This window comes from Diospyros lotus, chromosome 5 (assembly GCF_014633365.1).
Source record: "Diospyros lotus cultivar Yz01 chromosome 5, ASM1463336v1, whole genome shotgun sequence".
NCBI classification, from domain to species: Eukaryota; Viridiplantae; Streptophyta; class Magnoliopsida; order Ericales; family Ebenaceae; genus Diospyros; species Diospyros lotus.
In genome coordinates this window covers 33,495,734-33,567,822 of record NC_068342.1, presented here as the reverse complement: position 1 = coordinate 33,567,822, position 72,089 = coordinate 33,495,734, and the positions used below count along the sequence as shown (strand labels likewise).

Sequence of the window (72,089 nt, the reverse complement as noted above, 5' to 3'; positions counted from 1 at the left end):
ATGTATTTCTTAATGGCATTACATGATTCTTATGCATAAGTTAGAGGTCAGTTACTTCTTATGGATCCGATACCTCTAATTAATAAAGTATTTGCCCTTATTACTCAAGAAGAAAATTAGAGGAATGTTCTTAATTCTACTGGTGGTTCTGATTCTATTATATTCTCTGTTAAGCATGATGTGAATAAACTTAATCATGGTAGATTTCAAAAGAAAGAACGACATATATGCACTCACTGTGGGTACAATGGACGCACTATGGATAAGTGATATAAACTACATGGTTATCCTATGGGATACAAGCCTAAATAGTGGAACAACCCTAGTCAAATGAATTCTAATCAAGTGGGATCTATTATTCTTAGGTGTCTGATTCTTATAATAGTCAATCCCAGAATCAGGATATTGGAGGCTTTATGCAGTCTTTGAACCCTGTGCAGTATCAACAGTTGTTGAACATGCTAAGCTCCCATCTTATTGTTGCTAAGACAAGTGCAAAACCTGATGCTTCTCCTTATCAAGCATCAGGTATTTGTTTTTCCATTTTTGTCAATCTAGTGCTTAGTTGTCCTAAGTATTGGATAATGGATTCAGGAGCCACAAGCCATGTCTGTTTTTAACTATTCCTCATTGTAGGTGTTGAACAACCTATTTTCTCGGCCAAACACAAATCAAGCATGATAAACAGTAAAACCACAACTCATATACACAAGACACAGCGATATACGTGTTCGGATCAATAGATCCTACTCACAGCAAAGGTTCCGCCTCTAGTCAATCCACTAGATCTCAAGTTTACAAACGATTACAAGATCATAAACCGGAAAGAAAAACAGTATTGCAATACAACTGAAAAACAGAAACAAAAAACAAGAACAAGAGTAGATCTGTTCTATACCAATCTTGCGATCAAGAATATGAATATGTTCTATCAGTCTATCAACCTCTCACGCCTCAGGCGTTTAAAATAACATAGAGATTAAGCAATAAACTGTCTTACCGACTGATCTTACCATGGAAGCAACCAACCAACCGATCGAAATAGAGATTAAAACGAAGGATTCACCGGATGTGTCTCACTTCAAGAAATGGCCAACTAGGGTTTCAGAGAGAGAGAACACAAGACAATATCAAAAAGTTCTGGAGATTAGGGCATCTCGCAGCCCTTATATATCAGCGCCAATTGGACCAGAAAATGGGCTTGGGCCAGCAATGGACAAACACCGCGAAAAGATATGGGCTCAACCCATAATAAAACTCAACAACCCACAATAAAAATAATATGCATTATATTAACAGCATATAATCAGCAAGTATAATGAGTCATAATTATATTTAAAAAAACAAATATAATATGCATCTCAATATCATGTAACAGCATGCCATCATTCTGATAAAATATTAAACACATTTTGAATCACATAAAAACAATAAATTCCACCTTGATTCAAGAATGAATTAAATAGTGGATGATGACTAGAGACCCCTGCAAATCTTTCACAGCTACATAGGAAGAATATTGAGCAAATCTAAAGCCTGCTCAAACTTAACTACAATGACTGATTTAGTTAGGATATCTGCAAGATTTATTAAAGTAGAAATCTTTTCTATTTTGACCTGACCTTTAGCTATAATATCTCTAACAAAATGAAGACGCACATCTATGTGCTTGGTTCTCTCATGAAACGCACTGTTCTTTGAGAGATGAATTGCACTTTGAGAATCACAATATATCTTAGAAATTTTGTCACCTAAACCTAATTCTCTAACTATTCCCTGCAACCAGATGGCTTCTTTCATAGCTTCTGTTAATGCTACATATTTAGCCTTAGTGGTTGATACAACCACTATGTGTTGGAGATTTGCTTTCCAACTTATCACATTTCCACCCAAAGTGAAAACATATCCTGATAAGGATCTTCTTTTATCCAAATCAGCTGCAAAATCAGGATCACAATAACCCTTAATGTTGCTAGAATTTTCAGCATTTGAACTAAACACTAAACCCTTATTCATTGACCCTTTTAAATACCTAAGAACCCACTTAACAGCTGACCAATGTTCCTTAGATGGATTGCACATGAATCTACTTACTAGACTAACCCCATAGGCTATATCAGGCCTGGTACTTATCATGGCATACATGAGACTTCCCACTGCATTGGAGTAGGGAACCTTCTTCATGTAATCAACTTCTTCCTTAGGCAAATTTCCTTTTACAACTTGAAGCTTAAAATGGGGAGGAATAGAGGTTGAAACAGGTTTACATCCTTCCATATCAAAGAGACTTATCACTTTTCTTAAATAACCAGATTGGGACAAGGTCAATGTACCTTTTTTCCTATCTCTAGTGATATCTATCCCTAAGATACGCCTAGCTGCTCCTAGGGTTTTTATTTCAAATTCTGATTTTAATGCTTGAGTCAATCTATCTATTTCTCCCTTCTCCTTACATGCAATAAGCATATCATCTACATATATAAAGAGATGTATGAACATCTTTTCTTTAAGCTGTTTAAAGTAAACACAATGGTCAAAGTTACACCTAGTGTAATTTTCTTTGAGCATAAACTCATCAAATCTCCTATACCACTGTCTAGGAGATTGTTTTAGACCATATAGAGATCTTTGCAACAAGCAAACCTTATTCTCCTTACCTTTTTATATGAAACCTGTAGGCTGATCCATATATATTTTCTCTTCTAGGTTTCCATGGAGAAAAGCAGTCTTTACATCTAATTGCTGAAGCTCTAGATTATTTAAGGCCACTAAGGCTAAAACTAACCTTATAAAAGTATGCTTTACTACAGGGAGAACACCTCATGGTAGTCTATGCCTTCTCTTTGGGAAAAACCCTTGGCAACTACCCTGGCCTTAAATCTGGCTGGTTCTACACCTGGATACCTGGCTTTCTTTTAAATATCCATTTACAACCTATAACTTTCTGGTCTTTAGGTTTATTTACAAGAATCCAGGTTTTATTCTTTTGAAGAGATTTCATTTCTTCCTTCATTGCCTTTAACCAATTAGTTCTATATTTACTAGAGTTGGCTTCTTGATAACTAAGAGGTTCTTCATGCTCTATTGAATCTCCAATATTAAGAGCATAGGCAATCACATCCGCATGAGCATACCTAGTAGGAGGTTTAATCTCCCTCCTTACCCTATCCCTAGATAGGACATAATCATCCAATTCTGGAATGATTTCAGTTGAATTTTCATTATCCTCACTCTTCATTTCAGTTTCAGTAAAAACTTGGGAGCTAGACTCTTGAGAACTCTCTTGGCTAGACTCTTCTACATTATCATTGATTCTATCTCTTTCCACCTCAAACTAAAACTTATCAGTTTGGTCTACCTTGAGATTTTTCACCTTATTTGGGGGTATAGAATTCTGATTCTTTGAATACTACATCCCTGCTAATAATGGTTTTCTTTTCCTCAATCAGCCATAATTTGTATCCTTTTACCCCTTGAGGGTATCCTAAGAATACAGCCTTCTTGGCTCTAGGGTCTAACTTCCCTTCTTTCTTATGGACATAAGCTATACATCCAAAAGGTCTAAGGTGGTTAAGAGATGGGATTTTCCCACTCCACAACTGCTCAGGAGTTCTAAATTCTATGGAAAAGAAAGGAGATATATTTATCAGGTAACAAGCGGTTGAAACTGCTTCAGTCCAAAATTTCTTAGGCAAGTTAGAGTCCTTTAAAAAACATCTAACTTTATTTAGGATGGTTCTATTCATGCGTTCAGCAACTCCATTTTACTGAGGTGTTTCACTACAAGTTCTATACCTTGCAATGCCTACTTGTTTGCAGAAATTTGAGAATTCTTGATTACAGATTCCAGGCCATTATCTGTTCTAAGGGTCTTTATTTTCTTTCCTAATTACAACTCTACATAAGTCTTCCACTCCTTAAATTTAGCAAAGGCTTCACTCTTATACTTAAGGAAATAGACCTAAACCTTCCTAGAATAGTCATCTAAAAAGGAAAGGAAATATTGGGCGGCTGAAAGGGAGCTAGGGACTTGGGGAGATCCCCAAAGGTCGAAATGAACATACTCAAGAACATCTTGGGACTTGTGAGTTGCAGCAGCAAACTACAACCTGTGAGACTTGCCCAAGGCACAACGTCTCACAAAAGTCTAGATTACCAATTCTCCTAGGATCTAAGATTCCTTTCTTACTTAATTCTAGTAAACCTTTCATTCCTATATGACCTAGTCTCCTATGCCATAACACAGTGTCATCAATTTCAGAAGATGAAACTGCAACACAACCAGAGATAGACTCTCCTTGAAGGACATACAGTCCTTGCTTGCGGATTCCCTTAAGGACTAACATGGATCCTTTAAGCACCTCAAGGACTCCATTTTCTAACTTATAAGACCCCCTCATTTGAATCTAACATACCTAGGGCAATAAGATTTCTTCTAAGATTTGACACAAATCTCACATTATCTAAATTCCTATATGCTCCATCCCACATTTTAAACCTAACTAACCCTAAACCAGTTACCTTGCAGGATTGATTATTCCTCATTAGGACTTTACCACCTTCTATATGCTGGAAGTTAAACAACCAGTCTTTCCTAGGTGTCATGTGAAAGGTACAACCTGAATCTAAAATCCACTCATCACCTATGGTGTGTTCTGTCATAATTAGGCATTCTGCACTATCATATCCATCATAAATATTTGCTGCATCCTGATTACTAGAGCTTTCTTTTTCTAGATCCTTTTTTCCTTTTGTAACAATTCTTTCTTACATGGCCCTCTTTCTTGCAATACCAACATGTTCTAGTTTTTGAGGATTCCTTACTAAATCCTCTAGACTTTGAATTTGACCTCGTTTTACTTCTACCCCTTGAATTCCCTTTGCCTTTATTCTTAGATTTATGTTCCCAGTTACCCTTTACATTTAATCCTTCAGCGCTATTTATTTTCTTATATTTCTTATCATCTTCAAGATCCCTAGATCTTAAGGCAGACACTACATCCTCTAAGGATAAAGAAGTTCTACCATACTGCATTGCAGTCTTTAAATCTCTATATGACTCAGGCAAAGCATTTAAAAGGATTACAGCTTGGTTCTCTTCAGAAATACTCTCATTTATATTTTCTAGACCTATTACAATGACATTAAAGTCATCTAGGTTTTCTTCTAGAGATTTAGAGGTATTCATTTTAAAACCAAATAGTTTTCCTTTTAAATAAATTTTACTGGTTAAAGATTTAGTCATATATAGAGATTCTAACTTAGTTATTCCACACCTTTAAGGCAGTATTTTCTTTGTTAACTTGCCTAAGGACTTTATCAGAAAGATTTAAAATAATTAGGTTATAGGCTAATCTATCCATTTTATGCATTTCAGGGGTAGGAGGGAATTCTACTTTATCTTTCTCAGTTACAGAAGGTTCATCCAATGCTTCAGAGCACTGGTTTTGAACCAATACTGCAGTCATTTTCTTTTGATATAACGAAAAATCACCACTACCATCAAACTTATCTAATTTGAACTTAGATGGAGCCATTTATATGAACAATAAAACAGAATGGTAATTACAGGTGATATTTCAATTTACTGAGATTATTCATACATGATTTAAATTATAAATAGAAACAGACAGGAATAAACACAAATAAAATTTCAATCTTATTTAGATTTTTATGTACAAGGTCAAAGATTTGAAAAAATTAATTTTCCAGAAATTAATTAAACCTTAATTGGATTTTCAAATACAAACCAGAACATACGACAGTATGTTTCAGAATAGAGCAAACAATAGATTACTTATTCAAGATCAAGAATATATAGAGTATTTAGGGCATGCAGCATATATCTAACAAACTAAAGTAGACAAGTTTTATTGCACACGAAGTTAGGGTAAAACAGAGTATGAGATTAGAAACCCTTAGTTCTTTGAAGATCTTACCAGATCTGAGATTTTACCTTTCAGATCTGAGACAGCTTGACCGGGATCTTAGATCCTCATGGCTCTAATACCACTTGTAGGTTTTGAACAACCTATTTTCTCGGCCAAACACAGATTAAGCGTGATAAACAGTAAAACCAAAACTTTAAACCACAACTCATACACACAAGACACAGCGATATACGTGTTCAGATTAATAGATCCTACCCACAGCAGAGGCTCCGCCTCTAGTCAATCCACTAGATCTCAAGTTTACAAACAATTACAAGATCATAAACCGGAAAGAAAAACAGTATTGTAATACAACTGAAAAACAGAAACAAAAAACAAGAACAAGAGTAGATCTGTTCTATACCGATCTCGCGATCAAGAATATGAATCTGTTCTATCAACCTCTCACGCCTCAGGCGTTTAAAATAACATAGAGATTAAGCAATAAACTGTCTTACCGACTGATCTTACCATGGAAGCAACCAACCAACCGATCGAAACAGAGATCAGAATGAAGGATTCACATGATGTGTCTCGCTTTAAGAAATGGCCAACTAGGGTTTCAGATAGAGAGAGAGCACAAGACAATATCAGAAAGTTCTGGAGATTATGGCATCTCGCAGCCCTTATATATCAGCGCCAATTGGACCTGAAAATGGGCTTGGGCTAGCAATGGACAAACACCGCGAAAAGATATGGGCTCAACCCATAATAAAACTCAACAGCCCACAATAAAAATAACATGCATTATATTAATAGCATATAATCAGCAAGTATAATGAGTCATAATTATATTTAAAAAAACAAATATAATATGCATCTCAATATCATGTAACAGCATGCCATCATTCTGATAAAATATTAAACACATTTTGAATCACATAAAAACAACACTCATTTGATTAGAGGAGGCCTATTCAAAATGCTTATTACACTTCTTGATCATACTCGAATTTCAATGAATTCTATTGGAAATGTGAAGCTTACTCATATAATGCTTGAGAATGTTCTATATGTGCCTTAGTTCAAATTTAACTTGATTTTTGTGAGTGCATTAGTTGAGAAAAATAACATGTCTCAATTTCTTCTCTCATACATGTATTATTCAGGATGCACACAACTCAAAGATGATTGGCAAGGGTAACCTACTTAAAGGTTTGTATGTCTTTGATGCTGAATCTCTTGTATCTGATAATCAGATGATAGATAGGGCATGCACTTCTAATACTACAATAACTCATGTTGTTAGTAAAACCACCTGGCATAGCTAGCTTGGTTATTCTTCTTTTAAGAAGATGGACAAACTAAAAGATTTGTTGTAATACAAAAACATTGACAGTGTTCCTTGCTCAGTATATCCTTTAGCTAAACAGAGAAGGCTATCATTTGTTTCAAATAATCATTTGTCCCTATATGCTTTTGATCTTATTCATTGTGATACTTGGGGTTCATATCATACTTCAACTTATGTTGGTCATAGATACTTTCTTACTTTGGTTGATAATTGCACATGGTTTACTTGGGTTTTCCTCATGAGGCATAAATCTAATGTTAGAACAATCATTCCTAAGTTTTTCTCTCTAGCTGAAACTCAATTCAACAAAGTGATTAAGAGGCTTAGATAAGATAATGCTCCTGAATTACAATTTACAGGGTATTTTGCCTCTAAGGGAGTTATTCATCAATTTTCTTGCTCATTCTCAGGGGGAGAAATTGGTATGGAGACTACATAAATCCATCTATGGTCTAAAACAAGCCTTTCGACAGTGGTTTTCTAAGTTCTTGCATGCCCTTATTGAGTATGGTTTTCATCAATCAAAATCAGACTATTCTCTATTTACCAAGGATAATGGTTCTTCTTTTGTGGATCTTTTTGTTTATGTGGATGATATTATCATCAAAGGTTCTAATATTACAACCACAGATTCTTTCAAGTCTTTCCTTCATAGTCAGTTCAAGCTCAAGGATTTTGGTCGTTTGAGGTATTTTCTTAGCTTAGAGATTGCTCAATCAACCAAAGTTATGTTCTTTTCTCAACGGCATTACACTTTACAACTCCTTGAAGATACATGTTTTCTAGCTAGTAAGCCTGATTCCTTACCTATGGTCCCTAATATCAAGTTGAGTCCTTCTAATGGTGACTTACTTGAGGATGCTTCTATATATAGAAGGCTTATTGGCCGGTTACTGTACTTGACAATTTCTCGGCTAAATATTACTTTTGTTGTTCATAAACTTAGTTAGTATGTATCTCAACCTAGAAGACCACATCTTGATGCTGCACATCATCTCTTACAATAACTCAAGGTTGTTACTGGTCAAGGGTTGTTCTTCTTAGCATCATTCTCTTTGTATCTCCGTGCATTTTCTGATGCTGACTGGGGTTCATGTTTAGATTCCTAGAGGTCTATTACCAGATTTTGTGTCTTCCTTGGTGAGTCCATAGTCTCCTGGAGATCTAAGAAGCAAAGCACAATATCCTACTCATTTGTTGAAGCAGAAAATCGAGCTCTAGCTTCCACTACTAGTGAGATTATGTGGCTTACTCAACTCCTAATGGATTTTTTGGTCTCTCCCTCAGCTTTTGCTTTGTTTTTATGTGATAACCAAGCACCGCTTCACATTGCCACTAATCTGGTATTTCATGAACGCACCAAACACATTGAGCTTGATTGTGACTTTGTTCGGGACAATATTGTTGATGGCCATATCAAGCTTCTTCCTATTCGCACACAACACCAATTGGTTGATGTGTTTACTAAGCCTTTATTGGTTGTCCAATTGTTTCCTCTATTGTCTAAGATGGCCATTGTTGATATACATGGTCCATCTTGAGGGAGAGTAGTGGATACTTGCTTGTTATGTTATTCTGTTAGTTGCTTGTTATATTAGTTGTGTTGTTAGTTGTATATTTGAGTTAGGCGGTTAATGTAGTCAGTTATGTTAGTTGGACAATTAAGAGCATAGTAGAATAAATTAGAGCATTGTATTTAAAGTTGTTTTCAACTCATTTCTGGAATGAATTTACGAGGCATTCTTCATTCTCATTGTTTCAATATATTATATATTTATCAAATACTTGTGAAATTAATAGAAAAATAAGAAAGAATATATGTTTACAATATTTTCTATAGCTATGAAATAGAAAAAATAGTAACAAAATGTAGAAAATGAGTACTATAAGTTGAACAAAACCAAGAAATATAAAAGAGTATGTTTAGTGTATTTTAAGTTAAATAAATATTATCAAGATTCAATGTAGTTGTTGAAAATATGATCGAATTTATATTAGTTTTCTTTCTTCGACGAAATTGGGCTTGGGTTTATCTCTATTTGAGTTTGGGGATGTTGAAGATATAATTGAGTTTAAAGTTTGAATTCAAATTAATTTTATGTTGAAGAGAATTCAAAATGTGTTAAATTGAAATGCACTGCAATTGTAAGAAATTAGTATATTCAATTTCAATCAAATCTATTTAACATCACATGCTTTTTTTTTTTTCTTCTATAAATAAGAATTTTATTGAAACAAAAACATAGAGTGTCTAAAGTTTAAAGGTAGGGTATATCCCGAGGCTCATAAAAAAAGAACCAAATAAATAAACAAGCATGAAAACAAATAAAAAAAATACTCTTCTAATTACAATAATATACAAATGCCAAAGGAAGTTTTTAAAAGGTTGCACTTCAACCTCGCTGAGCACTTAAAGTCTTTTGATGCTAATGTTAACATTTGTAATACCAACATTTAGTTACTCACCTAAAAGATACTTGGGGAAGACACGAACAAAACCTAAAATTGTTAATGTATAAATATCCCTAAGCATTATAAGATACATTAACATTTATGATAAAGACACCCGACTACTTTTCAAATAATGATTTAGAATGCCAATAACATACTCATGAATTGAACCATTGTTTGACGTGAAAGTTGATATTTGTGATGTCAAACCCCAATTATAGGCGGTTCAAAACAACGAAATAGAAGAAGCTTGGATAGTTAGAAACTACCAAACATGCCGCAATGCTCGACTTTGTAGAGTTTGAGGGAATAGGATGGTGAACAATTGTGTCCAAACAACACATTGAATTTAATGTACTAATTGAGACACAAAATGCTCTTACTCTTGAAAGCATCAATTGTTGTGTTCTCTTCGTATAAAATAGACCATGGCTTGTAAAATCAAATAGTTAGCAACTTGTTAGGGGGATTTTTCCACTCCACTTTATTGCAATCCATAATACACTCATCTCCCACCAGCGCCAAGGCCATCCAAGCTTCTTGGAGAGCCTAAAAGAGGATAGCACCTGACAAGAATAGAAGCAATCGAAGAAAAGATGATTGTGCCTCTCTGCAAAGATAATATATATTCAGAAAAGGCAAAAATAGGTTAATATGGTCAAGCATAGGTAGATGCTCTCTAAGTGCTAGCCAAAAAATAAAGATATGAGAAAGAATATCAGAATTATGCCATACCAAACAATGCCAGGGGACACGAGGGTGCTACATCAGAAGACACTGCAAGGTAGAACAGATAGAAAACACTCAATTTGAGGTTGGCAACCACCTCAATTTGTCACTACACTCGATCTCAGTAGGGGCCATGAATGTGATCTTGAATAATGCCCAAATAAGGTAGTATTGTCGCTTAAAGCCATACATAAGAAGTATCAGCAATGATATCAGACACATGATCAGTGATAGAAATTCCCAGTTGACAGGAAAATCTATCAACAAGCACCTTAAGGGGATGCCACTAATCATACCATAGGAAAACTTTCTAACCATCCCTTGTTGTCCATCCAAAATAAGTCATAATCGCACTACATTGCGAATTGAAAATAGTTTCCTCCAATACTAAGAACACGAATATGGTACTAGAAACAACCAAAAACACCTATCTTTTACCCAATAAGTGTCAACCCATTTAACCAATAACGACTCACTATTACTCGAGAATAACTATCAAATTAACTTTGCATCAAGGGCTTGGTTCCAAATGTATAAAGGTTTGATGCCCAAACCTATGTAATCCTTCAAAGAACACACATCTTTTTAGGCAACTTCCGCCTTATGCAAATCAACCAAATTATCACTCCATAGGAAATTTTGCATGGATTGTGACATGTGTTTTAATATGAAAAAGTGTCTAACTCACTCCTTAATGTAACAATAATAACTTCAAACTTAGTAAAGATACAAAATAAAAACAATTTATTAAACATATGGAATCGAAAACCAATTGAGAGCCCCTTTACTCATCACCTTATTAATACTTAATTAATGTAGAAAATTTAAATCAATAAATAATTTTCTTATAATAAATTACATAAAAACTACTCACCAACATATATCTGGATGTGGCTCGCATTATAAAAAATTTCAACAAAAAAAATGAAAGCTGCCTTCAAATGTATGCAAATGTTGGTTTGACATTTGTTTGTAAAATATGTATGTTGATCTAATTTATTTTACATTTTGCTTAAGACAATATTCTACGTGAAACTATAATTTTCATCATATTCCCGATAAAAATATTTAACGTAAACAAAACTAAACAGTAGAAAATTTGGCAATGATTTGCGGTTGGGTAAAAGTCATTTTTTTGTTTTTATTATTCAAACATAAAAAATCAGTAAGACACCCAAATGACCTTTTAGGTTAATTATATGTTGGTGACGGCAAGTTAATACGCCTTTAATATTTTATTGCATCTTCAGAGTTATGGATAATAAAATAAACATTTTAGTGTCAACGTTTTTTTTTTTTTTTTTTTTCTCTCTTTTGTTAGCAACTATATATGATTTTGTCCGCAATAATAAGATTAATTATAATAATAGAAATGGTAAACTTGGTTCTTTGACTTGTCATACGAATTTGAATAATTGAAGCCTCCTTTTTGCAAACGAGTAGAAGCAAAGTCGCCTGCAAAAACAAATACCATGAAGCCGAAACCTCAGCAGCACCCTGCATAATCCATTTTGTTCAATTAAGGAATAAATTAATTTGATGCAAAAAATGTGAAAATTATAGCAGCCCCTGCCCCGCCAAGAGGGGGGCTTTGCTTCAATTTGTACATCCAATATAACACAAATGGGGATGCGGTGCCATTTAAAGGAAGAGGGAGGGGTGCAGTGACCTTCCAGGGGAGGTGAGGTACCCTTGGCCTTGGATGCCTTTAAAAAATTCATCTTCAATAACATATATATATATCTTGCTCAATCAAACACGAGCATCTCACGACTTATGGGAAGTAAGCGGCGCAACGTGTAGGAGGTGTAGGGAATTTCAGCGGAGAATTTATTGGCAAAGCAGGGACAGACAGCTCATCATAAGCATTTTTATGCTAACGTTGAAACTTAGCTTGGCGATCTCGGTTCAACCTTGAAGAGTCGCCCCGAGGACTAGGATTATGTCTGGTCGAATCAAAATTATTTCCTGCCTTGTACCTATTAACTCCTGCCGGTGTACCATTTTTCTGGGCCAAATCGTTGGGTTTTGGAGTGCTGAACATACCATAGCCAGGCGATGAGGAGTCGGGAGCACTGCGATGCAACTGCTCTTGCTGAATGACGGACGCATCCGTTTCCAACTGCTCAATTTTTCTTGTGGGCGAGGCATCTGGGAAGAATTGCGACTGCCTCTGATGGGGGGTGGTTGATTTAGGAACTGATCTTGTTGAATCTCTTGAACCAAAGCCTTTAAGATCCATCGATTTTGTAGATGGATTCGTGTTGCTTGTCTGCCTTCTGTACCTATTCTCTATACCTGTTGGAGCCTTAAGGGGAGAAGATTCTCCAGAGTGTTGCGCAGCCTTGTCACCACCCCGAAAATCAAACACATTGTCGGAACCATCATCCGCATCAAACACTGACCAAGAAGGGTTTCTCTTTTCTGGCTCGTCTGTATGGATTTCATCCTCTGCTTCGGCTCCTGATTCAGCAGCATCCACAATTTCCTCAGAGTGGAAGTTGTTTTGACTAAGGGGAGAAGAGTGAACTTCCGATGAAGCGACTTTGGATGTTTTCTTTCCTGACCCCTTCTTCGATGGGCCAAACTTGACATGCCTGACAATAACGTATGCCTGTTTTTTTTCCACTCTCGGTCCACTTTCTATTATAGAAACATCTTCAATCTGGATAAATTATAAACGGTGAAGGTGCAGCAAAAGACAGGAAGCAAGCATCATCTTTGATATGGTCTACTATAAGAGAAGACAAGGATAAAGACGATACCAAAGCAGAAAGACGATTTAACAGTCCTCCCAAGTCCTGCTCTTCAGTACCCATGGCTGCACACTGTATAAGAATATAGAACGGAAATTAGCTGTTAGCTCATTAGGAAAAGAGTGGCTGAAAATCAAAAAAGGAACCTGGATTTGTCTTCCAAGATCTAGAATACGAGACCATACAAAGAACAAATCATACAGCCAAAAGTTCTACCATGAACCCTTTTTAATGTAACAAAAATTAACCCTGAAGTCTTGAAGAACCCACCTCCAGTAAGAACTAAGATCTTGAAATTTTGGCAACAATGAACATAAACTTCTAAACAGGAAGAGAAATTTTTGAAAAAAACCACTTCCTGAAGCTAGGTTTTTTCCAGCCTAATCTCGTAGATCTACTTTTTCAGTGGACACAGCTGCTCAGCTGTTGGTTGCCGACCGAGCCTCTTTCTCCAGCAGGATTTTTCCTCAGTTAGGGTTTTGCTGTCTTCAACAGTGGCGGATTGCAGCGTAGAGAGAGAGAGAGAGAGAGAGAGACGTGCAAACGTGACTGTCACATCATCTCCAAAATTTCATATCAGCCTTACCCTTACATATCATCAGTTAAAAAACAAGATGTAATGGAGTTTAACAGTAGTCTATAATTGAAGTAAAATTAAAAGTTGGATACCCTAATTAATAAAATTAAAAATTGACTCCAGAGGGCACTAACAATAACAACAATTAACCAAGCATTGATTCCACTAGTGGGGTGTCTACAAGGACTTTAACTCGCAATATATTGAGGAAAATTGATCATTTAAAAGTTTCTAATGGTGGTTGGATAATATTGATCCAGACTCCAGTCAAGCTAGGTAAGGCACATAGGTACACAACCGGTTAATGTGGCACGAATTTAACAGGTTTGCGTTAGGCTTAAACAAGTTCTATCAAAATGAGGGTCAACCCAAACCTGACGCAAAATTGAGTCAGGTTGGAATAAAGCTATTTAACTTGAAATTAACATGTATTTAATTAAATGGGTTAATTGCGTCAAACCACGTCGCCTACATAAATATAACCCATTTAACATGCTTAAAACAAAATGACCCACATAGCCATTTAAAAAACACACACAATAATTAAAAGGTATATATATAAGATTTCATAAATTTAATAATTAAAAAGAAATAATAAAAAGTTTTACAGCCCTAATATTTTTAGTTTTTTTGTTATGTAGCCTTGTAGTTTAAAGTTTAAATAGGACCTCAAGTTGGCATGTAAAAATGGAGGGGGTTGTATTTTGTTATATTTGGACTCTAAACATTAAACTTTTAATTTGTGCTGATTTAATTTGGTTTGTAATGAAAGATATTAATTATTATTTTTATTTTTGCATTGTTGAAATTCAATTTGGATTTTAGTTTTTATGTATATCTTTCCATATTTATTGTTTGAAATTTCAAATCAGATTTCATGTTGACAATGTCATGAATTCTCAATTATGTAATGTATTGTTTAAGTTATTTTTATTTAATTTTGGCAGTGAAATTTATATTAGATGTTGTAGACCTTTAGTTTAGTTATTTTTATATAGTTTATGTAATTAATGTTATGCATCATATTAAATATATATAGATTTTGCTTTTTACATGAGTAAATGGGTTATTCATATCGCATTGCTTCATGATTTATTTTATTAAATAAGTTTAACGGACTGCAAATGTCAGTATGCGTTGACACAATCCATCAGATAAACGGGACATATCAGTTGTGTCATGTTATTTAATGTTATGCATCATATTAAATATAAATAGATTTTGATTTTTACATGAGTAAATGGGTTATTCATATCGCATTGCTTCATGATTTATTTTATTAAATAAGTTTAACGGACTGCAAATGTCAGTATGCGTTGACACAATCCATCAGATAAACAGGACATATCAGTTGGGTCATGTTATCCATGAAAAAAGGAGTTATGTTTGGGTTTAGGTATTTGACAGTTGACACAATTAATTAATCATGTCGTGTTCAAGTTCAGGTTGACTTGTATTATGTTATATTTATAGGTCAATGAGTCATATGACCTGGAACATAAATTGCAACCTCTAAGTGAAGCAAACCAAGTCAACCATGATGATGCTATTTTAAAGTTCGAGCAACTAGAAGAGGCAATCATAATTCAGCAATATGCTGTGCAGGTTTTAGCCATGAAAAATGGGAAAAGCACCTAGGACAATTGAAAACTCCGGGGTTCTCAAGTTGCAGCAAGTATTTTCTGATATTTCACTTCATCTCCAGTTACCTTTCCCACAGAAAATTTAGAAAATGTGTTTATGGAGAACTATTTTCTTAGATTGAAAACTGAAAAAAGTGCTCAAAATGGTTATACAAGATGTGTTCAATTGTTATATAATGCAATATCTTGAAATTAATAATTTTATTATAACCTTAAACTATAAATATTTATATTACTAGTGTTATTATAAATTAATACTTAAATACAATACTTGTGATATTCATAATATTATACTTCTAATGATAACAATTGATTAATAGCCACTAACGTCGTACCCCAATGGTAGGTGGCAGTGTTGTCACAACCCCAGGGGCATCCTAGTCATTACACTATTAATACATAAGCTGTGTTGTACCATTCAGCTAATGCTGTTCGATTATACCTTTTCAGTTAGAAATTACAACTGAAAGGAAGATCCTATAAATAGGCTAAGTATAGAGGATGAGAGTTATGCTGAGAATGACTACAGATTCTTTTCCTCTCAATTTCTCTTTCCCTCCCTTTTTCTCTCTCAAAATCCTCCCTCCTTTCAAAGTCTCCCTCCGTTGGTATTCTCCTTCTCGATTCTTCTATATTTTTCCAGAATTGCCAAGTCTCAACTCCGAGGATTGACATTTTGGTATCAAAGCCGGTGGTCCTCAGCTGCTGGAGTGAGTTAAGGCGATTTTGGTAGGCGGGGGTTGGAAGAAGAAGCTGGGCAATTGCTGATCTACAGCAATTCCACCCAGATCTGGTGATCAGAAATCCAGGGGAATTGAGATCATCGGCAATCAGTGCCGAAAACAGTGCCAGCCATTTTACGCACACTATTGGTGATTGCAATCATCGGCGTTCAGGCAGTGACCCGGATTGGGAAACCTCTGCAAGACTAAGGCGCATTCAGACCAGGTTACTGAGGGATGGTCGAAGGCACAAGGATGAAACAGCTGGAATCAAGGACGGGGGTGTTGGAAATGGGGATGTTGCAGACTCAGGAGGCTGTGAGCCGCAGCAAGGAGGACATCTCGGCCAAAAGGGAGAATGTGTGAGAGGATCTCGATGCAACTCGAGAGAGTATGCAGAGAGAATTGGAGAAACACCAGGAGACAGTGGATCAATATGGCCAAAGTACAAACAGCATGTTCAATATGCTGTCATCATTAACTCAATTCTGGTTGTCACCGGAGTTTCCTCCACGAACAGTCTCAGATCCGATTCTGCCTAGCAACGGCATCCTCCCTAGAGCCTCTGGAGTGCGAGAGACAGAGGAACTTCCAATCCTGGAACCGGTAATTCAGGTAAGGGGATCCCCCTCTCAGACCTCTAATTACACCTCAATGCCAAGGTTAGAGATACCGTTGCTTGAGGGATCGAAGCCGAGGTGGTGGATCCGCCAGTGTGAAAGGTTCTTTCAGTTTTACAATGTGGCAGAGGGGCAGAGAATTAACCTGGCAGCAGCCTATCTAAATGATATGGCTGATTCTTGGTACCAAGGGTGGATATTTGAGGTCAGTTGGGTTGATTTTGCTGAAGATTTGTGTGACTGTTTTGGAGAGAAGAACATGACTGATGTGATTGAACAGTAACAAATTAAGACAGGATGGATTGGTTGTTGAGTATCTAACTAGATTTGAGGAATTAAGGTCTCTAATTTGGAATTCCCAGCCAGCCCTAACAGAGCAATACTTTGTATCCAGCTTCATTAGTGGTTTAAAAGATGAATTGAGGCCTGCAGTCAAGATGATGATGCCTGCAACAGTGAAACAGGCTGCTGAAAAGGCAAGGTTACAGGAGCTTCCTCTTGAAGCAATCTTCAAAAGCACAGAATCCTACTGAGTAATGAATAATGATCCTACCACCAGTCAGCAATTGGAAGGAAATCCTGGGGCTACAACAGTAGGAATGAACTAAGGAAATCCCAAGGATTACACTAACCTTCATGCCGTCAAAAATCCTATGCCAGAGCAGAGGAGGCAGCTGGGATCATGCTATAAATGCGGAGACAAATTCCGTCCAGGTCACCAATGCAGGCGACTGTTACTGAACATGGAAGGATTAGATGAAGAAGAAGAAGAAGAAAAAGAAGAAGAAGAAGTTGTTCTCCAAGAAGAAACTGGGGAGTGCATGGTGATCACCAGGAAGAAGTTTAAGAAATTATTACAGAAAGGGGCTCAAGAGTCTCAGCTGCACTCTATACAGGCTGTTGAGTTTGAAGAAAGGACTGAGGTGGAGGAAGAACATTCAAAGGCTGCGACCACTGCTACACACACATCAACTCTTCAATGAGGAAAAACAAAGGAGAAAGAAAAAGAGAAGGATAAATCAGGCAGTGAAAGCAGGGACTGGTTGAACCGTAGCCAGTCGCTACAAGTTCTTGGGGACAAGAACTCTCTTAAGGTGAGGGGATTGTCATGACCCCAGGGGTATCCTAGTCATTATGCTATTAATACATAAGCTATGTTGTACCCTTCAATTAGTGTTGTAATCGATTGTACCTTTTCAATCAGACATTACAACTGAAAGGAAGAGCCTACAAATAGGCTAAGTGTAGAGGATGAGAGCTATGTTGAGAATTAATACAGATTCTTTTGCTCTCAATTTCTCTTTCCCTCCCTTTTTCTCTCTCCAAATCCTCCCTCCTTTCAAATTCTCCCTCCATTTCTATTCTCCTTCTCGGTTCTATATTTTTTCAGAATTGCCCGAGTCTCAACCTTGAGGCTAGACATGTTGGTGAGCCCAAAGTTTTGAGTTCAAGTCTCGTGAGCCTCATTGCTCTTCCACTAGATCATGAGTTATAATCTTGTCTCCCCGAAAAACAATTTATTAGTGGTATTATTATATTAGAGTTTTGTTGGGTAAGTGATTATATAAAAAATTATGAATAAATTAGATTGACAATATTCTAGGATTAATATTACTAATACAATATTAATGATATTACTACAATTGCAATACATATTTTGTTGATATTACAATATTAATGATAATCATAAACGCATTGGTCTAATTTTTAGAAAAGCGCACTTATGAAGCGCAACATGCTTAGGGCTTTTTGTGTGTGAAGTAGTGATGTTAAAGGGGTTGGGCCAGCCCGGGCCCACCATTGGCTCTAAAGAGACGAGTCGAGCCTGGGCTCAATCTATTAGCACTAAACAGGGCCAGGGCTCGGCCTGTGAGCCTGCCTAAAGTGGGCCACACAGAGCCAGACTGTCAAGCTCCTGAGCCGAGCTAATGGGTTGAGCCCAACAAAAGCTTGCCAAGCTTACCATTTTTATGGCAGTTTAAAAATAATTTTCAAAAATATATTTATTTAATTAATATCTAAGATATAAAAAAAATTAAAAATGAAAATTCTACTTGTAAAATAAAAAATTTAGAATGTAGAAGTTAATAAATTTGAAAATTGAAACTTTTAACAGTTTATGATTCCACTTTTAAAGTAGTATTAAATTTCATGAATATTTAGAAGTAATAAAAATTACTTCATATTATTTATTCAAACTCCAACAGTTGATGTATGTGAAACATATTTATTTATACATTTTGAATTTTTTAAAGTGATTATGCCTTCTGTGTATAAGATAGTTTTCTTGTAAAAAAGTTCAAAATTGTGCATGAGATATAAATTATTTGGGATTTATTGATTGTCATTGTGAATTTGATTAAAGTATTAGAGTTATTAAATTAAATATCAACAATTCAAATTAAAAATTGAATTATTTATAATTTTATTTGTTTATAAAACTAAAATTCGGTCTGGCTTGATGGGTCAAGCCCACAAGATGGGCCTATAGGCCTAAGTTGAGTTTAGCCAGTAGATGAGTCAAGTCCATGGGCCCAACTACAATGCGCTTGGGCTGACCTTATAAAATGGCAAGCCTAGCAAAGACTGGCTCGCTACAGTATGAGTCAAGCCAAAAACTACCCCCCACCTTCCGTGACACTTTAGGGGAAAGGTAAAAGATAAAAAGCCTTTTCCCAAAAGTGGACTCCTTCCCGGAAATCTAAATAGCCAGGCTCTCTAGTTTTAGAGTCAATATTGCCCACTCATCACCCATTAAAGAGAGAGGACCTATTGGTTCCAAGGTAAGGCAACAGGAGGAACTAGTCAATTAAAACTAATATAAAAAGTAACAAGTACGGCTAGGAACATCAACTTAGAGAGTTAAAAGTACAACTTTTATCTTTTTTGGTATAATTTAAAAAGAAGGGGATTCCCCGAGATCTATTGGTCATCAACTTAAGGCCGAAGTCTACCCTTCCAACTTAGGCCATTTTTGTCCACTAATCCTATTGCCTTAACTCCTACTGCCCTACCACCAAGACCTACAAGAGTAGTGGATGCGAGAGGAGCAAAGTCGTGAAAAGAGCTAAAACATTTGCTTATGATAGAAGAGCAACAAGTTAGGCCAAGCAGGCTGGGCGAGCCCACGGGCTGCCAACTTGTTTGACATCTCTGGTGTGAAGCTCATCAACTTTAGTTGGGTGCGATTAAAGAGCGCTTACACTGCATTTTTACCTGAGCTTTGAACTGCTAAAAAGTGCACCTAAAAAATATGCTTGGTTTTTCTTTCTTTTTTTTTTTAATTAGACAATATGAATGATTGGATTTGTTTAAATTTTTGCAATGGTGTGGCTGCTTGTATGGACTCCTTGCCAAAAGGAGTTATCACATGTACATTTTAAAAAGAAAGAACACTAAACTATATTTACTGAGCAATAAATATTTAAGGAACATGTACTTAGGTGTAAATTATGAATTTCTCATTTATTATGATTGTTGTAAACTAGGGATTGTTGATTGATTGGAGATTGTTGTAAATTAAGAGTTGATTGATTGGGGATTGCTGTAAATTAGGGATGATTTTTTCCTTATGCTTTTTTGCTATGATTGTATGAACTTGTAAATGGGTATTAAATATAAATGGTAAATGATGTCTCATCTTTTGTTAACTTTGCAGCCTTCATTCTTATTTAGTTTTATAAATATTTTTTTAATATTTTATATTTTTTAATCTCTTTAATCTGTATTTCATTTATGCGCCTGCTAAACTTCACTTAAACATGTGCTTCACTTTGCACTTTATGTGTAACCTTCGTTGGCCTTCTAAGCTTAGCGATTTTGAAAACACTCACAAGGTCATAGATAGAAATGGCTAGAGAGTTAGAACTCATATAGCCAACCTTATACTAACCCCATATTGTGGAATAAAAGCTTAGTGTTGCAGTAATAGTATTGCTAGTATTGACATTTTTAATATTTATTATTAGTCATTTTTAATATCGATAATATTTTTGCTATTTAGAATAATAATATTTGATACTATTAATATAATAAATATTATTTTTTGATGAAAATATGATAAATATTATTATATCATATTATTGATTATTACTCAAATTTAATATTATACTATGATAATAAATTATTTATTATTAATCAAATTTTTATTTATTAATATTATTAGTATTTTTATATTATACATTATTTATTATAAATACTTAAAATTCATATTTTCAATGTATATTGATATTAATATAAATAAAATTAATATTTCCTTGGTTAGGCTAGTAGCTAATGTCTTCTAATTGAAAAAATGGGAAAACCATTATATTAGTGAAGAAAACATCCTAAAAAAGTTTTCTAGCAGTCATAAATTTAGAAAACAGAAAAACAGAATTTTCTATTTACTATTTGAAAATTTCTCGTTTGACGAGTTTACCAGTTTGTTTTCAGTGGAAAAGATTAGAAAAATAGGTCATGTTTTCCATAACTAAACCCCCTGAGGGCATGTTTGGTAGAGCTTTCCTTTTGACTATTTTGACAACAAAAATAGGAAAACAACGTTTGGACATTTGCTCTCATTTTCAAAAATTTTGAAAATAAAGAAATGGGGTTTTCATTTATTCCCCTCCCACACTCCTAAATCACCAACTTCCAGATCTAATCTGGGAGTTGCCCACTCCTAGCTAACCGGCAACTAAGAAAGGGTTGGAGGAGTTGCCAGATACCTCTGCCATCTTCTCCCATCTTCAACAATGTTGACAAACGCCCCCAGGGCTCAGCCCGAGTGGCTCTGGCGCTCTCGTGGAGGTACCGCAAGTGCGGATGCTCCCGGGTTCGAAACCAAGGGAGCTCGGGTCCTGATTTACCCCCCTCCCATGGTGTGGGGCCACCGGGGTAGGGGCGCCTGTTCTGAGCATTACCAGAACAATGTTGTCAAACATGTTAAAGGCCTGTTTGGTTGCACTTTTGTTTTCAATTTTTTTTTGTTATTAAAATTTTGAAAACAAAAGCAAAAAATGATGTTCAATCACCATTGTTTGTTTTAAAAAAATTTCAAATAATTACATAACAGTAGTAGTATTCTGTTACTACTACTGTTATTATAATATTATTAATAACTGTGATACCGATAATAACATACTTTTAGTGAAAATAATTTATAAGTAATATTGTAATTCTGAATAAATTATATTGATAATAGTAGATCAATTTACCAATACAATATTAAGGATGGTCATTATTGATATTGATTCTCAATTTTAATTCTCATTAAAACTTTAGAAATTTTATAATACCAATATTGTTATTATTAGTATTTTAATATTTATTATTTAGTCAATTTTCTTATTTATTAATATTTGTACTATCTATAATACTAATATTGTGATATTATTAAGATTACAATATTATTAATTATTACTCAATTTTAAAATTATAATTTTATATTATTATTTGTTATTAATCAAATTTTCTATTTATTGATGTTGTTGATATTTATATATAGTATTACTATCAACACTAAATTTTAAAATTTTATATTTTGTTAATTATATTATACTAATATAAATACGACTAATACTGATCTAGGTTTTTTTTGGCTCAGTAATATTGATTTTGTTTGAACTAGAAGCTCTTGTTTTCTATTTGGAAAATATTGGAAAAACTCATATTTTTGTCTGGAAAACATCCTAAAGATGTTTTCTAACAGTTAGTACAAATTTCTAGTAGAAAAAAAAAAAAATCATTTGAACACATTTTCCAATTTTCTGTTTATGGAAAAATTGTTCAAAATACAAGACTTTATTTACACAAATAAACTACCCCTTCCGTCTTCAATTTTAAGGTATCTCAGTGCAAAAATTATTTTGGAGCTAAAAGCGGATGTAGGCAAAATAAGGACACTGATTGTTCAAGGAATACGAAGAATCAATTTCAAGAACTCAGGCTCCATTTCTCATATTACCAGTATTTCAATTAAGCTCCATCCTTTTGCTGGGAAAAAGTTTGGCAGGAATTTTTCCTCTTTATCCATCCATAGAACATCATCATATCACATAACTAAGTGACACAACCAGTAGATGACCTTCAAGAAAGGGAAAGAAAGTACCTTGACCCGATAACCACGCTCCATCAATCTCTTAATTGTATCTGCTTTCATTTGAAGGTCTTTTTGCTCCTGGAAACAGCAGCAGTAACTAAATATGAAATCATAGATAAACATATATAATACGTTTAGTTTCAACAGCAACCCAATGGTTCTTTAAAATCTCATCTCATTACAGATTATTTGTGTCCTTTTTATGTATGTTCATTGTCATAATAACAGGATTTAATAGCCCATTAATGATGTCTAATCAGTCAGTGACATCCCTCGAATGTGTATAATTTTTAAAGCTGTTACTTAAAACTAAACCTCCTTTGGTTCTCCTCTGTATGACACTTCACAATTTGGCAGTTTAACATGATCAAAACCCAAACTGAGATGAAATATAAATGGTAGTATAGAAAAGTAATGATGTATTTAGGATATTAGTGCATTTGTCTTTGCTTCTTCTCATGCATGCCCTAAAATAGTTATGGTGAACCAAGAAGCAGTACAATCAGTGTATAGCAACATATGTTTCCAAGGAACTTGCAAATTGAATCTGTTGAACCTTAAATCTGACTTGAATGTATTAGACATCTGGCTTTAGTGACAAGTCAAGGGATACCCCTGGACAGGAACATAAAGACCCAATAACTCAAGAAAGTAATGTGACTAAATCCGGGAAATGTAAATTCCCATTACTCAAGCAAGCATGTAACTCTGGGTTGCATTTGACAATCTTACCATACCACTGGATAATACAATGATAGAAGTTAAAGTCGCTCACCTCATCATTCATCAAGGCTATAGGACACAACATCCCTAATCAATATAAAACACTTCTTAAATGACGATATTGAGCTTGGAAGATTTTATTGATTTTCATGTTTCATCCAAGAAATAAATAAATAAGTACAGTAAAATAATACTAATCTCAATACTACTCTCCTATTATTTTATCCACAAATCTCCTTCAGCATTTAAAAAATTGTACTTTATTTCTGATATATAAAGAAGCCTAAGAAGATAAAATTAAGTGAAAATGTGAACTAAGAACAAATATATTACATAAAGGACTTACCGTCTTAGCAGAAAACCTGACTTCTTTGCAGTCACCTTTGCGTAAAGTCAATTCAGACTGCATCAAGAAATAGAAGAAATAAATGATCATGCACTGTAAAAACATCTAACACCAAAGTGTCATTTGAGGTTGAATAGTCAGTTTCTCTTTTTCACAAGAGCATAACAATTATATTAAATTTATGATTTCTAACAGAACTGAAGTAGGACTAGGCTAGATAATACTAGTTACATTGTAAAAAGTTTTCAATTAGATGTGCCATATAATTGACAGAATATTCATCTATCTGCAACTGAACTAGTTCAAATTTATACCTAATGCTGAAAAGATCATAAAACTCTAGTCCATTGGCAAATCCACTTTTAGTAATGCAAGAATCATTTGAAGGTCCTGACCGAAAACTCTTCAAGGCAGATTGTGGAATAAGATCCAAAATATAACCAGATAGCAGAACCTATTTTGCTTACTTTTACTCCACAGTAGCAAGATGAATAAGAACTTCAAACATCTAGTCACAGGCGGTAACATAAATTGAAAATAAGATTAATCCAAATGCCAAGTAGCACAATTTTCTGGTTCTGCATAATGGCTTTACACAATCTGCAGACCATTCATGGCATTGGAAACTGGCTCGAAGTTAAGCATACTCACAATTCAATTTATTCTACTACCTCATAAAGAAGATAAACTCCTAGTTCCCCTGTCCAATATTAGAAAAGGATAAAAGAAGTAATTTCGAAATTAAAGCTTGCTACATCCACTTTTCCAATGCCACAGCAATTAGGTGAAATTAGAATATGTATTCTACAACTGACATAGAAATCTTCAGATTAACTCAAATTACACTTTTGAAGTTTTGAAATCATAGAAAGTGGGAGAGTGAATAAACACTCCTCACCGGCTCACCCAAAGCTGGCCATAGTTAGAAGCTTTGAATTTATTCCTATATATCTATCCCGCACCTTTTAGACAGGGTCCTAAGCAACCAAAAAAAAAAATTATCTGCTGTTATTCTTAAGCAAGTATAGGATGAAAAAAAGGTAGATAAACTATAGTTTATGTTAGTGGGATGGATGAAGTTTGTGTTAGGACCCGGGGGTATAAATGTAACAAGGGAATGTGGGTAACTGTATAACTAACAGGGCAGGGAGGTTGAATTGGCGGGAATGATGGTTAGTTAGCCAACAGATTGGATGTACGCCTAATAAATAGGCTGTTGTAGAAGGAGGAGGAGTTTTGGGATTGAATAACAGATTCTCTCTCTCATTCTCTCCCTAATTTCTGTTCTTACCAGAATTCCTCTTGGAATTCCACCCTATTGTCAAACCCTAATCTAAGGGCTTGACAATTTGGTATCAGAGCCACTAATCTTCGACAGCTGCAAGGCGTGGATATCGGCAGACGAGCAATGTTACGAACGCCGGTCGGTAATGAACAATTTGAGTCACGGTGAAAGGTGCGCGTTTGAAGCAACTCGAGGCGCGTATGGAGGCTTTGGAGTCTGGTGTGGCACGCAAGCAAGAGGACATGGTGGCCATAAAGAACCAAAGCCTAGAAGATATGGCGGCCCTAAGGGACAGCATAAGGGAGCTGGAGAGGGGCCAAGAAAGGACAGACTTTTACAGCCAAAAGGTCAACAGCATGTTTAACATGCTGTCCGCCATGCCGCAATTTCGATTACCGGAAGAATTTCCTTCAAGATTGGGGCCGAAATAGATCTTTGATAGAGATGGAATCTTGCCTAGGCTAGAGGTGTTGAGTAGGGCGGAAGATCGGGTTGCATGGTAACGAGAAGCCCATCGCAAGGGACTGGCTTATTCAAGCAGTATCCATACTCTCACACCACAATTGGAAATTCCAATCTTTGAAGGGGAGAAGCCGAGGTGGTGGGTTTGCCGATGTGAGCAATTCTTCGAATTTTATCGCATCAAAGAGGATCAGAAGGTAACGATGGCGGCAGTGTATCTCAATGATACCGTCAACGCTTGGTACCAAAGTTGGAAGCAATCGGAGGGGGACATTGTGTCGTGGGTGTCATTCACGGAAGAATTATGTGGCCGATTCAAAGAAAGGAGCATAGCAGACACAGTGGAAGAATTCAATAACCTGCGACCAGTGTTCTAAAAGGTAGCAGCGCCAACAATGCGCTAGGCGGCCCCTGGCCGCTGCGATTTCCTTCAAATCGCCCGCTTAGGCACCGAGCCTGATTAATCGGGCCCGGGCAGCGCCTAGACAGCCGATGCGGCCAAGGCGACGCCTCCCAGACGTGTTTTTTGTGCCCAATTTTCCCCTCCCCTTTTATATCCTCTCCTCTCGTGACCATGGTTTGGGCTCGTCGGTCGCTCGACTCCATCTCCATTCCAAATCAGATGGATGGATGGATCTAACATCCGACAGCTGGATCTAAGTGACGATGATGGAACAGTCGGATCTGGCAGTGCTACAGGAAGGAGACGATGATGGAACGGCGGCGAAGCAGTGGCGTTGATGGCCAATTGGCATGGGTCGACTTGGGTTGTGGTCGCACTGTAGTGGAGGATGGTAGTGATCACCCCGATTTGCTAATAACTTTATATATATATATATATGCATAATAATATACATATAATATATGTTTATAACTTTATATATATATAAATAGAGATAGATTTATATATATAGCCTATATATATGATTTGTTTATATATATATGAACATATATGTATGTATGTGTATTTGAGATAATATAAATTTTACTTAAATAATTTTTTTATGCATCGCCTAGACACTAGGCCCCAACCTGGTGCCCGACTAGCGCCTAGCGCCTTTTAAAACACTGCCTACGACAACATGGGTCAGTACAAAAGTACTTAAGGAAGTTTGAAGAATTAAGGGTGGTGATAGGAATGGCCCATTCGCGTTTGCCCGAGCCCTACTTTGTATCAAGTTTTATCAGCAGGGTTGAAGGATGATCTGTGATAAGTAGTTAAAATGCTAGGGCCAAAAACGGTTAAACAAGCGACAGAGAAGGCCCGCTTGCAAGAATTGACACGGGAGGCGGCATTCAAGAAGAACAAGGCATGGAACTAGCCTTGGTCGCAGCATAGCAAGGGTACAAACGCATCCTCTGGGGGTAAATTTCAAGTTTGCAACATGGGCGGCCGAACAAGGAGGGGCCAAGAATGGTTCCGGCTCAAGGGCAAACAAGAACCCAACTATGGAGCAAAAGGGGCAGTTGGGCCTATGCTTCAAGTGTGATGAGAAGTATGGTCCAGGGCATCAATGTTGAAGGTTAATGCTGAAAATGGAAGGGTTTAATGATGAAGGTGAGGAAGAAGAGGAACGGCTCGAAGAAGAAGTGGGTGAAGAGGAAATTGTAGAGGAGAAACAAGGGGATAAAGGAGGCTAGATTTCCTTTCACGCCTTGAAAGGTGGCCCTACTGGAAAAATCATCCAGGTTAAGGGTTAGGTGGGAAATAGAAGGTTGGCGGTGCTGATTGATAGCAGCAGCACCCATAGCTTTTTGAATAAAGCTATTGTCGTAGACCTCAAGTGTGAATTAACTCAGACGGACCTACCATCGATGACAATAGCCTACGGAAATAGAATGTACAGCTATCACAAGTGCTTTAATTTCAAGTGGGTGATGCAAGGGGTTGCATTTGTGGCTGATTTGAGGGTTTTGGAGCTCAGGGGGTGTGATATTGTCTTGGGGGTCGATTGGATGAAGACTATCAGTCCATTGACCTTTGACTTCAACAAGTTGGAGGTGACGGTGGAGATTGACGGAAGGAAATTGACTTTGGTGGGAAGCTTGGAGCAAGGGGAGCGCAAGTTAATTTTGGGAAGGCAATTGCAGAAGTTGATACGAAAGAACAGAGAGAAGATCACACAACTATACTCTATATGTGCGGTGGAATATGAGGAAGGAGGAGTGCATACGGAGGATCAACCAACAAATACAGGGCCGACGATAGTCGAACTCCTAAATGAGGTAACCACTTGTGACAACTTGCACTTATTATTGACTGAATTTAAGAACTTATTCGTGGAACCTACATCCCTACCACCTCAAAGACCTCTTGATCATTCTATCCACATTAAGCCCAATGCAGAACCTATAAACATTCAGTCTTATCACTATGCACCCGTCCAAAAAATCAAAATTGAGAAACAAGTCAAAGACATGTTAGCCCATTCCATCATACAATCTAGCCAAAGTCCCTATGCTTTACCAATGCTTCTCGTAAAAAAAAAAAAGGATGGCACTTGGCGATTATGTGTGGACTATAGACAACTCAATTCTATTACTATAAAAAACAAATTTCCTATCCTTATCATTGAGGATTTGCTTGATGAACTCAATGGGGTGCTACCATTTTTTCTAAATTGGACCTTAGGGCTGGATATCATCAAATAAGAATGAAACCATTTGACATACCAAAAACAACATTCTGCACGCAACAAGGGATTTATGAGTTTACTGTTATGCCCTTCGCCCTTACTAATGCCCCAACCACTTTCCAAGCCTTGATGAACCAAATATTCAGCCCCTATTTGTGGAAATTTATACTTGTTTTCTTTAACGATATACTTGTATACAATCCAAACCTTGAGTAACATTTAGTCCACCTTCGGACAGCCTTTGAAGTCCTTAGATTTAATCAATTATATGTCAAGTTCTCTAAGTGTACTTTTGCAAAAGGGTGTCACGAGACAAGGAGATAACAGATTTTTGCGACTTAATTTGTGATTAAAACCGGTTATTACTTATTGTATTGCCTTAGTTATTCTCTTGCGTGTATTACTTTCCAGCTGGTTAGTTTGTTATGGCAAAATCTGTCAGGTGTTCAAGTGCTAGAATAGGACAAAATAGTTGGTTAGAAGGGGTGAGATCAGTTGTGGCAGCACTCACGGGACAAGCTATATAAGCTTGTTCCTTCTTCTGTTAAAGGCATTCAAGGAATTCAATCAAAGATTCTGTTATTTTCTCTCTTATTTCTCTTTCTCCCTTCATTTCTCTTCTATACTTCCCTCTACATTCTTCTTCCCTGTTCTAGCTCGCTACCTAGATTCACCCTGAATCAGGAGAGCTACTAAGTGTCATGGCACCGCTGTGACAAAGGGAGGTGGAATACTTATGCCATATTATTTTAAAAAGGGGAGTAAGTAATGATTCGAAGAAGATAGAAGCAATGGTGAGTTGGCCTAGGCCTGCAACAATTAAGGAGCTGAGGCGGTTTCTAGGACTAATCGGATACTACAAAAAATTTGTCCGAAACTATGGGGTAATCAGTAGGCCTTTGATTGAGCTACTTCAAAAGGATAACTTTCATTAGAATCCTAAAGTGGAGGCATCTTTTAGAGCCCTTAAGAAGGCCATGACCCAAGCCCCTGTTTTGGCACTGCTCGATTTTTCTAAGCCTTTTGATCTGGAGACCGATGCTTGTGACAATGGAGTGGGGGCGGTGCTAATGCAAGAGCGGAGATCATTGGCTTACATTAGCCAAGGTTTGACTCCTAAGCATTTAGGTTTGAGTGTATACGATAAGGAGCTGATTGCAGTGTTGGTGGTCGTGGATAAGTGCCGACATTATTTGGAGATCAATCCTTTTGTAATTAAGACTGACCATGAGAGTCTACATTTCTTGCTCCAACAAAGGCTATGTCACGGTGTGACAAAGGGAATTCCTTGAATCAGTGTGATTCAAGGGCGAACAGAAGTAAAGAGGGAGGAATGAGGAGCAGAGATGCAAGATAGGGAGGAGAATAGGAGAACAGAGAGCTATGAGAGAAAAAGTAATGGAGAAAAAGTTCTAATCATTCGATGTCCTCTCCCAAAAGGGTGGAAGAGTTAATATACTCACTCAGTGGAGTCGGAATCTCGCCCACTCAAGCAGTTACAACCGATTGCCTTATCCTTTCCCCTAACAGATTATCTTGTCTTTTCCTAAGGCCTTACACGTGGCCTAACATCCTAACTGATTGCTAGCTGGAATGGAAATACAATAACAGAAATAAGCAACTACAATGTAGCAGAAAATTAACCATGCTAAAAGCAAAAATTTAAAAGATAGCAGCAGGTCTGTGACAAGCTGCACACTCATTTGCAGCGGAAAAGGGGTTTCTAATCTCTTGGGATTGGACTACACCATCCAATATCGAAAGGGAAAGGAGAACTTGGTGGCGGATGCCCTGTCTAGAGAGAGGAGAAGGGGTCTTGTAAAGTTGTCACAACAGTAACACCTGATTGGGTCAAGGACATTGTAGGAAGTTATGTAGATACCGAGTGGTTGCAAAGGTTGTTGCCTCAATTGGCCGTCCACCCTAATGATCAACACGGCTATACACTTTCTAATGGAGTGGTCCGATTTAAAGGCAGAATTGTTGTGGGGTATGATGAGCAATTGAAGACTCAGATCATGTAAGTACTGCATGATTCACCATTAGGAGGGCATTCCAGGGCAAGTGCAACCTACCACAGAGTAAGACATTTTTTTTTATTGGCGTGGGTTGAAGAGAGAAGTGGTGCAATATGTGCTGGAATATGAGATATACCAACGCTGTAAACATGAGCAGGTTGCCTCTCCAGGGTTGCTGCAGCCATTACCCATACAGGAGCAAGCATAGGAGGACATTTCTATGGATTTCATAGAAGGTTTACCTAAATCAGAGGGCAAAGATACAATCCTAATGGTAGTAGACAAGCAAACTAAATTTGTCCACTTTATCAACCTTTACCCATCCTTTCTCAACTTCAAAGGTGGCCCCGTTGTTTTTGGATTCAGTAGGGAAGATTCATGGAATCCCTAAGACAATTGTGTAAGATAGGGATAAGCTTTTTACAAGTTCATTTTGGCAGGAGTTGTTCAAGCGTTTGAGGGTTGGGCTGCATTTGTCAACTGTTTATCACTGGGAAACCAACGGCCAAACAGAAAGGGTGAAACAATGCTTGGAAGCGTACCTACGGTGCATGTGTTTTGTTAGGCCTAGGAGCTGGCATAAGTGGTTATCCCTAGCACAATGGTGGTACAATTTGAGCTACCATACAGCCATCAAGCAAACTCCTTGTGAGGCCCTCTGTGGATACTGTCCACCCTTTTTGTTGGCTATCACAAGTTCATCAACTACCCTAGCGGATGTGGAGCACTATTTTCAGCAAAGGAGAGAGGTTCTAACAGAATTAAAAAGGGAGTTAGCTACAGCCCGCAATCGGATGGTGCAAGTTGCCAATAAGTGACATGACCCTAGGGTTTAGCTAGGGTCTAGGAAGGAATTTGGATAAGAATTAAGAGGAAGGAAGAGCAGAAAGGGAGGGGAAGTAAGAACAGAACAGAATTGAGGGAGAAAGAGAGAAAAGCTATGGGAGAGTATTGAGAGAGGGAATTGAGATTCAAATCATTCATTGAGCTCCTTTCTCTAACTACTAAAGCCTATTTATAGGCTCACAATTGAAGATGCTAATAACAACAACAACATAAAATGCAACTAATGCAACTAATAAGGAAAATACATGACATGTATTACTAATATATCCTTAGGGTTCCTTCGGGTCATGACAATCCCCACCCCTTCAAACAATTCTTGTCCTCAAGAATTGATAGTTGTTGACCCCATTCCTCAGCCGATTCCAACCTTAGCAATCTGGTTTCTTCTTCGCCTTTTCTTGTGCTTATCCCGTATCTTCCTTTTCTTTTGCCTTTTTGTGTCTTTTTCTTCCAAAACATCAGTACTATGACTTGCTGCAACAGCAAGTCCAGCCATCCTCCTTATTCTGATTTCCATTGAGAATGGTTCCAATTGATCCGTTATAGCTGCACCCATATCACTTCCAATCATAGAAAGGAATTCCAACTTTGCTGCAGGCCAAAATCTGATTCGGCGTTGCAGCTCTCCAACTGAAAGAGGAATAAACAAAACAGCAAAAGTTTTGCTCCCCTCAACAAAATTTTCATTGTAATCTTCAAACTCCGAGGTTGGCGTAGTCCTATCCTCTCCCTTCTTCACAACCTCTTCTCCTTCCGTATCTTCAATAGAGATTTCCTAGACCTCCATGTCAACTATCCCTTCTCCAATATCCGAACTTCTAAACCGTGTGGCAGCAGCCTCCTTTTCCCTCATCTTTTGAACCACATGGTTGTTCTCAGCAACTGCAGTATTGTGCAAGTCCTCAGCCTCCTACTTTTTCCTTTGGTCTAAATCTTCATCGATTGCATTTTTTCCTTCAACAACTTCAGTATTAGCTTCCTTAGAACTATCGTTAAGTAGTTCCAACCCGGATTTTTCCGTTAAATCTCCTTTAGCTACATATGGTCCTTTACAAACTTGCGAGCTGCTCTTACGATAACTTTCCGGTGGCAGTCCATGCTTTCTACAAATGGCTTCTAGTGTCAATTCTTGCAGCCTCGCTTTCTTTGCAGCTTGTTCCACCGTCGTAGGGCAAAACATTTTCACACTAAGCCTTAACACATCGTCAAGACCATTAATGAATCTTGATACAAAGTAATGTTTTGACAAGGCTAGCTGAAAGCTCCACATCAATGCCCTTAATTCTTCAAACCTCTCTTGATATTCAGTCACTGATCCTTCCTGCTTAAGTTTGTTGAACTCCTCAATCACATTAATCATGTTCTTCTCCCCAAATTGGTCACACAGATCTTTAGCAAAATCAGTCCACCTGACCTCCCCTTCCCTTGTTGCAGCACATAGTCCATCAGCCATCTCCTCCATCTAATTCCTTGAAAATTCACTGCTGTAACAACCTCTTGTTCAACTTTTAAGAATCTCTCCGAAAATTGATTCCGGTACTAAAAATCAGCAACCCAAGCCAATGTAATTGCTGCTTCCAATTCAGCAAACTTAATCCGCTTCAGACATTGCCCTAGAAGTAGCCTAGATCTGAATCATCTTTTTAGTTGCTGCTGAATGGCCTCCAAATCAATTTCCGAAATCTGATCAGGTTGTTCGGCCTTCAAGTTCACCGGAATTCATTCACTGAAAATTCAGTCACTGAAATTGCTTTGATAAATTGCCAAGACCTACTGATAATCGATCGCTTCCAAATCCGCAACCTTAGCAGCTTCAAGTTTGGCCAACCTAATTCCACCTCAAATGAAATGCACTGAGATATGGATCTGGATCTGCTTGATTAACTCAAACAAGAATCAGCAGCCAAGGAGCTGCTCGATTAATTCGATCAAGTCAGCTGATAATTTCTCCGAATTGAATCACACTCCGAGGTGCAGCGATTACTCAATATTCACTTCTGACCTAAGCTTCCTTCTCGCCTCAATCTTACTTCAACAATCGAGGATCGAATTTGTGTTTGGCCTTCAATTTCGCCTACTCACAACTTCCAACTTCACCAGAATTCCGTCATTGGAACCTCACAAATCTGCCTCGATCAGCCCTATCCTGATTCGCTTACTCCCAAGTAGCCACCAAGATGCAGCTGATTGATTGCACCTTCAACAATTCCAAGTCTCACCGCGCAGAGCTGCCAGAATTACAATCGAATCGCAGCTATCCATACAACTGAGTTCCCATCCACGAGGCTACCACCTGCTTCGTCTTTAGCTTCTGAATTGCCTAGCCTTGTTTCGCTCCTAACAACTGATCCGCAATCGACAACCTTCCTTACTCCTACCTTGGTCACATGCAATGACCTAGACTAGTTCCGAGAGTCGTTCGCCTTGTGTTACCTCCAATTCCGACCCTCACTAATTTGCTGAGGACTATCGGATCTATTGCAGCTAAATTGTCACGATAATGCTTTGCGGTAGTCTTTCTAAGGAATCGATTGGTTTCTTTGGCTGCCAGAAACCAATCAGAATTCGTTGATCACTGTCAGAACTCTCCCGACACGTGTCATCTTCAATTTCGAGCGAAAATTGCTTTGCTAGGCTTCGCCTTCCAAATTTGAGTTCAACTCCGGCTTGCAACTGGTCGCTATCTACTCACAACCAACGCCAATCAAGATCCGCAGTGGATTCGCCACCCAATCACCGTCCACTTCAAGCTTGCATCGTCGGAAATCGCTGCTTATTCCCAAACTTTGCTTCCGATCGCGACAGCTTTCAAATTCTGAAAATCAACCTTCAGAATTTGCTGCACGGAATCGCCTTGGTCAATGGCTAAACTTCCGGATCACAGCCAAGGATAACCTGGTTTACTTCTGCTTCAAAAGTCAAACCAAAATGGCCAGAATTCACCGTCGATAATCGTTGGAATTTCTCACAAAGAAAATCGCCGAGGAACGATAACTCTGATACCAAATGACATGACCCTAGGGTTTAGCTAGGGTCTAGGAAGGAATTTGGATAAGAATTAAGAGGAAGGAAGAGCAGAAAGGGAGGGGAAGTAAGAACAGAACAGAATTGAGGGAGAGAGAGAGAAAAGTTGTGGGAGAGTATTGAGAGAGGGAATTGAGATTCAAATCATTCATTGAACTCCTTTCTCTAACTACTAAAGCCTATTTATAGGCTCACAATTGAAGATGCTAATAACAACAACATAAAATGCAACTAATAAGGAAAATACATGACATGTATTACTAATATATCCTTAGGGTTCCTTGGGGTCATGACAATAAGAAGAGAAGTGCATGAACCTTTGTTGTGGGGGATATGGTGTTCTTAAAAGTGAAGCGCTTTCTGCAACCTACTTTTTCAAATATCCCAGTGTCCAAGTTCAGCCCAAAGTATTTCGGGCCTTATACTATACTTGCTAAAGTGGGAGAGGTAGCATATCGGATGCAATTACCTGCTGGAGTGAAGGTACACCCCGTATTTCATGTTTCATTATTGAAGAAAGCAGTTGGCCCTCATATTGCCACCAGCCCCTTGTTACCACCGCTGGAAGAGGAATCGGAAGTTCTGATCAATCCTGTGCTACCACCTATGGCAAAGGACTCTAAAGTGGTGATAGAAGCCTAGGCCATTGTGGATAGGAGAGTTATATACGAGGGTACAACTCCTATTACCTAAGTTTTGATCAAGTGGTCTCACTTACCTCTGGATCAACCAACAAGGGAATATTTGTCGAATGTGCTGAAGCAATTTCCTCGGGCTATCAGTCTTCTCTAATTCTTGAGGACAAGAATTGTTTCATCGGGGGGAATTAGTTAGGAGTAATAAGGGAATGTGGGTAACTGTATAACTAATAGGGCAAGGAGGTTGAATTGGCAGGAATTATGGTTAGTTAGCCAATAGATTGGATGTATGCCTAATAAGTAGGCTATTGTAGAAGGAGAAGGAGTTTTTGGATTGAATAACTAATTCTCTCTCTCTCTCTACGCCTAATAAGAAGGCTGTTGTAGAAGGAGAATGAGTTTTTGGATTGAATAATAAATTCTCTCTCTCTCTCTCTCTCTCTCTCTCTACGCCTAATAAGAAGGCTGTTGTAGAAGGAGAGTGAGTTTTTGGATTGAATAACAAATTCTCTCTCTCTCTCTAACCTCATTCTCTCCCTAATTTCTGTTCTTATTGGAATTCCTCTTGGAATTCCACCCTATTGTCAAACCCTAATCTAAGGGCTTGACAATTTGTTGAGAAACCATTATGCATAACATGAGCTATAAAAGTCTGTAAGAATAGCAACAACTAGGATTTGAAACTGTAGGCAAAGACACCTTACCCCTTCGAATTATCCTCTATTTATAACCTCAGAATTTACATCTTAGGAATCTAAAAGGGGAAAGAATGCATAAGGAAAGTATATACAAGAATCATCCTAATTACAACTATTTACAGCCTTGCACCACAAAGGTCAACCTTCCCATAATAACCATATATTTATAGCTGTAACAGCTAGTGAACTAAAACGCGGCCAAGGCGACTGCCTAACCGCATGAACCGCCTGGCCGATTATGGCCTAATCGGCCGCTTAGGCCGCGTGAATCAATTTAGTATAAATTTATTAGGATTTTTGTTTCCCCTTAACCCATTACCCCTTCTCTCTCACACGCACTGCCACCGACTGTCTATTGCAGAGTTGTCGTCACCGTTGTCTCTCTCGTGCTCGCACGCCGCCACCGTATTTTGCAGTTGCAAAGTCCCCGTCGCCGCTTTCCATTCCTATTAGCCTTCTCGTCGCACGCCGTTGCCCCCGTCATAAACAGTGGACTTGCCGCCGACCTTCATTCCACTCTGGTTGTCTCTTGCAGTTTCATCTTCCTCACTACTGCTTGTTGTTGCCTCTTTTCTTTTTGTTTTTTTGTTATTTAATTTATTATTTATGTTAATATTTGATTATTTGTTATTCACTTATTTGAATATTTATTAATGTTTTAAAAATTTTAATATTTGTAACTTGCAAGCAAGCAACAAACAAAGCCAACAAGTAGCATGCAACAAGCTGCCTTTGTTGCTGCTTGTTGTTGCAGTGATGCTGCTTGTTGCTATTGTTGGCTCCTTGGCTTTGTTTGTTAGCTAGTTGTCTATTTTAATTCAATCATTCAATGTCAATTTACTGAGGAAAAAAAAGAAGAAAAAAGAAAGTCATGTCGGATGGAATTGGGAGTACGGAAGCATTGTCCGATGCCGCCTTAGTTCTTAAAAGGAAATCAAATGATGTCGGATGGGAGTATGGAATGTTAATTAATCCGAAGAATATGGATAAAGTTAAATGCAAGTTGTGTGGTAAAGTTATGTCTGGAGAAGTTTACAGAGTCGAAGAACACATCGGCCACATTTCCGGAAATGTTTCTGCATGTCCAAAATCTTCTTCGAATGATAAAGCTAAATGCAAGAATGCTATTGCCGAGGCAAAGAGTAAGAAGAAGAATAAGAAGCAAGAGGATGATTTGATGAGATCCTCTGTTAATATTTCTAAAAATGGGTTAGCGTTGGATGATGAAGATGAATTGGAAGAGTTAGGGAGCAAAAAAGCACCCCGTACTCTTGGCCCTATAGATAAGTTTACAAGCTCCATTAGTCCTGAAATTTGTTTGAGCTCAAGAATGACGCGAAGGCAGCAAAATATTAGTGAAGCACTATTTAAAGAGAGAACATAGACTATACAGGGATATTGTGCTAGATGGGTGTACGAAGCTAGTATACCTTTCAATGCTATGGATCACGATAGCTTCAAATTATTTATTGAGGTGGTTGGTCAATTTGGGCCGAGCTTCAAATCTCCTAGTCAATACCAGTTAAGGGAACCATTATTAAAGGAAGAGGTTGACAGAATGAAAGAGTTACTGAAGAAGCATGAAGAAGAGTGGGCACAAAATAGGTGCTCTATTATGACAAATGCTTGGATAGACAAAAAAAAAAAGGAGCATCATGAACCCATGTGTTAATTCTAGCATAGGTACTGCTTTTCTTTCTTCAAAAGAATCATCAGATGAAGCACATACAAGTGAACTCATATTTGAGTATGTGGACAAGTGCATTAAGCAAGTTGGGCCACAAAATGTCGTCCAACTAGTAACCGACAATGCTGCCAACAATATGGGAGCGACAAAATTATTGAAGCTGAAGAGGCCAAATATCTTTTGGACATCATGTGCTACTCATACCAACAATTTGATGCTTGAAAGTACTGAAAAAATGCCGAGATATAAGAAAGTCATTGATCAGGCAAAGAGTTTGACAATCTTCATTTATGCATACCATAAGACCTTGTCCTTAATGAGGCCATTTACGAAGAAGAGGAATATAGTGAGACCAGGAGTCACTAGATTTGCTTCTTCTTTCCTTACTTTGCAGAGTTTGATGGAGAAAAAAGCCCAATTGAGGACAATGTTTAACAGCTCTGAATGGGAGGCGTGTAAATGGTCAAAGCTTGTTAAAGGGAAAGCAGCATATGCTACTGTGATGAGCATTGCTTTTCGGAATGGTGTAACTTTATGCCTTAAGGTTTTTACACATTTAGTAAAGGTGCTTCGAATTGTTGATGCAGATAAAAAACCTTCTATGGGCTTTTTATATGGAGAGATTAAGTAGGCAAATGAAGATATTAAGGAGGCCCTAAATAATCTTGAGAAAAACTATCAAATTGTTATAGAGATTATTGAAACAAAGGTGAAAGATAGGCTAGATAGTCCATTGCATTTGGCGACTTACCTTTTGAATCCCTACTACCTTTTCAAGAATAAGAATATATATCTTGATAATGAAGTGATGGATGGGCTTTTTAATTGTGTGGAGATGTTTTATCATAGCGATAATCATTTTGAATTGCAAGATCATGTCATAAATGTTGAGTTGCCAAAGTATACTCATAAAGAGGGAGCTTTTGGAAAAGTGTGGGCAGCTCAAGAGTGTGCAAAAAATGATAGACAATTATAATCCAAGTATAAAATTCCTTTAATCCTTTTCTTAGTTCCTAATGTGTATTAGTGAATAAATTTGTTTACTTTATACTTGTTAATTTATGTAGTTACATGGTGAATGACTTATGGAAATCAAACTCCAAACTTGCAATGAATGGCAACAAGGATCCTCTCGTTAACCAGTAGTTCATCTGGTTGTGAAAAAAATTGGAGCACTTTTGAAGGGGTTAGTACATATCTTAAAACTTGCAATGAATGGTAACAAGGATCCTCTCGTTAACCAGCAGTTCATCTGGTTGTGAAAAAAATTGGAGCACTTTTGAATGGGTTAGTACATATCTTAAAACGTTTTTAATATTTTAATTTCATTATCCTATGAAAGTATGAACTATATTTCTTTAATATCAATGACTTATCTATCATTTAAATTGATATTACTTTTATTTTATTTATGTAGATACATACGAAGAAAAGAAATAGACTGGATGTGCATCGATTGAACAATCTTGTCTATGTCCAATTTAATGCAAAACTGATGAACAAGTAAAAGAAGGAGAAGGAAAAGAATGTTGATGTGCTGCTTGCTAGTGATGCCAGTAATGCACAAGGATGGATTGTTGAAGGAGGAGATGATGAAGACATTGAGCCTGGTACGGGGCTTACTTGGGAAGCGGTTGGTGAAGCATCCAGAGCAGACGAGATGTTTCAACCTCGAAGAAGTTCTAGAATGAGAGAGCTTCATGAAGATGATTTCCAATCAGAAGAAAAAGAAGATGAGCAAGAGCTCAATGAATTTGATTTTGAGTCTGATGAAGATCATGTGTTGGAAGAATATGGAAAGGAATAAGTCCAATTAGATAGTTAGATACTGTCATGGTCCTAGGGTTTAGCCTAGGACTAGAATGGAAATCGGAAGGATCCGATTCATTTAAAATCAAGAACAGAATGTATAGAGGGGAGATTGAAGAATGGGGGGAGAAATTAGAAAGAATGGAGGGAGAATGGCAGAAAACGAGAGAGAGAGAGAGAGAGATTAGGGAGAAATCTTGGAAGAGAATTGAGAATTCAATATCAAAATCAGCATCCTTTTACAGAAGAAGGATCAAGCTTATATAGTTTGAACCATGGGTGCTGCCACAGCATATCACACCCACTCTAACTAACTGATTTGTCCTATTCTAACACATGGACACCTAGTAGATTCTACCATAACAAACTAGCCAGCTGGAAAGAAAATACAAATAAGAGAATGAAATACTAAGGCAATACAAGTAAGTAATATCCAAGCCGATACAAAACTTGGCCGCAAAATTATACGTCTACCATGATGCTCTTTTATTGTTCCTTAGGTCATGACAGATACTTAGATTCTTCAAGTATGATTTATGTTGCATTATTGTTGCTTTTGTCTTATTGAACCTAAAATTGATCTACAACAATTTGTTTTCTCATACTTAATTCTATATTTCACTTGTCATTCCATTATTATCGTATTATTGGTTTATGTTGCATTATTCATGCTTTTCAACTTTGATTTAATTGAAAATAACATCAAATTACATCACAATGTTAAAAAACAAAAACAAAAAAAAAACAACAATTTTCCTAGGCCCCAGCCTGATGCCCGACTAGCACCTAACGCCTTTTAGAACACTGGCAACAGTTGTCTTACCAGCCCACTTTTACCCGAGATAGTTGAAAACCTAGAGTTCACATGGTCAATGCCACCTGATAGAATTAAGGCTTGGGATGTAGTTTTAGATAATAGAGGAGGAGGGAGGGAGCATTGCCTTCAAGAGGTAGACCTGGTAAAAAGTGCCGTGAAGAGAGCATTCTAATAATAACATATATACATGCACATACATAATATCTGTTAAGTCAAATATGACAAAATGACATCTCAAGGCATCAACTCATAACCTTGCAGGAAGAGGTCCCATATGATCTTCATATACAAAAAAATAATAAAAAACAGAACTTAACATTAAGGCTTACTTGAGTATTATAAGTCAGCTCATTTGACTCTTTTTTTTTGGATTTCATAGCAGACAATTATTTAGGAAAAAAGTACCGAGATAGAATGATAGGTCCAAGTTTTTATGACTTCCCACACCATTCGCAACTTGCCAGCAAAAGTCTATGTCCAACTCGAGACTAAAAGCACAAACTTTAGAGGTACACTGTCCTTGGTATCGGAATAAATGATCCACAATATCAACCTAAATGGGTATCATGCCATTTCTTAGAACAGAAGCATAAATTGCTCGCAGGGCAAGTGTCTGCATAGCTGATTCTTTGCATAGAAAGGCATATCTACAGAAAACTCATACTTTACTGGACATTAAACACTACGTTCCAATAAAACAGTTCCACACCTACAGCTTCAGGAGCACACCCACAAGATTCATCAAATTGACATGAAGGGATAAAAATAATGACCAAAACAAAAGATCCGGAAAGAAGAAGTTGCCAACTCACTTCTGATCCAAGGATACTTTTATAGAAGAAGCAACTGAATCAACATACCAATACAGAAGATGAACTATTTTTTGTGTTGTATAACATTTAAAATTGAAGCAATATGCAATCAACCATTGAAATTGCTGCCACCAACCAAATATCCATCCTTACTCAATAGAAAAAAATAAATGCCCTTACCTTGTTTTTGGAACGGTCTTTTTCCTTGACTTGTTGCTTGTACTTTTCCTTGTTGTAGTCCATGAGTTTGCAAACAGGGGGTTTAGCATTTCGTTGAACCTGTAAATGTAAAACAAGATGGTTTAGCCTACACATAAGAACTTCAAAAAAGAAAAAAACAAAAAAATCTACATACTTCAACATACACTTCTACAAAATCAAAATAAGCTATGTAAAACAATCCAATGCAGCATGTTGCATTGGGTGATGATTAACCCATACACATAATCAAAGAAAATCAAGACAATTGTCCATTTATCTGAACCTTGGAGGCCAGACACTGAGTGTTTCTTTAATCTACAAGACTATAATCCAATTTCCATAGAACTTTCATAATGAAAAGAGAAAAACCAAAGGATGATGAAGTGAGCATGTAACTATAGCCATAATCCTATGAATCAGCAAGAGGAGGGTGACTAACCAATTGAAGAAGACAACATTCAGGTATATCAGAAACATGTGTCACGACCCCAAGGGTAGATTAGGTATAGGATATTATACGTATTAATTAGTGGTTGTACCTTACTGCTTGATAGTTTGTACCTTTACCAAAAAAAGCCTATAAATATGGTTGTAACCTAGAGAATTAGTCATGTTGTGAAATTAACTGAATTCTAATTTTCCCTCTCAATTGTTCTGTTCTCCCTCTCGTTCTCCTCTATCCTCCTCTATTCTTGTTGTCTCCCCCCATTTCTACCTAATTCTTCCCCATACTCTTCTCAATTTCCCATCCAAACCCTAGGTCGTCACATTTGGTATCAAAGTCGATCAATCTTCAGCTGTGATTCCGACAAAGGTAGTTAGGGTCGGTCACTATAATCCATTGGCCAGCGCTTCTTGGCGTGATTCCGAGTAGAGTAGTTGATCCTTTGAAAGCGAAGCAGAGTAAGCAATTCTCAGCTGAAACAGAACTGATCGAGTTATAGGAGGCGATTCAAGAAGCTGAGCTAGCAACGATTCTCAGGCTGTTGATTTCTCCATTCCAACACTGTTATCTTTTTTACGTAGTGAATTTCGAGTTGACTCAAAGGCAGAAGAGATGGCCTGAAATCGAGCGAGCTAGGCAATCCAACCCAATGATCTTGGTAGCGAGCAGAGCTAGGCAATCTTCGAGCAATTCGCAGCTCGGAATTGAAGGCAAAGTAGAGGAATGTAGTTCTCGACTCAAAATTGAAGGCAGATCAGAGTTTACAGTTATCGACTACTGCAGGGTGGCTTGGGCAATACCTACAAGTTAATTTTTGGCAATGATTTCTAGCGATTTAGAGCACCAGAGCCAATCAACTATCAGCTGATTGATTTCTGATGCTTCTCCATTATTAATTTCCAACTATGATCTGGAGGCGAACTCCGCCTGGGGATGTTATCCACTACCGGTCCCAAGCCCGAATAAAGGAGGAGGGTTGTGTTAGGTAGCCGACAGCCAACGTAAAACTTAGTCGGATCCAAAACATGAACTCTAGACAAATTATGAAAAAACGTTTGGGCATGGGCGTAACCCTTCATAGCAACGCGCTACACTGCCCGCTTGTAGTGTCAAGTGAGCTAGGGCCGCTGCATCGGCGCCCGGATGTAGTGACAAATGAGCAAGAGTTCCCGCATTTGCTTGGACGGATGTGGGTAAAGAAGTTAGTCCAACATCAAAATCAAAACCAAAATCAAAATCAAAACCAAAAACAAAATCAAAAAGAAAATCAAATTCAAAGTCAAAGACAAAAACAAAATCATAGATTAAGAATTGGGTCATGGAACATAGGAACATTAACAGGCAAAGCTATGGAAGTGGTAGATGTGATGATTAGGAGAAAGATTAATATTATGTGCCTTTAGGAGACAAGATGGGTAGGGAAAAAAGCAAAAACTTTGTCAGAAAATGGATATAAAATATGGTATACAGGAAATGATCGAGCAAAAAATGGAGTGGGGATCATTATGGATAAAAGCTTAGTAGATGAGGTAGTGGATATAAAGAGAATAGGGGATAGGATTATTATGGTGAAGGTTATTCTAAGAAGAATGACTATGAATATCTTTAGTACATATGCACCACAAGCAGGGTTAGGTGAGGAGATAAAAGCAAAATTCTGGGAGGACCTAGAGGGACTCATACAAATGATACCAAGACGAGAGAAAGTGATTATAGGAGGTGACTTAAATGGTCACGTGGGTAAAGACGGAAACGACTATAGAGAGGTACATGGAGGGTATGGATTCGGGGAAATTAATAATGAGGGTAAGTCTATTCTAGATTTTGCAATGGCATATGGGCTCATCATAACCAATACTAGGTTCAAAAAACGAGACGAACACTTAATCACATATAAAAATGTCACATCAAGCACCCAAATAGATTACTTCCTCATGAGACAAGAGGACCGGGTATGTTGTAGAGATTGTAAGGTGATACCAGGAGAGTGTTTGACTACTCAACATAGGCTTCTAGTACTTGACGTCCAAGTAAGAAATTGGAAGAGAAAAAATCACATAAAACAAAATCCAAGAATCAGGTGGTGGGATTTAAAAGGGGAGAAATAACTAATCTTCAAAGAAAAATTAAGGGGTAGAAGAGAATGGAATGGAGAAGGACAGACAAACCAAATGTGGAGAGAAATGGCTAATGCCCTGAGAAACACAGCAAAGGTAGTGCTTGGAGAGACAAATGGTAGAGCCTCTAACCTTAAGGAGTCTTGGTGGTGGAATGAAGAACTGTATATCAGTGCAACAATGAAGAAAATCAAAAAAATTATAGAGAATCAAAAAAGAAAGCAAAAAAAGCTGTTAGTGAAGCAAGATCAAAAGCATACGAGAATCTATATGAATGACTTGATACAAAAGATGGAGAAAGGGATATATATAAATTAGCTAAAGCAAGAGAAAGAAAAACAAGGGATTTAAATCAAGTGAAGTGCATAAAAGATGAAAATCAAAATGTATTAGTAAATGAGGGAGTGATTAAGGAGAGATGGAAGGAGTATTTCACAAAATTATTCAATGATGATGGCAACACAAGAGTTAGGTTGGGACATCTTAGTAACTCCGAAGGGAACGTGAGTATACATTTTATCGATGCATAAGTCCAAATGAAATAAGGCAAGCATTAAAAAAGATGAAAAATCATAAGGCGGTGGGACCGGATAATATACCAATAGAAGCATGGAAATGCATGGGAGAATAGGGTATCTCCTGCCTAACGAAATTATTTAACGCGATTCCTAAATCAAAAAAGATGCTAGATGAGTGGAGGAAGAGTACTTTGGTCCCTATATATAAGAACAAATGAGATGTTCAAAACTGTGAAAATTACAGAGGAATTAAGTTAATGAGCCATACCATGAAACTCTGGGAGAGAGTAATAGAGCAGAGGCTCAGAAAATAAAGAAACAGAGGTCTCAGAAAATTAGTTTGGTTTCATGCCCGGTAGATCAATAATGGAAGCTATATACCTACTGAGGCGCCTAATGGAAAGGTATCGGGATCATCAGAAGGACCTACATATGGTATTTATAGATCTAGAAAAGGCCTATGATAGGGTCCCTAGAGAAGTATTATGGAGGGTTTTAGAGAAGAAAGGAGTCCGAATAGCCTATATACAAGCCCTTAAGGACATGTATCATGGTGCAGAGACAAGGGTCAGAACATGCGGAGGGGATACTGAACCGTTTAAAATTACAATAGGATTGCATCAAGGTTCTGCATTAAGTCCATACTTATTTGCTTTAGTAATGGATGAACTCACTAAAGATATTCAGACAGAGGTGCCATGGTGTATGCTATTTGCAGATAACATAGTGTTGGTGGATGAAACAAAAGAAGGAGTGAACACTAAGCTTGAGTTATGGAGAAATAGTTTAGAATCTAAGGGATTTAAATTAAGCAGAAAGAAAACAGAATATATGGAATGTAAATTTAGTAAGAATGCAAGAGTGGAGGATGTTATAATAAAATTGGAAGACCAAATCTTACAAAAAAAAGACCATTTTCGATATTTGGGATCAGTAATTCAAAAAGATGGAGAAATTCACGAGGATGTCACAAATAGAATTAAGGCAGGTCGGCTAAAATGGAGAAATGCATCAGGGGTATTATGTGATGATAAAATCCCATTAAAATTGAAAGGAAAATTCTATAGGACAGCTATAAGACCAGTTTTGTTGTACAGCTCAGAATGTTGGGCAGCCAAATACCAACATGAGCAAAAGACGAGTGTAGCGGAGATGGGGATGTTAAGATGGATGTGCGGCCATACAAGAAAAGATAAAATTAGAAATGAAGTTATTCGTAATAAGATAGGAGTAGTGCCAATAGAGGAGAAGATGAAAGAGACTAGACTAAGATGGTTTGGTCATGTGAGAAGGAGACCAAGAGACGCTCCTGTGAGGAAAGTTGATGAAATGGAACAATTAATCAAAAAAAGAGGTAGAGGCAGACCTAAGAAGACTTTGAGGGAGACATTAAAATTTGATATGAAGTGTATGGATCTCAATGAAGATATGACAAAAGATAGAAATACATGGAAGTCTAGAATTCATGTAGCTGACCCCACATAGTAGGATAAAGGCTGGATATGTTGTTGTTGTTGTTGTTGTGATCTGGACGCAATGCCTACAAGCAAACCAGAATTGAACAATTGGTAGATTAGGTTTGCTAAACAGGGAGAGTGAATTGAGGTAGATTAAGTCTCTGTAGATTTAGGTGGATTCAAGAACTGGCGCGTTTACTGATAGGCAATCCCTTGCAGTGATTAGAAACGATAATTTGAAGTAGACGAACTGTGGAAATGGCATTGACCAAAGGAACTGAGAAAACATGGGAAAGTATTGTGCAGTCGTGGGAGAAAAGTTGCGCTAACTTCAAGCAAAAGCTAAACCAAATGGACGAATTGCTGATTTGGCTTGCTAAGATGTATCGGGTCAGTATTCCGACTGAAATTGAGAATAATTGGACTAAGTTTGTGGAGGATCGAAGTGACCAATCTGGAGACAAATCAATGACCGATGCAATTGACAAATTTCATAAACTAAAGCAGGTCAAATCAGTGATGGAGTATCAAGACTGGTTTGAAGAATTAAAATCCTTGATGTTGACTTTGCAACCTGCCTTGACGGAGTGGTACTTTGTTTCCAATTTCATCAGTAGCCTTAAAGATGAACTACAAACAACTATCACGATGATGCAACCTGCCAGTGTTAAGCTGGCTACTGAGAAAGCGATATACCAAAAGCATGGGCTACCTCCTCAAAATTATGCTATGAGCAGCCAGCAGATTGGCGGTACTTCTAAAGCTACCAATCAAGTAGTGCAGGAAGCTGATGAAGTAGCATTGAAAGAGGAGGATTGCGAGGAAGATAGTGTTCATGCAACTGATGGGAGGGAAATTGAGAGTTCACAAACCCCTCAGGTTGAGTCATAAAAACAGTTTCTGTCAAGTCACCATTAAAAAATGCATTATTCACATCCACTTGTTGGATATCCCAACCAAACATGAAATCTAAAGAGAACAACACCCTAATTGTTGGTGCCTTTAAAACAAAGTTGAAAGTTTCTGCATAATCTATCCCTAGTGTTTGGAGAAAACCCTTGGGTACTAACCAAGACTTGTGTTTAAGAATAGACCCATCAAATTTATGCTTGACCCAAAATATCCATTTGCAGCCAATAAGGTTCACGTCCTAAGAAAACGGAACAAGATCCCAAGTGTGATTACAATGCAAGGCTGAAAATTCCTCCTCTATAGCTAAGTCCATCGTAAAGAGCCTCATGAACTGAACTGGGTTCAAGAGTACTCACTAAGGCATGTGGTGAAGAGGTCACAAGTTGTTTAGCCTTAGATCGAGTGAGCATAGGATGCACAGATGGAATTGGAATAGGTTTTGATTTAGGCAAGGAAATGGAAGCAGTAGGTGACTGAGAAGGAAGAGGATGTGGCTCATGAGTAGAAGACAAAGAAGTAGGAGATGAAACATGAAAGGTCAATAGGAAGAGATGGTGACAAGTCAAGAGTTCAGGGTTGTGCTACTCGAGGAGATGAAGAATTTGTAGAAGAAGAAGGAAGAGATTGAAAGAAAGTAGTAACCCACGAGAAGGTGACTGGGAGATAATAGGAGATGAAAACAAAGAAGGAAAAGGAAATTCATTAGGATTGAACTTCACATGCCTAGAGACATAAACCTTTCTCGATGGATGCAAACACTTGTAGCCAACATGAGATTGACTATATCCAAGAAACACACATTTAATGGAATGGAAATCAAATTTATGCTTGTTATAGGGTCCAAGGAAAGGAAAACAAGCACAACCAAAAGGTTGAAGTAAGAAATAATTTGGTTGTTTTCAATAGAGTAATTCAAATAGGGTATTAAATTGGATGGGAGAAGCTAGTAATAAATTTATTGTATGAACTGCAGTTTGAAAGGCTTCTACCCAAAATTTTAGAGGCATATGAGCATGAGCCAATAGAGTTAGGCTTATTTCAACAACATGTCTATATTTTCTTTCTGCTACACCATTCTATTGGTGAGTATAGGGGCAGGTAAATCAAGGTTGGATACCACTATTGTGAAGTTAGGGTAAAAGGCTTTAAATTCCCCCCCCCCCCCCTGTCAATTTGTAAAGCTCTAAGTTTGGTTGATATTGAAGTTCAGCAAACTTGTGAAACATGATAAAGATAGACAAGGCATCAGACTTGAATTTCAAAGGATATAGCCAAGTATATCTAATGTATGCATCCACAAAAATAATGCAATATATGTCCCCTTGATAGATAGAACAGGAGATGGACCCCATAGATCTGAATATATCAATTCCAAAGGTTTGGTTGATTTAATTTCACAATCAGCAAATGGAAGCTGATGCATTTTACCAAGTTTACATGAATCACAAAACGGAAGAGCTAAATGAGAGCAAGGAACACGAATTTTATTCAATATAAATTGCAATACACAAAAAGATGGATGCCCCAATCGTGCATGCCATTGCTGACATACACTAGTAGTATTTTGAGCTACATTAACACTATGTGATAGCTTATGAGAAAATGAATTATGTCTATTACATGTATTCAACTGTCTATTACATGTATACAAAGAAACATCAAGATTAGAAAACAAAGCAGGCTTGACGAATTGGACCGAGTGGCTATGAGCAGCAAGATCAAGTACTGGAACTAGCCGATAAAGTCCATCCTTAAGGTATCCTTGAAGTAGCACCAGCCCAAAATCCTTGTTCTTGATCACACAAGAATTAGAGTCAAATTCAGCAACAACATTATTATCATGAGTAAGTTGTGAAACACTAATCAGGTTTTTCTTCATGCTAGGAACATGAAGTAAAGAAATAATAGATGGAGGTTTTGATTGAGTGGACAATTGACCTAAACCTATATTAGATATAGGAAGAGTCTTACCATTTCCAATGGTCACTTTGTCACCACCATTGTATGGAGAATGCAAGGACAAGTTGTTGAGATTGGAAGTTATGTGGTTTGTGGCACCTCAATCAACAAACCATGAGGGATCTGATTGAGGGATTTGAGGCAGATTCTCGGGATTGCCATAGTGAGTCCCATGAATTGACCCTATTTCACTCATGTAGGCTTCGTTAGAATCACTAAGGGAGGCCATATACGCTTGTGGATCAGTCAGAACAGCAGAATTAGATCTTCCGTTGAAAATTTCTATCATATCTATGATAACATTTGTCTACAAAATGCCATGGTTTCCCACAAAGTTGACAGTAAACTCTTCTTCCAGATGTTCTATCCCTACCTCTACCTCTTCTATTGACATAACTACCACCATGAAATATAACCACCTCTATGATTATTCACAAATCCACTTACCATTTCTTGACAAGTATGAGGCCACATTAACTTTCATGGATGAAGACATAACAAAATCAAAATTGGCAGAAATTTGAGGCAAATTCTTGGCGGCTAACCTTTGTTCATGCATCAATAAAAGATATTGCACCTTCTCTAAATCAATTTCATCTATTTGATAGGTTATGAGACTAACAATTGTTTCATATTCATGATCCAATCCATTTAGAATAGCAAGCAACAAAACCTTATCATGTAAAGGCTCTCCAATGGCTGCAAATTTGAGGCAAATTCTTGGCGGCTAACCTTTGTTCATGCATCAATAAAAGATATTGTACCTTCTCTAAATCAATTTCATCCATTTGATGGGTTATGAGACTAACAACTGTTTCATATTCATGATCCAATCTATTTAGAATAGCAAGCAACAAATACTTATCATGTAAAGGCTCTCCAATGGCTGCAAGAGCATGCCCCATCGTCTTGATTTTTAAAATGTAATCATTAATAGAAAGTGAATCTTTCTTAATTGACCTTAGTTGTTGTTTCAATTGGAAAGACTTAGCCATAATTTGGCGAGAATAGAGATTTTTCAAGGAAGACCATACCTCAGCAGATGATTCACAGTGAATCACCTACACCAATACCTCTTTATCAATAGTAGAGAACAGCCAGCCAAGCAGCAACTAATTGAATCTAATCCAGTTCAAGTAATTTGGATTGACAAAAGAAGATTCGATCTCGCCTACCTTTGGATTTGTCAAAAACTTTGTCGGAGGTGGCGATTTGTTTCAAAAATGATGTCAAATCGAAAGCTCGAATTGTAGCAAGAACTTGAGCTTTCCAGAAAATGTAATTGCTGGAATCCAGCTTAATTGGAACGAAATTAAACGCCTTAGCCATTGTCACAAATTCTGATTGCGAAGCAGACGACAAAGAAGAAGATGATCGAGGTAGTGGAGAGGAAGAAGAACTAAGAGCTAGATTGGAGGCCATCGAGGTAGACTAATGGATCTGATGCCATGAAACGAAACCCTAGGGCATGAAAAGAATAGTGCAAGAAAGAAATTGAAGAGAAAAATCTTGCACTATAATTCTGAAATCTAAAAAATGAAGTCAAGATACAGAAACTGAAAGCGTAGCTAAATATATAGGTATACAGCACACCTCTTTACTTAATCGCCTAACTAACAACATAACAACTTGTACTTAATACAACAGCAACACAATAAACACTACACAATATAAACATAAGCAGCTAGCTGCTGCTTAAACGCAACATGCTTTCACAGTAAGCGCATGTGGCAAGTTGAGGCAACCATTTTGGCACCTAAACTCAACCCAAATCAGTATAAATAATGCTGATCCACGCCTAAGCTGGACATGTTGAATGAATTTGGAAATTAGTTTTCCTCCCAATTCTCTCTCAATTCCCTTCCCCCTCAATTCACATTCTCCCTCTCTCCCTATTTCTCAATTCTCCACCTTACATTCCCCACTTCCCTCACGACAACCATTCTCAAGTAATTGAGAACTCTCTTGTTAGATTGAGAATCTAACGTATCCTTTATCTTTTTTTTGCAATTTATTTCTTCTAATTTCTCATTATTTCTTTTTGTTTAATTATTCTTTTGATTCCCATCAGTAGGTTTGACAATTTCCATTTGCTATTTTTTTATTTGTACTGAAGTGACCAATACTATAAGATAGTGTATTAAATTGACCCCCCCCAAAAAAAGTATACCAAATGAACCAAATAGATAAAATTCATGTACTAAATGTGACCTTTTACCCAACTAATTAAGGGTGAGGCCCAGTAAAGGTCAAGGAAGATTAAGCTTAACCAAGTCATAAGTTGAAAACCTCTAGTTGGGCACATGGTGAATTTTTATTAATTAATTAAATGATTTAGAAGAAAAAAATATTCTATTAATTATTTTCCCTAATTTTTGTTTCTTAGTAACACTCCTGGAATGTGGGGTGTTACAATTGGTATCCAACTATATAGGCCATTAATCCCATCCTAGTTAGGAAACCTCAAGTAATCCTTAATTAGGATCCTGGGATACATGATAAATAAAATATTAAATAAATAAAAGAAATAAATAAGATATGCTAATTTCTATACAGGTTTCTCCATCATGTGCCCTTATGGCACAGGATAGAAAAACCTTTTGCGTATTTATGACCACAATAACATCTCCAAAAATGTTTGGAGGCCATGAAAACAAGTAGTTTGGGAGATTATTCTCGAAGAAATTAGCATATTTTGCTTATTTATTTCATAGTTAATATTTTACTATGTTTCTAGTTTTAAGAATCCTAAATTACAGAACTACTTTAAGTTTCCTATGGGATTAATGGCCTACACAATCTCTTTTAGATGTATTCTCTGGAAAAAATTGATATTGATTCCATATTGATTTGAGATTGCTAATTGAGTGTCCTTTCAATTTATTCTTGTTCTTTGTTGGCTCTGCATCAATTGGCTTTGTATAAAAATGACTAAGGCCTTTTTGGAAAGGAAATGGCTAAAAGGCAAAGAAATTAAAAAAAAAAAAAGTAACCAGCACTTTCTAAATTAGTTACAATAAAAATTTCTTATTTTTGCAAAAAAAAATATATAGCTACCCAGTACTTAGAGCTTATTTACATGGATCATCAACTCCAAACTTGTAAAAATTTGTTACTAGAGTTCTAAGTCTCACATGTAGTCCTTCCAGTTGTGAGAGAAATTACCTTTTTGGAAAGGAGATGGCTAAAAAGCAAAGAAAAAAAAAAAGTAACGAGCACTTTAATTAGTTACGATAAAAATTTCTTATTTTTGCAAAATAATATATAGCTACCAAGTACTTAAGAGTTTATTTACATGGATCATCAACTCCAAAATTGTAAAAATTTGCTATTAGAGTTCTAAGTCTCACATGTAGTCCTTCCAGTCGTGAGAGAAATTAGAGTATTTTTCAGCATGTGACTGTTATTATGTATTTGGTAGTTTTATTAAATTAGTAACTTACCAGTATTCATTAAGTAATTTTTTATTTATTTATGCAGCTTCATAACAACAAGAGAAATGAGCCAACAAAGAACACCTAAATGATTTGGTATTTTTCAAGTATAATCGAGCATTGAGGCATCGATATAATAGGCCTGATAACTATTTATCTTATACTTTTAAGTGACATTGATAATAGTAATGAGTGGTTGTTTGGAGGATGGAAGATAGTTCTGATGATGAATTTATTTTTGATGATGATTCTTCAACATGGACCGAAGCTGCCAGCGCCGGTGTAAATGAGCCTACATATCAAAAAAGATCAAAGGCAAGTGTTGTTTTATCATCAAAAGAAAAAAGTGCATGCGGATCTACAGTTGCAGCTCATAGATGAGGAAGAGACTAATTAGGAGGAAATTGATGTAAGAAAATAAGTGTGGATGAAGAATACATAGAGGAAGAAGATTTTGACCTTCAATATGATGATGAGGATTGAGAAATGAGTATCATATGGAACTTTAATACTTGAAATGATTTAAAATTACCTGTGCATTTCTATTTTTGCAAATTGTATTTCATTCTACTTGCTCTTACAACATGTCAAGACTTTATCTCACTGTGGGTTGGCTACCATTCTACTTGCTCTTGATTTTATGAATTTGTCTACTTGTCTTGAAAGTTGGAACAATGCTTCTTCTTCATGCTCTAGACGTCTAATACTTTGTTGAAATAATATTAGTTGTTATTGTAGCATTGGTTGTTTGTCATTCATGATTTTACATTTACTTCTTCATAGTTATAAATTAAAAATAACTATGGTAATTTATTCACATTTTTTAATAAATGCATGCCACGGCTCCCACCACTCTTTGGCCTTTGGTGTGCCTTGAGCCTTTGACAACTATGATGTAGCAAGCAAGACTTAACTGTTCATAATCATCAAATGGAAAAGGAGAAGGGAACAGCGTATAAATCTGACAAAGGCAACCAATTAACTGCTAAAATATCTACAGCAGATACACATCAAAGGGTAAGCAAACAAACAAGACTAAGTGCTTAAATTAAAATAATCAACTGCAAAAGAAAAATAACAGAGAAGAAAGTGTATCAGTTATTGTAACCAATTTTCTCATCATACCAGCAACTAATTAGATATCTAAAGAGAAATGCACATAAGAAGAAAAAGGAAGTGAAAAAAAATGACCAACAGCACTAGTAACTAACTTATAGATCTAAAGAGAAATAAGTAAACAAAAAACATTAATATCTTTACACATTTGAAAAGTAAAAAACAACTACCAGGTTGTTGTTTTTTTTATTTTGAACAATCATAACCAGGCCAACTTCTAGATATAAGCTTCCTATTAAAAGGAAAGTATACCTCAACTAAATCAAGCTTGAGACTCCGTGCACGTTCTAGAGCTTCCCACCTCGAAACCACACAATGCCCTGCAGTATACATGAATTCACAACATGGCCTAGAAACCGTATATTCCACCAGAAAACAATGACACCCGACCTGCCCCTTGTTTATTTGACTTTTTTTTATTTTATTTTAGATGGGGGAGATTGGGAAGAAAAAAAGAGCCAGCAGAAGAAACGGTAGGCCTTAAAGTGAGATCCATACTTAATTCAAACCTTTAAACACTCATCAAAGCACTCATGCTTTCGAAGGCTATCTGGGCCGTTCTTACATGACCAGTGGTTATAGATAGCAACAAAATTAGATCAAGCCTATACCTAAAGTGCTAAAAATAAAGTCAGAAAGAAAAAAGACAGACCTTCGTCGCTGACAATCCTGACAAACTCCGCCCTGATTTGCTCGTTCAACCGCGGCCCTCCCGCGTCTTTCTCTTCCTGCTTCGACTTGGCCTGAAATTCGACCGTGCCATCACTAACTAACAAACACCAATGCTCAAGCAAAAACAGCAAAAAGACTAAAAGGGGTTAAAAATTTTCAAAACCGCTGAATCACCTGCACCGGAGCGGCGTAGAACCTGACGTTACCAAACTCAATTCGACTCTTGTGAATAACCGAATTAGGGTTATCCAGAGCCGGAATTATTGTACGTGAAGCAGTTTGATTGGCCAGAGCTGGCCCAGGGACTTGAACGTAGCATCTTCTGAACTGATTAGACAATAATTTTAGTTTCGACGGCTTGATTCCGCGCCAAGATGCCATCCTTTGTTATTTTTTTTCTTTCTGCGGCTTTCTTGGTTCCCAGTTTTTTCACACACGTACAAAGAGCGATTGCATTCCCGGTTCAATGTGGCGGAGGAGAACTAGTTGCTCCGAGCTTAAAGCGCTCGGATATTCGATGAGGGAAAGCGAGAACAGAGGCCGTGAATGCAGTGCCGTACCTGATATTTTGGGGCCCTGAGGCGAAATGTAAAAATGGGCCCCGAATAGTAGAGTTTCGCCGGCGAGGGTGCGAAACGAAGACGAAGCGACGGAGAGCGAGCCACCGGTGACCGGCCACGAGGGCGAGCGATGGAGCGAGAGAGAGGCAGGGAGCGACGGAGCAGGCGAGCAGCGAGAGGCGAGGGGGAAGCCAGGAGTGATGGAGCGAGAGAGAGGCAGGGCAACGAGCGAAAGCGAGAGGGAGAAGGGCAGGGGCCGAGAGGCGAAGTTGCAGAGGGGGAAGGGGGGTGGGCGGCTGGGCAGTGGGCCTTTACAAAGAGAGAGTTCCCAATTTTATGGGCCGAAAATAATCAAATATTCATGGGCTCATGAAAGGTCCGGCCCTGCGTGAATGCAGAGCGAAACCCTAGAACTGTGGGTATAAATATGATCGACTCTATTGTTTAACAACCCTATTGTCATGTTAAGTATGATTTGAACTTGAATCGGGATATAAAACAAGTAAGTAAATACATATAATAAAAATATGATCTAAAAAGAAAGCGAGTCAAAAGCTTTAATAATGCAAAATTCAAAGTATAAAAGGGTGTCCTTAGAAGGAGGCCAACATTTGGTGATTTATGAGGATTTTGTTATTAAAGTTTATGTGAAATTTAATTAAAAAAAATATATATCACTTGTAGCCAAACCATCCCAAAACTAAATATCACAAATAAATAGAAAGAAAAATCATATTCTAATTTAAAATCACTAATTATATATATATATTTTGAACTATGATTAAATAGTGAATAAAATATTATCTAAAAATCAATTTCTATAATTGAAATAAAATAAGGTTTATTGTTTTTTTATCAATTTCTCTAATCAAAATAAAAAATTGACCTTTTTAGTAAGGTACCCAAAGAATAAAAAATTTTGACAAGACTTATGCATCATTTTTTATGTTTACATATATTATACAAATATAAATTAATCTAATTGTTATTTTAAGATCCAATTTTTAATTTTTTTTACTAATGATATAATTACTTATAAATCTATCCTTTTTTATTTTTTATCTGATAATAAAATCATGACTTTTAATTAACTTTGGTCATGCCTGTTGTTCATGCAATTACTAAGTGGAGACCGTACTTAATTGGTCAGTGTTTTCAAATGCTCACTAATCACAAAAATTTAAAATATTTTCTAGAGTAAAGGGTTTCTTCGTGCCCTAGGTTTTCTGTTTCACAGTAACACAAACTGAAAATAGGGATAGTATAGGGTTTGAGATATGGCATCATCCAAGCCTGATTAGATTCCACCTAGCACCAAGAATCAGCTGGAGAACATAAGAAAACCAAGAGCCACATAACATGATAAATAAACGAATGAATATAGCAATTCTAAGAGTATAGGAATCAAAAATGCTGTTGTAGCCTCAATTTACCAATTTGATGTTAGGACAAAAAAACTTAGGTGTCCTTGAGTTTAAACTTTTAGAGTGGAAGAGCTGCTGCTCAATATGCATATTTCAATTTAAACTCTTAGAATGGGATTGGAGTACACACTGGATTATGAAAAAGTATCCAAGTTTACAAGAAACAAAGTGCAAGTGAGCAAAAGATTATGGAACAAAATCCCAGAAGAAAAGAAACTCTCATGAATACATCTCTGGTTATTCTGTATCTGCCACCCCCTCTCATAGATTAACAAACTAACTGCAAATTTAGGACAGCAGAAGCTACAAACAATATGAAATATGCCAAAGCCATATAGATGGAGATTACAATTTAAGAGCAGCAATTGCTTCAGGTTTAAAATCAACCCGCAGACCCAACACTCTCCTCACTTCAGCAGGTGTAAGTCTCCAAGTCATGGGTCCAGAGTTCTCTCCCCAGAAATCTAGAATTTCAGACACCTTTTCTAAGTTCAAGATAGTTGCCATCTGGGTAAGGCGAGCAAACTTGTCTCTAACAGTCCTTTGAGTCATGCTCGAGAAATAGCTTACTAATGCTCTAGCATCTCTGTCAAGCTGAAGACCTCCAAGCTGACTGAACCTCTTTTGCATCATGATCACTTCAAGCCTCTTCACAATGAAGTCAATGACCAGATGGACAAAAGAGTCATAATTGTTCGTAGTCATTACAGGCTGGAGCCATGCTACATTGGTCTCAACAGAATGAAGAAGCCTCTGGACCCATGGATCATTCACCTCATTGTCTGCATACTCAGCCTCAGATAGCTCATAGCTGATAGTTGCCACACTGTCTAATACTGGACGGATTCTAGGTGTGACAGTAGCTACAAGTTGCTCCATTCCAACATTCAAGGCTTTTTTGAAGCTGTTATTCATCTCATTTAATTCAGATAAACAGGACTTAACCCTCTCTCTATCTGCCAGTGCGGGGAATACCTAATAAAGAAAGCAAAAGGTGAGGGTTTAACTGATAAGTTAGCTCATCACCTCAGAGTAGATAAAAAAGTTAAAAATAGAACAAAACAAAATTGCTGAAATGGACCTAACAAGTTTCTAATTAAGTTTGTAGAAATGCCATCCATCAAGCAGATCTCATGGAGAAAGGACAACTAGAGAAATAAAAATGTGTGAAGAAAAAAAATGCCAGGATAGGGTACAGTCGGCAGCTAGGCATCATAAATCACCAGCGAAGTTTATTCAATTGGGCATTTATCAGGAGCCATCCTAAGTAATCTTTTGAAACAAAAAGGAATAAAAAAAAAGTGTTCCTCATTCAAGAAACTGCAAGATGACAAAAATTCCAAGACAACATACTTTATACAAGAAAATGGATATCTTTCTCTAGATCAGATAAAGGCGTATAAGAAGAATTTTGGGCCTTTTCAAATATTAGTTGTCATGGCTACAAAATCTGAATCATGGATCCTTCTTACAAGTTATTAGCCATGTACAATTATCAAAAGAACAGTCCTAAATAATAGGTATGATTAGAAAATAAAGTTGGCCCATAAAACTGTTATTTAACTTTCATGAGTTCCATAGCATCACATTAAAGACAGATGTTAACCAGGTTGATCCATTAAAGAATATTGAACACCTACCTTTCTTCATTACTGTTAAGTAAACTTTGCCATGGAATAAACTAGCCCAAGGACCCAATTCAATAAGGAAGAGAGGCACAATGGTAACCCACCACATCACCCTGAATTGAAACTTTAACAAAATTTGACACAGGAGCAAAAGCATAATCTAAACAAAAAGAAAGATGAAAATTTGTTCACCTCTGCGCATTGGTCTTCAATCTCTTGCCTCAATTTTAGTGCATACTCACTACTGACATCCACATTATTGAGTGCTGTAGCAACCTCTGTTCCAGTCTTTTGCACGCCAACACCACCTACAAACAACTTTGCTCCAAGGTTAGGCTCCCTCATTTTCTGCTGCAATGCTTCATTATACTCATTTCCCAACAAGCTCACCACACTACTCAAAACTGCAATCACAGAGTTGATGTTTGAAGTGGATATTGACCTCATACAGCAACTACGCAAAACATAGAAGACATCATCCACCATGGATGTGGTAAGGCTGTCAGGTACACGTTCATTGATGTTGATAGCCTTTCTCACATTTTCCACCATGAAGAATCCCTCCAAAATCACATAATAACCAGTGATATCCTGCACCACTTTGCTAAAATTTCCACTCCTAAAAGCTTTTGTAGCTCTTGGACCCAATTCCGGATCAACTGAACTTAAACCCCTGATCTTCGATATCATGTACTCCGTGTAGTCTTCGCCCAATTGTGTGAGAGATAATATTTCTTCCAGGTACAACTCAATCTCCCTGGGGTCCGGGCCTTCAACTCCAACAGAGAGCAAAGCACTTTTATAAGAATTAATCTCTGAGGTTAATTTAGCCAATTTCCTATAATCCATGTACTTCTTTATAATTAGAGAACCCCTAGAATCACACTCCTCTTGAAGCTCGCATATGGCATACACAATACCGTCTTCACCACATAGGCTCCGCAAAATCTCATCGTTTTGTTCGATAGCCAAAACGATGTCTTTGAACAAATTCGTCAAACAAGCCACGAAATTTACCTGATTCGGGCCTGCAGAGGGCTGTTCCATGAGTTCCACTAATTGCTCAAACTCCAGCCTGGATCTCATAGCAATGACTTTCTTCAAATAGCCCACGTACACTTGCAACCCTTCTTCCTCAAGACCCAGGGGCGAGTATAGCCTAATGAAGCGGAGAATCGTCGGATGATCCCGTTGATCAACGGCAGTCGACAGTCTCTTCCGGACAATCCCTTGGAGCTGTGTCTTGAACGCCAAGAGCTGGTCCCTCTGATCAGAGGCTGAATCCTTGTATTTGGCATCGATTTGAAGGAAAGTCTGGACAGAGTTTGCGGCGGTCTCGAAATCTTCGGAATCAAGGGCCTTCTTGACGCCGTCGAGGCAATTAGCCCTGTCGACAATGGCGTCGATGCGGAGGAGAGTGTCGTTGACGCGGGACTGCGCGATATCGAGCTCGCGGACCTTTCCACTGACCTGATCGGCGAGATGGCAGGTGGAGCGGACATTGGAGAGCATGTAGTCGGAATCGGCCTTGACGATCTCAAGAACGTCCGCCGATTTCTGGAGATTGGATAGTTGCTTGTCGAGATCGACGCGGTGCGCCAGGATGTTGTCGAGTTCCAGATCTAGGGCTCGCTGGTAAGCTATACACTCGTGGAGCAACCGCGTCATTGCTCCGACGTCCGTAAGCTTCCGGACGTATTCCAGCCCCTCCGCCGTCCCGAATTTCACAGCACAAGACGAGGAATCGAATAGCTCCTCCTCCGCAGCTTCTTCCGCGGCCGGCGCCATCAATCCGTCGTTAGGCATGGACGAAATAGACACCGACATTGCGCCTTGGATTACAAGACACACTTCGAATTGCAGGCTGTAGTATAGAGAAGACACATACAGAGAGATGGGATTGCAATATCAATGATTTATCAATGTCGTTGCTTCGTCTCCGTCTCCTCTCTCGTTGCCAATAGCGTAACAGCAGCAGCAGCAGCGCTAATGCTCTTATTTCCTTGACGCTAACGCTAATGCTATTAGCTGCAAATTTCTTTCCATAAATAATTTCTTACATTTGTAATAAAGATGAGGATCTGAAATTTCTATCCATCTGTAATAATGCTAATACTAGTTGTTTACCATACAACTATATAATATTATCTCTCGGGACATAATTCGGATGTTAAATGATGGGTCGTGATATGTCGGATGACGGATCGTGAGTTCTAATCCTAATTTTCTTGAAACACATATCGCGATTTATCTCCTCTAACGAAATTAAAGAGCTGAGCGATAAGGACCGTCTCATGAAAAGGTTATCCAAATAATGATATAATATTTGAAAATTCTGAATTTTTTTCTATAATTTGTAATATATATTTCCAAAGTAATAAATTTCACAATCTTTGTATAATTTGTAATATATGTTTGGGTAAATTTTGTCTATTTTTTTCTTATTTAACTAAATTACCCGAATTACCTCTATAATTTTAAAAATGATAAAAAAAAATAAGAGATAAAAAAAAAAAAGAGAGATTAAAGGAATCGAAAAGAGAGAAGGAGCTAGGAGGGAAATAAAAAAATAATAATATGAAAATACATGATTAATTCTTAGAATTTGTTATGGTCAAAGGGGTTTGTGTCATTTTTAAAAACATAGGATAATCATGTAATTTAGTTAAATTTTAAGTCTGGAGTGTGAAATCTATTTTATATCATTTAAAAATTTTAATTTATAAATATATATATATGAGTAACATGAAATAAATATATTTGTTAAAATATTATATACATATATATAAATATAAAGAAACAAAAACATATATATGAATCGCAGTTTTAATTTTCTACCTCTGAAAATAATTTTTGGATGAGTTTGTCTCTTGATTTATTTTTTTTTAAATTTTTGTTTTCATTTTTTCTCCCTAATTTTTTATTTGAATTCTAAAGTTTCCATATTTATTTTTAATTAAAATTGCAAATGGCTAAAAATGTGGGAGCTTCATCACTAGTATAAATATTGATGACGGACACTAATAACAAAACCCAACAAACATGACCCAAAACCAAATTGCTAGGCGTGAGATAATGAAAGGCCTAGCAGGAGCCCAATGAGAGCCCACTACTCTTCTTCTTCTTCTCCATTCATCTCCACTTGTTGCCACCTCTCAAGCATATAACTACCTAATATTTTAGTATATTATCATCAATCATGCATTTTTTATATGCAATTTTTTTAGTTTTCTATGCATTTTATGTATAATATATTATAATAGTTGTCAGTGCTGAGCCAATCAAGCTTGGCCTGATGAAGGCCTAAGATCTTTATTAGCCTTCTGGCCTGATCTTGACTCCATGTCTGTCAATAATGATCATCATCACCTCGTACTGCAACACTTTCGCGCCCATTATAAGTTCCATCGACATTCAATGCAATATTTAATGAATGTTTCGTTAACACCACACCTCCATCAAAAAGTCTTGTAGGTATCAGATATCTCTGTCTCATCTCGCTGCAACGCCCAAGACCAACTTGTATGTTAGGGCTCCTTTTTTTCCTTTTATATAAGCCAACTTACTCACAAGTCAAGCTATGTTTTTTTGAGCCCATTGACACTCTGCCAACTAAATCACTTACTCACTTCACCATCAGAGTATTTAGAGGTGTCGCCACCGTTTCTACCCCATTACGTTCACTGAAACTAGCTCTGGCATTACCAGAATCTTCCCATTCAACAATTCTTCGGGCGAAAGGAACAAGTAGTATGCTTGCATGAATATACTTGATTTGAGGTATTGAATTGTAATATTAGTTTAGGGAGAACAGATTATTAAGTTCATTGGTTTGATATTGTTAGTAGTAAATTGCCAACACTTAGTAAATTAATTTGGATTGATTATCTTGGATGGTGCGTGACATGTTATTAAAATTCTTATTATTTTAACCTTAGTATTTTAACAATTAATTTGTATTGATTATCTTGTTAGGTAAGCAAGTAGAATTGACCACCTCATGAAGCACGTGAATTTTATAACACAAATGCTTACCGTCCAAGTTAGAGACATCAATTTCTTTCGACATCAATTTCTTTCTCCATTAATCAATGTATTGACACTACGTTTGGTATGCTTATATTAATATAACACAAAAATATAAAACATTATCATAAATGTCAAACTTAAATGTCTAATAACATTTTGGATACAGTATAATACAATTACAAATTATCTAAATTTAATAGTTTGTGAATTTAACTCTTTTTTACTTGTATGATTTGTGTCTCGAGCTTATATTTTGAACCATTGTAGTTCCTTTAAACCTTAGTCCAAGTTAAGTGTGGATGATTTAAAGGTTACGGTTCAAGTTCTATTATACCTTTTTAAAAAATAAATAAATAAATATTTTGTATCTATTCAATTGTTAATTTTAGTAAATCTGTACGTGTCCTAATTTAGTGATTGTATTCCGAGTGTTTTAATGATAGTGTTCACATAATTGTTTATTTGAGATTGATGCGTATGTATATTAGATTGTACTGATCCATTGGGCTGGCCGCTACTTCGCACTTAGCCCGGTTCCCATGCTAGATCTTAGCCCAAGAAAGTCAGATAACATTTCCATCTAATCTAAGATCCTTGCGCCAAAAATAGATTCTATTAATCCCAAATAATTCGCACGTTGATTCTTATCAACTAGTAATCTTCATCAAATTTGATATCCTCTCATTACCGTGCATCTCGGCCCTCCATGTTCCCACGACGATTGGCGACACGTAAGGTATATTCATCTTTATATAAACTAGTCTGATCACAGTCAAATATATGTTATTTTCAAGACTTACCAATACTTTAACATTTTGAATCCTTATCAATTTGAGCATCAGAGTGTTTGCAGGTGCCACCCACCCCATCTGTCGCCATTGCAGTCAAACCTACCAATCTCATTAGACCAGAAGAAATATATACAAAACTAATCGATGTAGTTAATATATTAGTACATATTCAATCTAGTATATGACAAAATTAGATAAAATTGATCGATGCCAAAGTGTTTGATTTTGAGGGAACGTTCATTGGGAATGGTAGGCCATATTGTCAACCAAACACAACCTCTTATTAGTAGAGGAGATAAATAATAGAGAAAACCTAACTTGGATAAGACCTACCCCATTTACTCTACAAAAGAATGTTTAATAAAACCCTTCATTAAACCCTTATTTATATCATATCATCAATTCCTTCTTTGGGGTAACTAAAAATAAAAAAATCAATAGAATGAAACACAAACTAAGAAAGTTATCGTACCAAGTGGGTTATCTCATTGTATATTAATTAATTGATATAATAAATATATTCATCCAAAAAGTAAAATCGTTCATCTAGGTGCCCTCACACCCAGCCTGATAGGACGTGGGAGGAGGTTAATCATGGTGACCCAGCTGGACGCAGTAGTTAGACCCGGGCTCACCGCGCACAAGGAGCCCCTCTCGCTTTGAAGAGAGGTACCCCACACTATCGCTTGCAAGACTCGATACTTGGTCTTGGTCCAAGATTCACCACGAAAGACACTTTATGCCTCTTTTCTTAACCAATTGGACTCCTCATACAGGTGATATAATGAATATATTAGTACATATAATATGTATCAAAATGAAAAGTGAATATATTAGTACATATAATATGTATCAAAATGAAAAGCAACGACATTGATATGTATATATAAAAAAAGAAAAGAAAGTAACACTTGGGACGAACATGATTAATATTTTCCAAGTCTCAGCCGTAGACAAAGGTGACAAATCAAAGTGTTTGATTTTGATGATGGAAGGTCCTTGTTCCTTGGAGGCCACGCTGCCAGCCAAATACAACCTTCCATACGTAAAAGGAACGAAATAATAGAGAAAACCTAACTTGGAATAACCTACCCCTCTACTCTACAAAAATGCTAGCTTAATCAATCCCTTTCATTAACCTTTTTTTTTTTTTTTTTTGTATAATATCATTGAACAATTATTTCATAAAATAATTAGCACGTGGATTGAGATAATAATTTTATATATGTTATGTATATAGCGAATGGACGAGGCAACGAGAGTAACGATCAGAAAAAGTCATGAAAGAAAAGATGAAGACAACGATTATGGTAACGAACGATGATAATGGAAATGGGTCTAACTGGAAGCGACGACTGAAAATGGGTCCGATGGTGATGGCAACAGAGAACGTAGAGGGATGAAAATTTATGCTTTGTTTAAAGATAAATTAATAATTTACTTGGCCGACGCAAAAAGAGCTTAGTAACTTATTTAAAAAAGTTGAGGGAGGGGGACTTTATCTCAAATGCTGACAAAATAGATTACAAGGAAAGTCTCAAATGCTGACAAAATAGATTACAAGGTTGGTAACGTTTAAATTTTTAAATATTGTCAAATGCATTAAAAAAATAAATTAAATAATTTATAAATTAATTAAATAATTTATAAGTGGCCTCCATTGGAAAATAATTAATTTATTTATTTCAGATTCAGGACTCTTGCTGCCATTTCCTCTGACACAAAACTTATTTTATTTTTATTAAATAATGTTATATATTTATTTGACCAGAAGAATTAAGAATATGAACTTAACTTAAGACAAAAAATAATTTCCAAATTAAAACTGTATATTTTGCCCTCTTAATTTAATTAGTTTTATACTTTATTAATCATAAATTAATTATATATTCTTTAAATATTCATCATTTAATTTAAATAAATTTTATAATTTTTATCTAATTGAACCTTTAACTTTTTAAAATTAATCTACACCACCTCTTAAACTTGAGATAACTGACTTTGAGCGACATCTGATGATCGTGCTCTCAATTATATTAGGAGAAGTAAATCGTAAATTGGACCCTTGATTCTTATGCAGGTCGATGATCGAATTCGCAATCTACTGAATTGACACCCGTATATTTCTCATCCGATCACTCAATCTACACTATTTCCTAAACTTGGATCTTAATAGAGACGTGGCGATTGATTTTAAAAATTAAGAGATAATATTCAAGCTAAAAAATTAAAATTCAAGAAATATTACTAAATAAATGAATTTCTTTTTATCATCGACAAATAAATAAATTTGTTAACGTCACTAATGAATCATCAACACTAACGAGTCGTAAAGACCATAATTATTTTCAATAAAGTTACCACTTAAAATATGAAATCAAAAATAAAAATATCCGAATCTTTCTTTGTTACTATTTTTTTTTAGCACCTCAAAAGTGTTTGATTGGAAGGTCCATCTCGATCATTTTACTTGCCACCCTGACCAAGTCTTCTTTGAAGTTTCTTTGCCTTTTACTACACGCCTGTGAAATCTTTGAAAAGATATTATAATTTTTAAATATTTTTAAAATATGATGTACTTTTTAACATATTTCTATTAATTCGGCATACCGCGTTGAAATACAAATTTTCTAGTGAGTCAAACTAAGTAACAAGAGTGGTAAAGATATGCATTTTGTACTTTAAAGTTAGCTTTAGAAGTCAAATATACTTTTAATTCTTTGAAAACGCATATTTTTTTATCAATTTTAAACCATGACGTTGTCTATTATAGATTAAAACGATGTCGTTTTGTGACAAATGATATCAGTTAAATTATTTAAATTAAAATCTAAATATAAAAAAATAAAAATATAAAAAAAATAGCCAAAACCCAACCGACTAGTGAAAAACTTCTCGCTAAAAGGTCAACTTACTAGGCATTGTCCATAAGTTGTTTGAAATTCATCATTGATAGATGACTCGCAAGCGATCATTTCTAAAAAATGATTGTAAAGAAAGAGAAAAGATAGATTCAAAAAGTAGAATCAAACTCATGTAATATTAAAGATCAAATCAGAACGACCCTACCAAAAATAAGCCCAAATAGGTTCGATTTGAAGATCGAACGAATACGAGTTTCATCCATCTTCATTCTTCTTATTTTTTAATCCATCTTCTTCTCTTTGCTATTCAATCCATTTTTTTTTTATATCTATTTTTTTCTATCTCTTAACGTTGATTATCTGGAATCAATAATGATACAGAACGATGAATTCTAGAGAACCTATATCTAATAGTTAGATGAATAAGAAGACTAACAAATGAAGACGAATATGGTGGCAAAGACGGTAAGTGATGGCCAATTTTAATATATATATATATATAATGCTGCTAGAACAATGGTTTTTAGATGGTTTTAATATAGGTGTTTTTTTTTTATTTAAAAAAACATATGTTAATTTTTATTTTAGATAATATTTTGTGTAATTTTTAATTATCTTATTACTCACAACTATGTTATTTTGACAAAGTAAATGGTGCTATCTTTAAAACTTACGAAAGAGATGTGTTTACAAAAAATTACAAACATAAGAACTTTCACGATCAAATTTAAAATATAAAAATGTCATTAAAAATAAGTCAAACCAAATACAATTTATATAAAATTTATTCTGTAAATTAACTATCAATAAGAGATCAAAAAAATAATTCTTCAAAAAATTTGCACATGACACGAATCGAACTTAAGAATTAAAATTTTAAAATCTCTACTTCATTACCAAACTAAAACATCATTGAGTGTGCCACTCAACTTTAATTGAGCTGAATTTCTTTGACATGATGATCAATTAAAATTAAAATTTAAAGATGTATAATTAATTTTTATTTAATCTTATTATTTTCTAAACCCATCCAATTTCAAGACATTTACCGAACTAAGATGACGTGAACCCATGAGTTAGTCATTTGAAGGAACTCAATTCCACGAACACGCAAAGCGTGTGGATCTTTGACTTAGACCTCACTTTAGCATTTGAATTAAATAATTTAAAATTATACATATGTCTCTTAATGTATTTTAAAAAAATTCAACAAATTATGTGATAAAAATTTTAGAATACTCCTCAAATCTTGACTATTTAATATTTTGATTTAAAAAATATTTTAAATTTATTTTAATATAATTTTATTTTATTTTATTTACTTTAACAAATAATACCTACATAATTAATTAACTATAGCGTTGGAAGGGGTGGCGTGGCGAGTTGTGAGCTTTAGACGGTGATAGGGCAGAGGCAAAAATTAAATAGTTTAAATAATTTAAAATAATATAATATTAAAAAATATATCAATAAATTATACAATCGACACATTTTTATATTTTAATAATTTCGCACAATAATATTATTATCAATTTTATTAAATATCTATTTTTCAATATATACAACTAAATTATCGTTCAATCATTAATTTTCAATTTGATTGCACAACCGAGTCTTAGTAAATTTTATGACAGACTATTATTTGATCATTGATCTTCAATTCAATTTAATAGCTGAGTCTTGACAAGTTTCATGACATAAAATATACTTTATGCAATAGTTTCAAATATGTAATTGATAAATTTGTAACAAAAAATAAAAAAAATAATCTCTTTAATTAAAACACAATTAAATAAACATTCAAGTGAAGTTAATATACACAAAAGAAAAGTGAGTCATATTTTTATATATCTTATTTTTAATTTTTGACTGCATTGACAGTCGCCACCAACCACTATGGTCGGTGATTTTCGACGATTAGAGACAACCACCTAGACATGGCCACGGTTCATGAACCGCCGGTTCCGGTTCATGAACCGCCGGTTCCGGTTCAAGAAATCTTTGAACCTGAACCGAACCGCCCAAGGGCGGTTTGGGACGGTTCGGTTCCGGTTCCGGTTCGTGCCGGTTCGGTCAACGGTTTGGACCGGTTCGGTCAACGGTTTGAGCCGGTTCGGTCAACGGTTCCGGTTCCGGTTCAAACCGAATTTTTTTAATTTTTTTTTAAATATTGTTGTATTCAATTTTGGTCCTTGTTCCGTTGTTCGGTTCGGTTTGGTTTCGATTTTTAATTGTTAAATGTAATTGTAAATATAAATATTCTCAACCATATTTTTAATAAAAAAACACTACTAAAAATTGAAGAAATATAAGTAATAATTTCATTAAAAATAATTAAAACAACTAAACAAGTATGTAATATAAGTAATTAATTTTTACAAATGTGAAAAATAAAAAATAAAAAATAGAATTAGACTTAATTTCATTAAAAAATAATTACAACAAAAATGTAATACAAGTAATTAATTTTTACAAATGTGAAAAAAAATAAAATATGGACTTGGATCCTACGCATCTTCATTGGAGTCGGAAGTCGCCGTTGTTGAACCATCATTAACCCATTCGTCAGATGATGATGAATGGATAAGTTCTTCTTGACGTCGCATGTTAGCTCTTTCCCAATCATCGAGGCAAACTTGAGCTTCCAATGATTCTGGAGCCAATCTTGATCTTCTTTCGTCCAAAATGTTGCCTCCACTACTGAATGTTTGTTCAACGGCTACAGTTGAAGCTGGAACTGCAAGAAGTTGACTTGCAATAATTGCAAGAGTTGGAAATGTCTCCTTGTGCCTTTTCCACCACTCCAAAATTTCAAAATTTAAACCTGTATCATCACCAAACTCAAAAACTGTGGTTAGATAAGTTTCGAGCTCCGAATGTGAGCTCGATCTAGGTTTTTTCCTCCTTTGATCTAAAAATTTATGACCCCATTTCATTGGTTGGGAGGAAGAGGAATGCGGAGCCATGGATGGAAATGATTCTTCACTACTAGGAGCAATAACATATGCTTCATATAATTGATTGCATAAAGTTCTAACCTTAGAAATTATAATATTCACATCAATTTCTTCATTATTTTCTAATCCTAACAACGAATAATAGTTAGACAAACACTCAATTAAACCATCAAATTTACACCTAGGATCAAATACCATAGTAACAAGAAAAATTTCAGGAATAAATTGATAATAACGTAACCATTTTTCTCTCATTTCTAAAACAGCATGACAAATTTCTTCAACATTAATTCCTTCCATTAATACACCGGCCACATTCATTGCTTCTATTAAAAATTGATGTGAAGTTGGTTTATAAACACTACTAAGTGTATGAGTAGCATCATTAAAAATTCGTAAAATATTCAAAATTGAACTACAAACATTCCACATAGTTGGAAAAATAGGATATTGTGGAATATAATTTGCTGCAAAAGAACACAATAAATCTTTATATTCAAAAGATTGATTAAGTAATTTAAAAGTTGAGTTCCAACGAGTAGGGACATCTTTTGAAAAACGTTTTGGGGTTTGACCATTGGAGGTGCAAAAATGTGCCCATGCTTTTGCAGTTCGAGGGTGTACCCAAATATAAGAAATAACATTTCTAATTGGATCTAAATAAGAATTAAGTGACTTAATACCATCTTGAACACATAAATTTAAAACATGACATGCACATCTAACATGAAAAAATCTTCCACCAAAATTTGGTTGGCAAATTCTTTTCAATTCATTAATAGAAGCAGTATTAGCCGATGCATTATCAAAAGAAATTGAAAAAATTCTATTAACTAATCTATATTCTTGTAAAATTTGTTGAATTATTCTACAAATATTTTCAGCATTATGACTTTCATCAAAACATCGATACGCAAGAATTCTTTTTTGTAAAACATAATTTTCATCAACCCAATGACAAGTAATACCCATATATGAATGAGTTTGCCAATGATCACTCCAAATATCACTACAAATAGAAACATTAATATTATTGTTTTGAAAATATGTTATCAATTCAATTTTTGAGTTTTTAAACAATTTTAACAAATTCCTTTTCAAAGTATTTCTAGGAATTGATTTAAAACTAGGATTAACAAAGTTTTGACAAAATCGAGTAAAACCTAATTTTTCACCAAAACTAAAAGATAAATGATCAATTGCTACCATTTCAGCTAAACCAGACCTACAATTAGCTTCATTATAATGAAATAATTGAGGAGAGTTTGAAGAGGTAGCAAACCCGGATATTTGTGTTTGATCGCGGCTCAATCCAACCTTGAGCGGGTGCTTTGTTTGCAAATGTCGGGCGAAAGTACCATATCCACCTCCTTGCTTGAATTTGTATACTTGATTACAATAATTACAAGATACATCAAATTTACCATCTCCTTTTGGTGTTTTCTTGAAATGAATATTAAAAATATCAGAAGTAGAAATTTTTCCACCTCCCTTTTGTTGAGTTTCACTCTCTTGTGTTTGAAAATTTTGAGCTTCAAACTCAACATTTTCAACATTTCTACCTTCACTTGCCATTTTTTTGAAAAAAGTATGATAATAAAAAAATATAATAATGATAAAATAATATAGTAACAAGTAATAAATAATTAATAATATAATTGAATAAATTGATAAATAACAAAATGAGAAGATTGAAGAAATTGAAATTAAAATATTAAATGAGAGACAAAATTGAGAGAATAATAATAGCTTGAGACTTGAGAGAGAGAGAGAGAGATAGAGAGAAAGTGTGAAAAATGAGTGGGGGAGGGAGGGGTATATATAGATAGGAATTATAAAATTTAAAAAAAAAAAAAAAGTTTGAGGGGGGGGGGTCCAACGGTCCAATCCAATTTGGACCGTTGGGGGGGGGGGGGCTGTCCAACGGTCCAATTTGGACCGTTGGGGGGGGGGGGGGGCTGTCCAACGGTCCAATTTGGACCGTTGGGGGGGGGGGGTGCGCCGCGCACGGGGGGGGGGGGGGGGGCTGTCCAACGGTCCAATTTGGACCGTTGGGGGGGGGGGGGTGCGCCGCGCACGGGGGGGGAGGGGGGGGGGGCCGCGCACGGGGGGAGGGGGGGGTGCACCGTGCGCGGCCGCACGCGCACGGGGGGGGCCGGTTCCGCGGAACCGGAACCGGCGGTTCCGGTTCAGCGGAACCGGCGGTTCCGGTTCCGGTTCCGCGGAACCGGCGGTTCCGGTTCTCCGGAACCTTGAACCGGAACCGGACCGAATTTCGCCGGTTCGGTCCGGTTCCGGTTCCGGTTCCGGTTCGGCCGGTTCCGGGTCCGGTTCCGGCCGGTCCGGTTCCGGTTCGAACCGCCGGTCCGGTTCAATTTTGGCCATGTCTACAACCACCCGATACCCTTATTCCTATTGACCAATATACCGAACAATCAATAAAATTTAATGGCCAAATTTTATAGATTTAAATTTAAATTTTCAACTAAACTCAACGCGAGTAAACACGCTGACAGTCATCACTGGCCACGATGTCTAGTTATTTTTGACAATCAGAGGTAACCACCTAACATCTTTATCTTTATCGATCTACATATTAAAAATTTAATGTGAGAATTTAGAAAAAATAAAAAAATTAAATTATTATATATAATAAATTTAAAAAAAAAAATTCAAGATGGCCGCCACTGGAGGGTGATGAAGTGATGAATTAGGTGGAGGGGCAGGGCGAGCAAGGCGGCGGGTAGCGGTCTAATCAATAAAATTAAGATGGGGCCACCCTTCTTTTGTTAGGTAACGCCCTAAGGGGACGTATCGAGATAAAATAATGCCTTCGCTTATAAAAAAAAAATCATTGAAATTAATATTAACAAAAATGTTTATTTATATAATATTAATTAATATTTTAAATAATAACGTTGAGACTCAAGGTGGAGATTAAGAGATTATGTATTGTTACATTTTTTATGATTTTTTTTATATTGGTTTAATCATTTAGTAAAAAAATAAAAAAATCATAATAATAAATAATGAATAATAATGACAATTAATCTACTATATTCCACGCATTTAAATAGGAATCTATCATTTTTAGGATTATCATTTTTGTACAGTTCTTGTCGTTTGTATATTTGATTTTGATATAAAAGATAAATTACGGGTAAAGACTTTATTTTATTGTGCAAGATAAGGAATTGAACCCATGATCTACTTATGCGAATTTCAATTTATCTTGATTCAATTACTTGACTTATATCTTAGGTGCTAAATTCATCATTCTTTTTACTTGAGATAAGGTAAAGAATCGAACCCACGATTTACTGATACGAATCCCAACTTATCGTGACCCAACCACTTGATTTGTATTTTAGGTGTTAAATTCACAATTCTTTTTACCTGGGACAAGGTAAAGAATTGAATTCACGATCTACTTATACGAATCTTAACTTATTGTGAGCTAATCACTTGATTTGTGTCTTAAGTACCAAATCTGTCATTCTTTCTATTTGCGACAGACATGGTGATATCCCTAAACTTATTACTTTTTTCTCATAATTTTGTCACTAAGAGGGAGGATCAAGTGTGACAAAATTCTCTACCTTTATTTAATTAATATATAATAATATATTAGTATGATTATTATTATGTAGTATTTCTCAAATGAGAATCCTTGTGAATGCATGAAGCTCACATAAAATCGTATCTTATCTGTTTTTGGAATATCCCCTTATTTTATGAGTTGGCATTTGGATTTGGGTCTTTCTTCCTTCAACTAAAATTGGGCAGATCCAATGGCCACGCGACCATGTCAATGCCACGGCCCCCACCCCATCAGTTTCCTAAATTACACTAATGCCCCCACCCACCTCTTTTCCAAATTAGCTCTGATTTATACAATATATATATATAAATAAATAGTATTTAAATAATAATTAATAAAACAAAAATGGTAGATAGATATGAGCAGTTAAGTTAGGATGGGAGGAGGAAGGAATCAGGCCAGGCGTCGGCGGGCTTGAAGACGAAGAAAGGCGTCAAAAATGCCACCGGATTGCTCAATCTGAGCTGGCCGCCACACCCACACCCACACCGTTGGCTTTCAGGACGTTAATAATTAATGGGGCAAACGTCCACGGTCCCCTTACTTTCTTATTTACGTAACTCCCACTGCAATTCTTCATTTTAACAAACCTGCCCCTGCCCCTGCCGCCTCAATAGGACAAGGTGGCCTGGGCATGGGCCAGCCTTTTTTTTTACCCGAAATCATCAAATTATGAACAAAGAAAAGAAAGGGTTGATTGATGCTTGATGTCTTAATTAAAATGACACATTTTTGATTGTTGGTTAATAATAATATTATTATTGTATTTAAAAGAAATCAATGATGAAGAGTGTTTTGT

At 36.4% G+C, this 72,089-nt stretch overlaps 2 protein-coding genes across 2 annotated transcripts; both read right to left on the bottom strand.

Moving 5' to 3' along the window:
• Positions 1-11,656: 11,656 nt before the first annotated feature.
• LOC127801462 (translation initiation factor IF3-1, mitochondrial) lies at positions 11,657-54,279 on the bottom strand. The gene is made up of 8 exons (XM_052336645.1): positions 53,611-54,279; positions 53,417-53,507; positions 53,017-53,084; positions 40,786-40,884; positions 23,874-23,930; positions 22,814-22,882; positions 13,170-13,232; positions 11,657-13,069 (listed from the first exon to the last, which is right to left on the bottom strand). Exons 1-8 carry the CDS (start codon positions 53,815-53,817, stop codon positions 12,281-12,283), a joined length of 1,443 nt encoding a protein of 480 aa, XP_052192605.1. The 5' UTR covers positions 53,818-54,279; the 3' UTR covers positions 11,657-12,280.
• A 1,230-nt stretch (positions 54,280-55,509) lies between these two features.
• LOC127802741 (conserved oligomeric Golgi complex subunit 4-like) lies at positions 55,510-59,068 on the bottom strand. The gene is made up of 2 exons (XM_052338747.1): positions 57,241-59,068; positions 55,510-56,395 (listed from the first exon to the last, which is right to left on the bottom strand). Exons 1-2 carry the CDS (start codon positions 58,873-58,875, stop codon positions 55,766-55,768), a joined length of 2,265 nt encoding a protein of 754 aa, XP_052194707.1. The 5' UTR covers positions 58,876-59,068; the 3' UTR covers positions 55,510-55,765.
• Between the last annotated feature and the right edge of the window lie 13,021 nt (positions 59,069-72,089).

Coding starts and splice junctions, on each gene's coding strand:
- LOC127801462 (XM_052336645.1), bottom strand. CDS start 53,817: ATGGCATCTTGGCGCGGAATCAAGCCGTCGAAACTAAAATTATTGTCT. Junction 53,085..53,416: donor CAGGATTGTCAGCGACGAAG/GTCTGTCTTTTT, acceptor TGTATACTGCAG/GGCATTGTGTGGTTTCGAGG. Junction 22,883..23,873: donor TCAGGTTTTCTGCTAAGACG/GTAAGTCCTTTA, acceptor TGCTGTTTCCAG/GAGCAAAAAGACCTTCAAAT.
- LOC127802741 (XM_052338747.1), bottom strand. CDS start 58,875: ATGTCGGTGTCTATTTCGTCCATGCCTAACGACGGATTGATGGCGCCG. Junction 56,396..57,240: donor TTGAAGACCAATGCGCAGAG/GTGAACAAATTT, acceptor TTTCTTTATTAG/GTATTCCCCGCACTGGCAGA.